Consider the following 71,716-nt stretch of genomic DNA (forward strand, 5'->3'; position numbering starts at 1 on the left):
ACCCTTTCTACCAACCTCCCGCCCTTACCCAAATAACAATATTTGCGAAAGTTAGATACTGTAGCAAAGTAAAAATGTAAGGACTCATTTTTTGCGTAAAAAAATAATTTTTTCTTTTCACCACATGACAAGAACTAGATGATTTGTTTCACTGGCGGTTCAAAGTTAAATATTTGCTGACCTTGTCAGGATAACCCAACTGGTTATGTTTTAATGTGCTGCAGTTGTTATTACAGAGGCTCGTTCTTTAAGTTTCATCTGAAGGATGATATTTCCCATCATGGAAACAGGCCCTTCACGCTAGTTCCATGTTATACCACATTCAGGTCCAGTCCCCACACATCAGGGGCAACTTACAGAAGCGTAATCACCCTACAAACACACACATCTTTCGAACGAACTGCAGATGCTGGTTAAAACCGTAGATAGACACAAAAGACTGGTGTAATAGACCTCTCACATGATACGAATTAATTCTCTCCCGAGTTAAAAAAAACTCGTGGTAAGCACGGAGAATGAACGTAGCGGGTACGTCGGGGCTCGGGGACGTCTCTTAGCGCTAACGGCAGGTACTCGGGAAGACTCGCTAATGGCAGGTAAGCACGGGAAGACACGTGAAGATTTTTCAACATGATGAAAAATGTCCACGAGAGCCCCGAGTACCGACGAGTGGCCATTACCGTAAATGTCCGAGTTTGAATCAGGGCAAACTCTGGAGAACTCTTGGAATGAATTTGTACCGTGGGACAGGGGTTTAACTCAGAGGGCCTGGCAGCATCTCTGGTGAAAAGGAATAAGTGGCGTTTCAAGTCGAGACCCTTCATCTTTCACGTATCTTTAAGATGTGGGAGGAAACCGGAGCGCCGGGAGAAAACTCAGCGTGGAAAATGTCAGGATGTGTCGGAAGGAACTGCGGATGCTGGTTTACACTGAAGATGGACACAAAATGCTGCAGTAACTCAGCGGGACAGGCAGCATCTCTGGAGAGAAGGAATGGGTGACGTGTCGGGGTCGAGACCCTTCTTCAGGCTGAGAGATCGGGGAGAGGGAACCAACAAGTCAATCTTTGTCCCCGGGACCATGCACCCCCTCTGGTGGACATTCTTGGAATTGGGTCGCCAATCCTCAGGGACTATCCTGGAGTCACGAGGAATTAGTGTCTAACCTTCAGGACAATTGTGAGTTACTGTTGGGGAGGAAAGGCAGTGAGGTGGCTCGAAAGTGATTTAGCGGCCTCGATAGTACTGGACATGAAGAGGGGATGATGATGGAGTAAGGACAGTTTGATAGACACAGTGTGGAAACTGGACCTTCTATATCCTACACACTTAGGGACAATTTACAGAAGCCAATTAACCTACAAACCCGCACATCTTTGAGATGTGGGAGGAAACCTGAGCACCTGGAGTAAACCCACACAGGTCGTGGTGAGAATTTACAAAGTCCATACAGACGGCACCCGTAGTCAGGATCGAACCCATGCCCCTGGCGCTGTGAGGCAGCAACTCTACCACTGCACCACTGTGTCGTCCTGGGATGGGATGTTGAGTAATGCCAAGGTTTTGACAGAGACAGCCATCTTCCAATTGACGCCAAGGCTCGCGGATGGCCAGCTTGGCCAGGCCACAATCCCCGCACATTAACACTATCCTACACACACTAGCGACAATTTACTATTATACCAAGCCAATTAACCTACAAACCTGTCGGCTTTGGAGTGTGGGGGGAAACTGGAGTATCTCTGAAGTCTAAGCAAGCACCTGGAGAAACCCCGCGCAGGTCACGGAGAGAGCGTACAAACGCCATACAGACAGCGCCCGTAGTCAGGATCGAACCCATGCCTCTGGCGCTGTGAGGCAGCAACTCTACCACTGCACCACTGTGTCGTCCTGGGATGGGGAGTAACATCAAAGTTTGACAAAGATTTGTGATCCCCTATGAGAGATTAATAGTAAGATTAAACGAGTACTTACCAGTATGAAGTTTGATCTGTATTTTATGAGGAGTTGCGATGAGGGATTACGTGAAGAACCCGCCCAGTGCGCATGTGCGGCATACTTCGAAGCAGCGGTGTGAAATCACAGGATAGACACAATATTTGAAGTAAGATAGTAAAGATCATGAGACATCAGTTTATTAGTTTGATCTATATAATGAGGGTGGGAGCGGAGGGCACGTAATCCCTCATCGTAACTCCTCATAAAATACAGATCAAACTTCATACTGGTAAGTACTCGTTTAATCTTACTATTTTACTTCGGAGTCACGTGAGTGATTCCGTGAAGACTTCAAAGGTCTGTGATTTCAAACCGTGTAACAGTTTTTATTTCACTCACTGCCGAAGTTTTTGAGGGAGGAAGTGTTATCGTAATCAACCAGTGGATCTGCTTTCACAAGAAACAGAAAGGTATTTGTTTAACAATAACAACATAAAGAGCTCCCCTGAGCTTAAATTAATATTGCAGTTTGTAATATTCTTTCTGCAATTAAATCAGGTTTATCAACGGTTTATAATAAAAAATGTTCTGAACGTCGTTCCCTTGATCATTCTGCCGTATTGAGAATGTGGTCAACCGGGATGTCCATTCGTTCAGCCGCTGATATCAATGCTGCCCTAGTGGAATGGGATTAAAATGTATTATTATCTATTCCGGCAGCTTTCAGTACCTGTTTGAGCCACCTTGGAGTTTTGGCTCGTACCCCGTCTTGGGGTTTCTGTGGTTGACCCATAGGCTTTCCTCTCCCTCTAAGATTGTGGGTTGTGTCTATATATTGTAGTAGATGGGTCACCACACTCAACCTGGACTCTGGTGGGTAGGCCCGGAATCCCACCAGTGAATAGGGCGTTCCTGGTCTATATAGCCATATAACGATTACAGCACGGAAAACACAGGCGATCTCGACCCTACTAGTCCGTGCCGAACTCATAATCTCGCCTAGTCCCATATACCTGCGAGTTAGATTTTTACCAGACCTAGAATATGAACGTGATGCGTCTTGGGTAATCACCATGTTATCCAGTCTAGTTTTATGGAGTGACTGGACTCTGTGAGCGTATACAAGAGCCATAAGCATGAGCGTTTTTAACATAGATTTGAGCAAGCTGAGGGATCTGGCTGGTGCCATTCTCCGAGATATGTCAATATCACACCGATATCCCATACATGGGTATACCTGGGTTTTTGGGGCTTATTATTATAGTTGCCCTTGATAAGTTTACCTTCAGTGGATGGGATCCCATGCTCTGCTGTCATGCTGTTTTAGATAAGCAGATAAGGCGCTCCATGCTGTATTTACGGCACTGTAACTCACCTTTTAGTCATGGTGTAGATGTTCCAGGAACTCCAATACGTCAGTGGTTGAATAGTTTGTTGTCCCTGCGTCGTGGCAGTATTTTACCCATGTTAGCTTTTGGTGACTGTTCGCAGGGATGCCAACATGGTGGTAATGGTTCCTTTGGATAATCCCAGTCCCTGGTAAGGTCTATTCAAAACCTGCACCCAGGAGTTTAATGTTTTTCTGGCATGGGTGGCTTGTGCCTGATACTGGGTTGAATCAGCAACCATGGTCCACTAGGGAAATCCATAGGTGACTCGCCCACCGTGTCGTGATGAACTGGGAACCATGGCTGTGTAGGCCGGTCGGGCACGTTCAATATCTCGGAGACAGATCCCATCTGTATTGCGAAGTGCCCGTCTGATGAGGCAGAAGGGAGGAAGGCAAAGCAGAAATTCCCCCTTTCAGCGTGTAGGCATCTATCGCTGCTGCCTCTAATCTGGTTCCTGAGTCACATACATAGGTTACTGGCGATTCCGTCTTGTGCAACCAAATTGATATCTGGCTTTCAAACTGCTTAATACCTTTAGCAGATATCTTGGGTTTGACATCTATTCAATGTTATCATAAATTTTACCCCGTGACATGGTGTCTCCCACTGTGTTCTAGCTTCCTAGGACATAGGCAGCTGATAGTTAAATGTCTTTGCCAGACCCCACCATTGCCACCAATGGGTGTCTCCCACAATAATGTTATTAGCTTCCAGGACCATGGGATTGATGCCCCTGCCTATAGTTTGCCGGCACTGTAGTATTATAGCTCACATTGCCATCCGTAACCACATTTGTACGGCTGGATTGCTTGCATTTGAAATGCAATGCCCTTTTAATCCAAGAGTTATGCGGCGTATTGTCAATAATTAGCACCAATAGTAATTGATTGAATGCTCCAAGTAGTTGGTTACCATAGCTTGATTTGTGGGTTGTGGCAAGAACAGTGGGAATGTTGATTATGTGATGTAATTATGGTGATTCAAATAGGGTCCACCATTAGTATTAATCAATCCGTTTACCAACCTCCCCAGCCTAAAGTACTGGCTGTTTTTTTGAAATGCATATGCTTTTTAGCCCAATAGGCGAAAACCAACCAACGTAGGTGGATAGGACAGAGAATCCCAATAGGGTAAAAAATATGTGTACATAACCAATAGATGACATTTGTGATTGTATTGTACCTGTGCCATTGTAGCTTTGGAGGATGGAGTTTAGTTGCCAAATGAGAAATCCTAGTTGTGTACCTGTGTTTGTGAATTGAGTCCAATCCTTCCACTGTCTATATGGAGTTTAGTTGCTCCCCAGCCTAAAGTACTGGCATCGGTTTTTAATAACCAAGTTGGGATTGGTGATGATAATAGGGCTGAAAACTATGCCAAATATATGTCTGCCCACCACCGTAATTGTGATATAGCTTCAGTGGGTACATTCATGATTTGATTATAGTGACCCAAGTACCTTGGCAAAGTAACAGTCATATGGACGGAATTATTATTGAAACCCAGATAATCCATGGTAGTTAACGCTTCAATTCTGGTTTATCTGGGCGTGGGATAAACCTCAGAGCTTTAGGGAGCTGTTTCGTAGCTAGAACTGCTGCCACAGCTAATTCCTTTGTTTCCCCTAATATGAGGATATCATCCAATATATGCCATGATTATGCTTGTTTCTTAATATTTTCATGGCCATTTTTGTAATATTTATAATAGTTTAGGCCTGAGGTTAGACCATAGGGAATGCTCTATGCTCCCATAGTTGCCCTACTCCCCATAGGTATCCTTTGGAGATCAGATGTCTGGCAGTGACAAACCCCGTCTCCATCTTAAAGTGTATATACTCAACAGATTATTTAGTGATATTAGATCAATGATGATGCTACATTCACCATCTTTTGTAGTTTTGGTGAATATTCGATACAAATTCCAATGGTTCATGTTTACTCCCATGATCCGTTTAGTAATGAGCCTTTCTAGTTCAGCTTGACCTTCTCACTTCTCTTTCTTAGAGGGAGAAAAATGCCCTTTGGGCGCATTGCTGAACTGGCGGTAATATGCCCAATTTGAATTCGTTTTTATCCACTAATACTGTTGAGTATATTTTGGTTATTTGTGACAGCATCCCATGCTTTATCAACAAGTGTAAATGCCCCCCCCCCCCCCCCCCCCGCAGTTAGTATAAACACCCTTATTTAGTGTAAACTGGGAGGAACCAGACTACCTACCTCCATGTTTATTGTTTTCTCATGAAGGCCTAGTTTGCTGGTATGCTGGTGCTGTCGGTGGGGCGGCGCATTTTCCCACGGCTCCGCTCTGGGCCCCTGTCTAAAAAGAACTTTGGGGGTAATATGAAGCGGTCGCCAGGCTTTCACCAGTCCTTGTTTGATATTGCTGGTGGATGCCGAGGGGTGCTGCCAGCTGGGTGTTGGATGCGATGTCCTGCTCGTTCCATGGCCTGCCCTCATGAGGCGCACAGGTTTAGCTGCCTCTCTTCCCGCAGCAGCGGTTTGCATAGCCCCGTATATTTGGGGTTGCGGGCAGGTCTTATATGCACCATTGTTCAGTCTAGTATACCAAATTTGGGAACATCTTAGGCGTCAGCACCCTGGTAGTGCAACGGGATAGTCTCATCCTGGGAGAACCACCTTGGTGATCATGGCGTCTCGCCTGCCAGGTGAGTATGATCCGTGGAAAACGAGCAAAGGCGGTAACATCTTGACCCTCTGTTAGGAGCTTCAGAATTCGCTGCTTTTAGCTCTTGTCTGCGAGTCTGCTGACCCAGCTGCCTGCGGATTTGCCTCTAGAAAGGCCTGCTCCTGCAGGGCTTTGTTGGGAAGATGGTCGCGTGGAGGAGCCATGTAGTGGCCCACGACACCCAGTAGTTCTTCCTGATCCTGCTCCCCTGGCATACTGCTGTTCTCGTCCGCCTGCCCAGCGTTTAAGCCAGCCCAGCCCTGGCCTCCTTAGCTAGCCTCAAAAGAGGGAGCAAAAGGGTGTGCTATAAATTGGAGGAGGCATAGCTCAAACTCCGCTGTTGCATCAATCCCTCGTCAAGGGAGATGGCTAGTGCAATAGCACTGGGGTAGGAGTGTCAGCTCCCTTGGCATTCAGCCAGTGCCCCTTTTTCCCTGGAGGTTTTGAACTCCATGACCTCCTCTGGCTTGGGGAGACAGACATACTTATTTTTGCTGTCTCCAACCTGTTCCAGTTTTGGAGGAAGTTGGCTCCTGTAGAACCTGTTAAATTGGTAAGATTTTTATCTTACCTGTATTTAGAGGCTGCCTGTCGTTTTTCAGGCGGCATTCTAGCGGTTCCCGGGCCGCGATTCTCCTTGTCAGGAGTCTGCAGGGCTGCCGGTCGGGTTTTTAAACTTCCCGCCGGTCCGCTGCTGTTCACCAAACAGCTGTTCAGCGGACCCGCATCAGCGCAGCTCCCTGCAGCGGTCCGCAGCCTGTGCGGTCCCGTTAGCGCCTTTCCCCCTCCACTGTCGGCTCCTTCGCTGGAGTCGAACGGGGGCCGCTTCCTCTGCTGCTTTGCTCCCCCTGGAGCAAAAACCACAAGGCCCGATTAAGGTAAGTACTTACCTCACGTCCTTGGTTTGCGGGAGCGCCGACTGCCGCTGGCCGCGTGTGCACAGCTGTGCGATAATGCCGCAACTGCGCACTGGGCTGGGATCTTCACGGAATCACTCACGTGACTCCGAAGTAAAATTCTCCATTAACACCAATACTCATGCTTGTAAGATAAAAACTGGAATGTTTGTGTATTTACCTTAATGACCATAAAGGCCAACAGCAATTACCACCAGAAAAGGAATTTTATGTGAAAAATATTTAAGGTAGTTACAAAACTACAAAAACAAAATTTAATCCTTTACTTTTTGGCAAATAGAATATTTCATAAAGTTATTAGACGTAGAGCAAGGTGCTGCTGTACGTAGTTTGTATGTTCTCCCTGTGGCCACATGGGTTTTCTCCAGATGCACTGGTTTCCTCCCATTTTGCAAAGACGTGGATTTGTGGGCCTTCTGTAAATTATATCAAATGTATAGGGGAGAGAACAGGGGGGTGGAAATCCTGGGGGGGACAGGGACACCCCCCCCCCCCCCCCCCCCCCCCCCCCACTGCTTTGAGGGATGGGGACAATCCCCCCCCCCCATGTTTTGTAATCCGGACATTATCAGACGCTTTCTGAGGGCTGAATCGGCCCGTTCGCGGGGCCTTTCATCGCCCGGCGCGGCTTAAAATCAAACTGCTGCATCGAGGCGATCGAGGCTCCCGATGTTGAAGCCCCCGCCGGCCAATTCAAGCCCCACGATTCAGGTCGGACAAAGCTGCTGTTGCTGGAGTTCGGAGTCGGTCACCAACCAGGTCAGCTCCCGATGTTACCGTCCACAGGGCCCACGGCCGAAGTCTCGCGCGTGTGTGTGTGTGTGCTCATGCGCGAGCGCGGCCACCAAGAAATTGTGACCCCCGTATGTTTTGATAGGGATTTCCGTGCCTGGGAGAGGACTAGTGTAGGGGTGATCATTCGTGGGCATGGACATTGACGGTGTCAAACTATACCTGGTTTGATGGGATAGGGTGCAAAACAACAGGCCCTCTGTACACGTGACAATAATAAGCCTAATCCTAACCCACCATGTCTTCATGGCTCCTGGGTTGCAACTGAACTGGTACACCTTACATGCAGCCAAGTGACAACATGCCAAAAATAACATGCAAACAAGTCAAGGGTTTAAGCGAGTGACCCTGGCAACAAACAAAAGTTGGGAAATGCAGCGGAGAGAACATTAACTTTCTGCTGATAAAGCAACGGCAGTGATCATGTCAAAACACAACTAGTCGCCCAATCTCACTGCTGTACTTTACAAGACATTACAATGCCTTGAGTTTAAATGTTTTAGCATCATGGGCGGCACAGTGGTGGTAGAATTGCTGCCTTACAGCGCTTGCAGCACCAGGGACCCGTGTTCGATCCCGACTGCGGACGCTGTCTGTACGGAGTTTGCACGTTCTCCCCGTGACCGCGTGGGTTTTCTCCGAGATCTTCGGTTTCCTCCCACACTACAAAGACCTACAGGTGTAGATCTATTTTCCCAAATATTGTCTCCTTTCATTGAATTTCTTCAACAACAGAATGGTTGAACACAAATTGAAACCAACGCTAGGGTTGGGTGAGCGGGGGTAGGGAAGGGTTGTGGGATATATCTCCGCTTTTTATTCCTCTCTTCACTTCTTTGTTAGTTCAGGAGTTTTTTCTTCTTTCATTTCATTCTTTCCATTTAACTTTTTTTCCGATTCACTTTATCAGTTTATAAAACGTTAAAACTGAAGCTGTACGAAAATTGTATACGTGTTATGTCGATTACTTTCTCCTTGTACAATTGCTTCGAATAAAATAAATATATATATTTTTTTTAAGTCCTACAGGTTTGTAGGCTAATTGGCTTGGTGTAAGTGTACATTGTCCTTTGTTGTGTGTGGGATAGAGTAAGTGTGTGGGGATCGGTGGTCGGTGCGGACTCGGTGGGCTGAAGGGCCTGTATCACAATGGCAGGCAGTGACTAGTGGGGTACCGCAAGGCTCAGTACTGGGACCCCAGCTATTTACAATATATATTAATGATCTGGATGAGGGAATTGAAGGCAATATCTCCAAGTTTGCGGATGACACTAAGCTGGGGGGCAGTGTTAGGTGTGAGGAGGATGCTAGGAGACTGCAAGGTGACTTGGATAGGCTGGGTGAGTGGGCAAATGTTTGGCAGATGCAGTTTAATGTGGATAAATGTGAGGTTATCCATTTTGGTGGCAAAAACGGGAAAGCAGATTATTATCTAAACGGTGGCCGATTGGGAAAGGGGGAGATGCAGCGAGACCTGGGTGTCATGGTACACCAGTCATTGAAGGTAGGCATGCAGGTGCAGCAGGCAGTAAAGAAAGCGAATGGCATGTTGGCTTTCATAGCAAGAGGATTTGAGTATAGGAGCAGGGAGGTTCTACTGCAGTTGTATAGGGTCTTGGTGAGACCACACCTGGAGTATTGCGTGCAGTTTTGGTCTCCAAATCTGAGGAAGGACATTATTGCCATAGAGGGAGTGCAGAGAAGGTTCACCAGACTGATTCCTGGGATGTCAGGACTGTCTTATGAAGAAAGACTGGATAGACTTGGTTTATACTCTCTAGAGTTTAGGAGATTGAGAGGGGATCTTATAGAAACTTACAAAATTCTTAAGGGGTTGGACAGGCTAGATGCAGGAAGATTGTTTCCGATGTTGGGGAAGTCCAGGACAAGGGGTCACAGCTTAAGGATAAGGGGGAAATCCTTTAAAACCGAGATGAGGAGAACTTTTTTGCCACAGAGGGTAGTTGATTGGAACTCTCTGCCACAGCGGGAGTTAGATGTGGCCCTTATGGCCAAGGGGATCAGAGGGTATGGAGAAAAGGCAGGTACGGGATACTGAGTTGGATGATCAGCCATGATCATATTAAATGGCGGTGCAGGCTCGAAGGGCCGAATGGCCTACTCCTGCACCTAATTTCTATGTTTCTATCTCTCAAGGGTGAAGTTGAGCAGAGAAGTTGGTAAAAACTCTTAGTCTTCTCCATTTATTAGAAACGAAAAATAATGTGGAAATAACAAATACGAGTTGGATTCAGATGTGTGACTAACATTTCTGGAATTAATGTTCATTGAATCATTGAAAGATACAGTGTGGAAACAGGCCCTTCAGCCCATCGAGTCCATGCCAACCATCGTTCACCCACTCGCACTAGTTCTGTGTTATCCCACATACACATCCACTCCCTACACACTAGGGGCAATTTTACAGAGGGCCAATTAATCTACCAACTCGCACATCTTTGCGATGTGGGAGGAAACCGGAGCGCCCGGAGGAAACCCACGCGATCACAGGATGAGCATCCACACGGGCAGCACCCGAGGTCGGGATCGAACCTGCGTCTCTGGTGGCAAGAGCGGAACTCGCTATCAAAACATGGAGGGGGCGGGGGACACAAGTTTCTGGCGGCCACTCGCGCATGCGCACACTCACACACGCGCGCGCGAGGCTTCGGAGGCTCAATCAAGCGCTAAACTAAATCATATTCCAATCCCTCCATTTACTATCTCTGCTATAAGTTCTTCCAAATCTCCGTGATACTTGAGGCTTCCTACCTCCTTTGCCTTCAATACTTCAATGGTTCCTTTATGGGCCTCGCCTGTCCTACTTAGGCAACGACAGGCGACTATAGTTTGTCGCCAGGTGTCCGCCAGATGTTCGCCGGGAGTAGCCTCCTCAGTCGCGCAAAAGGTCGTGGCGTCTTTCTGGTCGCCGCTAGATTTTCAACATTTTCGACGACAGTGGGTTTGACGCCAATGAGCGGTGCTTGACCTCCTGACGTCGGCGCTGTCGTAGATTGTCGCCAGGATGGCGTAGGGTGTCACCGGTTTTTCGGCGACCTGCCGCGACTATGGCAGTTGCCTAAAAATTGCCAAGCGGGACAGGCCCATTACTGTCGCATGTACCAAGGTACAGTGAGATTCATTTTTTTAACACACAGGCAGTATGTTAACAGGCAGTTGGATATGCAGGGAATGAAGGAAGATGGATCACAAGCAGGCACAGGAGATTTGGTTAATCTGGCATCATGATCCAACACAGACATTGTGGGCCTAAAGGGAGACAGATATAAAGTGCTGGAGTAACTCAGCGGGTCAGGCAGCATTTCTGGAGAAAAAGGATGGGTGACGTTTGTGGGTAAAGGGATCAGGGGGTAATGGAGAGAAGGCAGGTACAGGATACTGAGTTGGATGATCAGCCATGATCATATTGAATGGCGGTGCAGGCTCGAATGGCCGAATGGCCTACTCCTGCACCTATTTTCTATGTTTCTATGTTTCTGGTCAGGATCCTTCTTCAGACCCAAAGAGTAGGCAGAAGGGCCCTGATCTATGTTCTAAATTCCATGGATCTCAGATGCAGGGAGGTGTAGTGGAAAGGAAGTATGTTTTATACCGAGTTTGGGATACAGCTTGTTGTGGGGTAGAGAGAATGTGTGGTGTATAACGAACGGGCCTGGGATAAAGGACATGTGGGTTGCCATGATGTGGTACTTGCCAGATTAAGAAAGGGGGACTCTGCCTTATACTGTGGAGAATTATCAGTGGCCATTGAAGTTATGAGATAGTGGTTTGTGTTATAGATGAATATATGAATATATTTATGTCATATATATGTCATATGTCATATATATATCATATATTTGTCATATGTCATATGTCATATATGTCACAATATATATATGACATATATTTGGCAATGGCCACCCTTTGGTATTTAGTTTTTTTTAGTTTAGTTTAGAGATACAGTGTGGAAACCGTCCCTTCAGCCCACCGAGTCCACACCGACCAGCGATCCACAAACTCTAGCCCAATCCTACACACCATGGACAATTTGCAATCTTTATCAAGCTCATTAACCCACAAACCTGCACGTCTTTGGAATGTGGGAGGAAACCGGAGCACCCGGAGAAAACTCACACAGTTCACGAGGAGAAGGTACAAACTCCGTACAGACAGCACCCGTAGTCAGGATCGAACCCGGATCTCTGGCACTGTGAGATAGTGACTATCGCTACACCCCCCCATGCTGTATATACCTCGGTGACTGCCAATCACCACCCCCCCCCCACCCCCCCCCCCCCCCCCACACTTATTATTATTTATTCAAATCGTTTGCTATGTCGCTCTTCCAGGGAGATGCTAAATGCATTTCGTTGTCTCTGTACTGTACACTGACAATGACAATTAAAATTGAATCTGAATCTGAATCTATATCTTTATACACAGTGTAATGGACCAGGCATCATATACCCAGGATATGTCACACACATAATCTGTTACATGCAGAGAGTTTTATGTACAGATTATATTGTACAGAGCACATTGTACAAAAGACATCTTGCCAACATGGCAGAGTACAGAAGGCAGATCATACGCATGTCATGTTACAAATAAAGGGGCTTTAAGTCCCACTGCGGCAACCTAATTGGCGAGTTTAGAAGAGTTTGCCCTCGACATACTCGCAGCATGGTTGACACGAGGTCCTAGGTGTTTTTAACTCTCCTTCATGCTCGAGAGTAGTCCCCGCGTACTCGAGGCTTCAGCTAGGTCGCGGCTAGGTCGCATGCTGAAAAATGCCCGCGAGTAAAAAAAGGTCGCCATCGAAAAGAATCGATATTTTTTTACTCGTAGGTTTAGTCGAGGTAGGTCGTAGTAGTAAGTCGGCATGTTATTCGTAGGTAATCGAGGATAGTCGAAGGTAGTCGTAGATAGTCTTCATCATAGGAACGTGTTTCTAGCTTCAGGTTCCTGGGAGTCAACATCTCCGATGACCTCTCTTGGACCCACAATACCTCTACTCTGATCAAGAAGGCTCATCAGCGTCTCTTCTTCCTGAGGAGACTGAAGAAGGTCCATCTGTCTCCTCAGATCCTGGTGAACTTCTACCGCTGCACCATCGAGAGCATCCTTACCAACTGCATCACAGTATGGTATGGCAACTGCTCTGTCTCCGACCGGAAGGCATTGCAGAGGGTGGTGAAAATTGCCCAACGCATCACCGGTTCCTCGCTCCCCTCCATTGAGTCTGTCCAAAGCAAGCGCTGTCTGCGGAGGGCGCTCAGCATCGCCAAGGACTGCTCTCACCCCAACCATGGACTATTTACCCTCCTACCATCCGGGAGGCGCTACAGGTCTCTCCGTTGCCGAACCAGCAGGTCGAGGAACAGCTTCTTCCCGGCGGCTGTCACTCTACTCAACAACGTACCTCGGTGACTGCCAATCACCACCCCCCCCCCCGAAATCTTATTATTATTTATTCATATCGTTTGCTAGTTCGCTCTTCAAGGGCGATGCTAAATGCATTTCGTTGTCTCTTTACTGTACACTGACAATGACAATTAAAATTGAATCTGAATCTGAATCTGAATCATAGTCGAAGGGAGGTCGAAGGAGATCGAAGGAGGAGTGAAGACTTTCCACTATTCGGTGTCCAATTTTCCAGAAGCTAGTTGAAGCTAGTCTTCAACATAGTTGAAGGAGGTCAGAGGAGGTCTTCAACATGACGTTTTTTCAAACTCTCCAAAACTCTTCTAAACTCGCCAATTAGGTTGCCTCAGTGGGACTGCCCCTTAAAGCAGGTTATACACAAGTCTTATTATATATAAGAAATGTTACAATGGGACTGTTATGTACAAGACATGTATGTATGTCGAGCTGCATGCTCAGTATGTATTAATCTAGGCATGGTGGCAGTATCTCCAGGGTGAAGTTGAGCAGAGAAGTTGGTAAAAACTTTTAGTCTTCTCCATTTATTAGAAACGAAAAATAAGGTGGAAATAGCAATTACGAGTTGGATTCAGATGTGTGACTAACATTTTTGGAATTAATGTTCATTGAATCATTGAAAGATACAGTGTGGAAACAGGCCCTTCAGCCCATCGAGTCCATGCCAACCATCGTTCACCCACTCGCACTAGTTCTGTGTTATCCCACTTACACATCCACTCCCTACACACTAGGGGCAATTTTACAGAGGGCCAATTCATCTACAAACTCGCACATCTTTGGGATGTGGGAGGAAACCGGAGCGCCCGGAGGAAACCCACGCGATCACAGGATGAGCATCCACACGGGCAGCACCCGAGGTCGGGATCGAACCTGCGTCTCTGGTGGCAAGAGCGGAACTCGCTATCAAAACATGGAGGGGACGGGGGACACAAGTTTTTGGCGACCATGTGCGCATGCGCACACTCACACACGCGCCCGCGAGGCTTCGGAGGCTCAATCCAGCGCTAAAAGCAGAGATTTTAAAATTGGGATTACAAAAACTTGGGGGGGTGTCCCCCGCCTCTCAAAACATGGGGGGGACGTATCCCCTCTGGCCCCCCCCGGGTTTTCCGCCCCTGTCTGGTGGTGTGAGGCAGCAACTCTATCGCTGCGCCACCATGCCTCTCCAGTTCAGATGGAGGGAGTAGTCAAGGAGGAGACCTGTAGGCTGGTTTATCTCACTCACATTTGGGCCTGATATAATCTGCCAATATTGTGCCTTGCGTTTGATCTCATGATGCCCACGGGAGGAATTTCACTGCTGCTGTTGCCCGTTTCTTCAATAGTCTTGGTTTGGTCTAAGCCTGTTTGTTGCCCGACCTGATCTGCACACCTTTGGTCCATGGGCGAAGTCCTTAGCAACAGAGAGAGCCCAGAAGAAGACAAACAAAATGGCTGCTGCCAGAGGGCTGGGGGAAGCACTGGAGAAAGATCTCGGCCACTTCCTCCAGTACCCACCCCCTTGGACTGAGGCATCTCAAAGACTCCTTTGCTGGACTGAGGGAGATGTTTTCCAAAGTTGCCTCTGGTGCTTCCAACACCGTCCCTCGCGTCCACTCTCTGCTTGTCTTTGACCGGAAACGGGCCTGTGGACCGGCCACACCGTGGGTCTTCTCTAGAGGTCAAAGGTTAATGTAATCAGTTCCAACCGCCTATCCGCTCAGTCAGATTGGTTTAGGGTGCTGATGGGGGAGGCTGGGCTCTCCCTGGGGTGGGGGCGCTGGCGTGCTCACCCACACCAATGCCGGGGTGGGGAGTGGTGTTGCGATATGCGGCCCTTGCCATCCCAGTCACCAGTCTTGTATTTGGTTGTGGGAGGAAGATCAGCGTTGCCCCAGTCGCTGTCCGGGTGCGTGCCAGGGTCTGGTGAATCCTCCTGTTCACGGCCTAGGGACCTTTTCCCTGTTATCTGTTTGACAGAGGATGAAACAACGGGAAGCAGAGTCACGTCACTAACTATACCTGATGTGATGACATTGACTATATGTAATGTGATGGCATCACTAACTACACATAATGTGATGATGTAATTGACCATATATAATGCGATGACGTCATTAACTATACGTAATGTGATGGCATCACTAACTACACATAATGTGATGATGTCATTGACCATACATAATGCGATGACGTCATTAACTATACGTAATGTGATGGCATCACTAACTACACATAATGTGATGATGTAATTGATTATACACAATGTGATGACAATAACTCTACATAATGTGATGATGTCATTAACTATACGTAATGTGATGACATCACTAACTATACCTAATGTGATGATGTAATTGACTATACATAATGCGATGATGTCATTAACTATACGTAATGTGATGACATCCTTAACTATACCAAATGTGATGATGTAATTGACTGTACGTAATGTGATTACATCACTAAATATACAAAATGTGATGATGTAATTGATTATACACAATGTGATGACAATAACTCTACATAATGTGATGATGTCATTAATTTACACAATGTGATGATGTTATTGATGCTACATGTTGTGATGATGTTGTATTTAATGTGTGGACTGTGATCGTGTGATCAACAACAGCGATCGTTGTCTGTAGCTTGTTCTGGGTGAGGGTTGCTGCTCAGTTGTGTACCAATGAACATGGTGTGTTGGTACGAGGGAGAGGACATGGCCTCAGTGGATGGGGCTCTCACAGAGGGCCGGGTGAAGGTGCTGTGTCTCTCTGTACTCCTTACCCGGTGCAGCAGAGGCCTCTGCGAGGCCGTGGGCAGTGTGGGTCTGACGGCCTCTCGCGGGATAGCACAGTAGGTCTCCAGGATGAGGAGGTCGCAGCTGCGGAAGCAACATTCCTCCACGATGCCTCGGTTCCTGCGACTACGGCGTCCCATCCTGTTGACTGCCGCCCGGGAAAATGGAGGCAATGAGTGCACGAGAAACAAACGGAATCACTCAGCCTCCTTGCCTTACAAGCACTGCACACAGGGAGAGCTCTGCTCTGTGTCTGACCCACACTGTCCTTGCCCTGGAACTGTGTGATGGGACCGTGTCGAGTTAGCTTCCTCTGTAGTAACACATGTTGTATCTGTGAAGCATGTGTTTGATGGGGCAGGGTAGAGGTGGTTCTCCTCCATGTGTGATCCCTGCTCCACCTGCACTGCGAGTTTCTAACACTGAAATCACCTTTCTATACCTGTATATGTATTATCGGGAGAAAATGGTGTATTTTACACTTCTGATAAACTGAGTGTGGGTGCACGGAGTCGCTGCCTTACAGCGCCAGAGGCCCGGGTTCGATCCTAACTACGGATACTGTCTGTATAGAGTTTGCACGTTCTCCCCGTGACCTGCATGGGTTTTCTCTGGGATCTCCGGTTTCTTCCCACACCTCAAAGACATACAGGTTTGTAGGTTGATCGGCTAGGTATAATTGTAAATTGTCCCTAGTGTGTGTGTAGGATAGTGCAAGGGTGCGGGGATCGCTGGTCGGTGCGGACTTGGTGGGTCAAAGGGCCTGTTTCCACGCTGTATCTCTAAACTAAGCTGAATTCTTCCAGGGCAAGTGCAATACTTGTTACACACAGCAGTGCTCACTTTGTTATCCCATTAAATACATACATTGGGGTTAGATAGAGAGTTAACTTTCTTCGACTCAGTTCCATCAAAAGCTCCCAGAGTAGATATGTTACCGTTTGAAATGAGAGTGAAGTTGGGCAAAAGATACCCAAGTTTGAAAGCCCGGACCACCAGACTCAGGAACAGCTTCTTCCCCTCTGTTATCAGGCTTCTGAACGGTCCTTCCATAAGCTAGGGTACTGTCCGATTCACCTCTACCCCATCGCGGACATTGGACTTTGTCTATGGAACTGGTGCGCTACAATGTTGAGAACTACATTCTGCCCCTTCATCCCCTTTGCTCGAAGGGCCTGTTTCCGCGCTGTATCTCTAAACCAGTGGTTCCCAACGTGGGGCGTACGCCCCACAGGGGGGCAATTTGATTTTTAAGGGGGGCAATTGAGCGCGACTGAGGAGGTCTGGGTCCAAATTTTCGATTTTTATTTTTTTGGATTTTCCATCAGGTAAACATATGTAGTTTATGTTTCAGATGTTATTTTGAGTAAATAATTTTTTTGGGGTAAAAAAGGTCTTTATTGTGTAGTTATTACATAATCCAAGGTATTGCCGTTTTAAGCTTCTTCAGCTGAAACGGAGTTCACTTTTTAAATGATAAGAATTATATATCACCACATTGTGGGGGGGGCATCAGGATTTTAGAGGTGATTAGGTGGGGCATGGCCAAAAAAAGGTTGGGAACCACTGCTCTAAATGAAACTTAAGGTGGGACAAGACTTTGATTATTTTGGCTGTGTGAAATTTAGATGGAGTTAATGGTGGGAAGTCTGGCCTGTGTGATGGACTGGGCTACATCCACTATTCTCTAATCAAATAAAACTATACATTAATACAATTAAGGCAAAGTACAATAGTACGACTTTTAAAATTGTACTTGAGTTTGACTTTATTGTATTTATGTAGAGATTTATCGGATCTGATTGGAAAAGCTTTCAATGTAGCTTATTATAAAAATGAAACCATATTTCAGCTGGTCTGCTTTATGTAGATTATGTAGAATACATACTATTGATTCTACAACTCTCTGGGATTATATAAAATGGGAGTACTTGCTGACATGGAAAAGAGCGCTCGCTACTCTGATTCCAACCTGTGATGTACCTGTTCTCAGAGCTCTAGTGAAACAGTGGGTATTTTGAAAGACCCATTGGGTATTTGTACAGCAGAGATTAATAGGTTCTTGATTAGTACGGGTGTCCAAGGTCACGGGGAGAGGGCAGGAGAATGGCGTGGAGAGGGGAAAGTAGAACAGCCATGATCGACCGGCAGAGCAGACTCGATGGGCTGAATGGCCTAATTCTGCTCCGATGTCTTATGAGCTTATGAGCCATGATTGAATAGCGGAGTAGACTCGATGGGCTGAATGGCCTAATTCTGCTCCTATGTCTTATGAGCTTATGAACTTATAAGCCATGATCAAATGGCAATAAACAATAGACAATAGGTGCAGGAGTAGGCCATTCGGCCCTTCGAGCTAGCACCGCCATTCAATGTGATCATGGCTGATCATCCCCAATCAGTACCCCGTTCCTGCCTTCTCCCCACATCCCCTGACTCCGCTATCTTTAAGAGCCCTATCTAGCTCTCTCTTGTGGACTCGATGGGCTGAATGGCCTAATTCTGCTCCTATGTCTTATGATTTTATGATCTTGTAGTAATGAATCCAGGCCCTAAAATATTGTCATATTTCCATTTGATGGTCGGGTGCAGATGAGAGCTTGCATAGAAATTATCCCAAACGGTGGCTGATACTTTGAGTGCTCTGTTGTTTGGTTTTCCACGAAACGCAAGGACCTGCAAGCTGGGAGCTGAGCCGTGCAAACATGACTTATTGAACCAACACCAGGTTATGTACACCTAGTCAGTACTTCCAGTCCCCACATTACAGAGTGTAAATATAACCCAACAAATGCAAATATTAACCAAAAATAAATTAAAAAAAAAACCCAAAACACAAAAATAAATACAAATATATAAAATTAGAGCCCTTCCCAGCTCAACATTTATCTCTTTCAAGCCGTGTCACTCAATCAATTGATCTCTCCATTAACGCATTGTTGCTTTGTGGGATCGTTCTGTGCCTTGGTTGTAGAGTCACGGAGTCACACAGGCCCTTCACCTCACACCGACCAATATGCCCCATCTACACTTAATCCCATTTGTCAGCGTTTGGCCCATATCCCTCTAAACCTGTCCTATCCATGCACCTGTCTAACTGCATCTTACATGTTGTGATAGTCCCTGCCTCAAGTACCGCTTCCAGCAGCTTGTTCCATACACTCACCGCCCTTTGTGTGAAAAAGGTTACCCCTCTTCAGATTCCTATAAAACTCCCCCCCTCACCTTAAACCAATGTCCTCTGGTTCTCGATTCCCCGACTCTGGGCAAGAGACTTTGTGCATCTACCCAATCTATTCCTGTCATGAGCTTGTACACTTCCATAAGACCACCCCTCATCCTCCAGTGCTCCAGGGAATAGAGACCCAGCCTGATCAACGTCTCCCTATAGCTCACACCCTCTCATCCTGACAACATCCTTGTAAATCTTCTCCGCCCCCTTTTCCAGCTTGACAACATCTCTCCTATAACACGGCGCCCAGAACTGAACACAATACTCTAAATGCGGACTCACCAACGTCTTATACAACTGCAACATGACCTCCTAACTTCTATACTCAAGTCTATTGTCAGGGTTTTCGTTGTTTCTGGACTGGTGGTAATTGGCTGCGAGAATGTTGTTGGGACAGTGATGACCTATAGCGGAGCAAGATAGTCCACTGACGAAAAAACCGTAGTAGATTCATGGGTAATCTTTAGCGCCATTTCTGTAACCGGCTTCCTTCTCCACTCTATTATCTTTGCTTTGGTTATGGCGCTATAGGTTCTATCGGCTGAAGGTGCAGATTGTTCAGCAAGATGACAGTGTCCAAGACATAGATCCACAGGGTCATGAACAGCACAGAAATGGGCCCTTCGATCCATTAGGTCCATGCTGACCTTTTGCCCACCTTAGGACCATATCCTACTATCCTGGCTTTATTCAGTGTCTGTCTAAACACCTCTTAACCATTGTAATTGTATCTGATTCCACCACCTTCTCAGGCAGCAAGGCTCAGATATTAACTGAAGGATGGCAGGGCGCTGCAGCGGTAGAGTTGCTGCCTCACAGCGCCAGAGATTCGGGTTCAATCCTGGCTACGGGTGCTGTCCGTACGGAGTTTGCACGTTCTCCCCGTGACCTGCGTGGGCTTTCTCCGAGACCTTCAGTTTCCTCCCACACTCCAAAGATGTACAGGTAATTGGCTTGGTATAGGTGTAAATTGAATCTAGTGTGTGTAGGATAGTGTTAATATGCAGGGTTCAGTTGGCTGAAGGGCCTGTTTCTGCGCTGTATATCTCTAAACTAAAACTAAAACTAAACTTTTCAAATCAAAAAGGCCAGTCCCACTTTCACGACTTAATTCATGACCTTTTTTACTCGTGGACATTTTTCATCTTGCTAGAAAAACGCCCCGACCTACTTGATGCCACAAGTACCTACGACTAGCATCACCGCCTACCTACGACCTACCGAGACCTTGTGACGACCATGCTGTGAGTATGAGTCAAGGGCAAACTCGGCAGAGGTCGTGAATTAGGTCGTGAAAGTGGGACAGGCTCTTAAGATAGACACAAAATGCTGGAGTAACTCAGCGGGCCAGGCAGCATCTCTGGAGAGAAGGAATGGGTGACGTTTCTGGTCGAGACCCTTCTTCAGTCTAAAATGTCACCCATTCCTTCTCCCCAGAGATGCTGCCTGTCCTGCTGAGTTACTCCAGCATTTTATATCATCAGTTTAAACGAGCATCTGCCGTTCCTTCCTAAACTGTTCCATATGTACAAATATAAACATGCCCCTCAGATCCCCTTTAAACCTCATTCCTTTCACCTTGAATCCAGGCCTTCTTATAAAGCCAAGAAACTATTGGATAGAAATCCCATGGCAAGGACTGGATGGAGTCAATGTAAGGCTAAACAATGATTGGATAGGATTCATCAATGGATAGCATTTATCCAATCACGGGAAGTAAATGGCGAATGAATTGGATAGAGATCATCCAATCAATGACACATGTGGTAGAAGTAACCCAATCATCTGAGACACACGGATGGAAACCATCCAATCAGTGGAAGTGATGGCTTGGAGAGCAATATCAAAGGTAACCAATAGCAATTTGAGTTTAATTATCATCTTATTTTTACCATCTTATTGTTACTTATTTACCATCGCCCACCGGGGGCTTTGACTCTGACATCGGGAGGAGAATGTGGAATGCAGGGGAGATATAAGACTTTGCCTTCCATCACAGTGAGGAGGAGATTCACTGTGATGGATGTTTGTGTAAATTGTGTTGTGTCTTGGTTCTTTTCCTTGTGTGTACGACTGCAGAAACCAAATTTTGTTAGAACCTCAATGAGGTTCAAATGACAACATGTATCAATTAGGGGATACAGAATGGAAAGAGGCCCTTCGGCTAAGCCAACCATCCATCACCCGTTCACATCAGTGCTACGTTCTCCCACTTTCACATCCACTCCCGAGGGGCAATTTTACAGAGGATAATTAATTTACCAACCCGCTTGCCTTTGGGATGTGGGAGGAAACCAGAGCACCCAGAGGAAACCCACGCGGTCACAGGGAGAACGTATAAACTCCGTACAGACAGCACCCGAGGTCAGATTCGGACCAGGGTTCCTGGTGCTTTGAGGCAGTAACTCTACCGCTGCACCACCGTGCTGATCTATATATATTTCAGCTTGTTGTTACCCCTCCTCCCACTATCCATCCTCACGTTTACCACCGTCTCTCCACTGACCCATCCAAGTGCCACATCATTCAATCACTCCTGGGTTCCATAAACCTGCCCTTTGGCAATGAACCCATCTCCACCTCACGCTGGCTCGGCAAGGCCAGCAGCATAATCAAGGACCAGTCGCACCCCGGTCACTCCCTCTTCTCCCCTCGCCCATCAGGCAAGAGGTACAGAAGTGTGAAAACAAACGCACACCTGCAGATTCAGGGACAGTTTCTCCCCAGACAATGAGGCAACTAAACCATCCTACCACAACTAGAGAGCAGTCCTGAACCACTATCTACCTCATTGGAGACCCTCGGGCTATATTTGATCGGACTTTACTGGACTTTATCTTGCACTAAACGCTATTCTCTTTATCCTGTATCTGTACACGGTGGGCGATCGATTGTAATCATGTATTGTCTTTCTGCTGACTGGTTAGCACGCAACAAAAGCTTTTCACTGTACCTCGGTACATGTGACAAGAAAAAAAACTCAAACTCAGTTCTCACCATTCCTTTCCTACTTTCTCGGCTTCTTAACACTTATTTTGTCTGAAGAAGGGTTTCGGCCCGAAACGTTGCCTATTTCCTTCGCTCCATAGATGCTGCTGCACCCGCTGAGTTTCTCCAGCATTTTTGTCTACCTTCAATTTGCCAGCATCTGCAGTTCCTTCTTAAACACTTATTTCATCCCTAACTTCTGATGAAAGGTCAACTTCAATGCACCTCGATACACGTGATAATAACTAACTAAACTAAAATCATGAGGGGAGTAGATGCACAGAGTCTCTTGCCCAGAGTAGGGGAATCGAGGACCAGAGGACATGGGTTCAAGGTGAAGGGGAAAAGATTTAATAGGAACCCGAGGGGTAACTTTTACACACAAAGGGTGGTGGGTGTATGGAACAAGCTGTCGGAGGAGGTGGTTGAAACAAAGGCTATCCCAACACTTAAAAACAGTTAGACATGGTACATGGATAGAACAGGTTTGGAAGGATATGGATCATGTTGGCCGTTGTGGGCAAGTTGGGTCGCTGAGTTACTCCAGCACTTTGCGTCTATCTTCGGAGTAAACCAGCATCTGCAGTTCCTCGCTGCACATCCCGTAATGTTGACTCCACTTCCCTCTCCACAGATACTGCCTTTATTTACCCATTAGTTTAGTTTAGAGATACAGCGCGGAAACAGGCCCTTCAGCCCTCCAGGTCCGCACCGACCAGCGATCCCCGCACACTAACACTATCCTACACACACTAGGGACAATTTACACACACCAAGCCAATTAACCAACAAACCTGTACGTACGTCTTTGGAGTGTGGGAGGAAACCGAAGATCTCGGAGAAAACCCATGCGGGTCACGGGGAGAACGTACAAACTCCGCACAGTCAGAACCCACAGTCGGGATCGAACCCGGGTCTTTGGTGCTGTAAATGCTGTAAAGCAGTAACTCTACCGCTGTGCCACCGTGCCACCCCCTGGTGGGCAGCCAATCCTTCCCTGAGCTGAACTTGATTAGTACGGGAACAGACATCAGGGTTTTGACCCGAAATGTCACCTATTCCTTCGCTCCATAGATGCTACCTCACCCGCTGAGTTACTCCAGCATTTTTGTCTACCTCAAGATTCAAGATTCAAGAGAGGTTATTGTCATGTGTCCCAGATAGGACAATGAAATTCTTGCTTTGCTTCAGCACAACAGAATATAGTAGGCATAAATAAATATAGAAATATAGAAATACAGTGTGACCATATACCATTGAATATATATATATATATACACACACAAACAAACAGATAAAGTGCAATGGGCTATTAATGATCAGAGTTTTGTTTGAGTTGAGTTTAATAGCCTGATGGCTGTGGGGAAGTAGCTATTCCTGAACCTGGATGTTGCAGTCTTCAGGCACCTGTACCTTCTACCTGAAGGCAGCGGGGAGATGAGTGAGTGGCCAGGATGGTGTGGGTCCTTGATGATACTGCCAACATTTTTGAGGCTTTGATTAGTGCGGGTGTCAGGGGTTATGGGGAGAAGGCAGGAGAATGGGGTTAGGAGGGAGAGATGGATCAACCATGATTGAATGGCGGAGTAGACTTGATGGGCCGAATACTCTCTAGAATTTAGGAGATTGAGAGGGGATCTTATAGAAACTTACAAAATTCTTAAGGGGTTGGACAGGCTAGATGCAGGAAGATTGTTCCCGATGTTGGGGAAGTCCAGGACAAGGGGTCACAGCTTAAGGATTAGGGGGAAACCCTTTAAAACTGAGATGAGAAGAACTTTTTTCACACAGAGAGTTGTGAATCTCTGGAACTCTCTGCCACCGAGGGTAGTTGAGGCCAGTTTATTGGCTATATTTAAGAGGGAGTTAGATGTGGCCCTTGTGGCTAAGGGGATCAGGGGGTATGGAGAGAAGGCAGGTACGGGATACTGAGTTGGATGATCAGCCATGATCATATTGAATGGCGGTGCAGGCTCGAAGGGCCGAATGGCCTACTCCTGCACCTAATTTCTATGTTTCTATGAATGGCCAAATTCTGCTCCTATCACTTATGACCTTACGGACTGGTGTAGATTCCGGGTTCTTTGTGTTACACTGCGAAAGTTAAAGACAAAGTGGGGAGGGTTCTCACCAAAGTAGAAGCCCCGCTCGGCACAGACGAACTGCAGGGCGTCGACAAGCTCAGCCCCGCACAGTGTCTCCTCGGTCCTGATGGTGGAAACCCCCAGGCAGCCAGTGAGAACCAACGCCACACACAGAGACTTCTGCACCACACTGCTGCAGCCAACTGCCTGTGGAAAGAGCATGAAAATTAGTCTCCGGGTCTCTCCGGTGGCAAGGAACTGCAGACGCTGGTTTACACCGAAAATAGACACAAAAAGCCCGGAGTAGCTCAGCGGGACAGGCAGCATCTCTGCAGAAAAGGAAGAGCTGACGTTTCCTCTTCCTTCGTCACTTCTTCCTTTTCTCCAGTCCCACGGGTTGGTTTAGAGATACAACGCGGAAACAGGCCCTTCGGCCCACCGAGTGCCTGCATGTATTTGGAGTGTGGGAGGAAACTGCAGATCTCGGAGAAAACCCATGCGGACAAGGGAAGAATGTACAAACCAAAGATCCTATAGCGGAGCAAGATAGGCCACTCCTTCTAAAGTCAATGGGCTGACGTGTAGTACGCAACGGAGCGGAATGTGGGCCTTTTTTTCATCCATTTTAGTAACCCGACCCGACCCGCGGTGTAATCAACGTTGCGGGGGAACAGTTTGTGTTAATAAATTATAATTCTGAAAATGAGGAGAAGATTTTTACCAAGTAACTTTTATTTTTACGAGGATGTTTCCGTAACCGGCTTCCGTCTCTGAACTAGTTATCTTTGCTCCGCTACGGGATCTTTGGTGCGGAGACGGAAGCCGGTTACGGAAATGGGGCCGAAAATTACCCATGAATCTGCCCATGACCGTACTACGTCTTTTTCGTTGAGTGATCTATCTTGCTCGCTATAGGATCTTTGGTACAAACTCCGTACAGACAGCACCCGGAGTCAGGATCGAACTCTGGTCTCTGGTGCTGTGAGGCAGCAACTAGATCACTGCATCACTCTACTGCCCATAAGACTGATGGGAATGCTCTGAGAGCAGGCACATATATCATATACCATTCACCACGCATGGTGCATTTAAATCTATACCACACACCACTATCTCATATCACCACAGATAATTCTATCGAAACTAAACTAAACTAAACCAACGCCTACCTGGCCAATACAACCTCTGTTTACTCCATCTTGTCATTGTTTATATGAGCTCGCTATGCACAGATACTGCTGTTTGCTGTCCGTAACTTTGACAAAAGAACCGAGAGAGAGGGAGGGAGAGAAGAGGAAAGAGAGAGAGATGATATTTTTTTTAACATTGCAATGACATGCTGCAGAAAAGGACAGTGGAAGCCGATTTAATAGGATTTTTCCAAAGGAAAGTGGGGAATTGCTTGAAATTTGCAAGGATTTGGGGCTAATTAACAAAGTCACTTTCAATGAGCTAGGATAGCCAGGATGGGCAGAATGGCCTCAGTTGTGCTGTAAGCTTCAATGAACTTTGCACACAATACTGTGAGTCTGAAGAAGGGTTTCGACCCGAAAGGTTGCCAATTTCCTTCGCTCCATAGATGCTGCTGCACCCGCTGAGTTTCTCCAGCACTTTTGTCTAACGTGAGATTAGCTTAGTTTCGAGGTACTGCTTGGAAACACCGAGTCCCACACCAACCACCGATCATGCATTCACACACTAGTTCTGTGTTGTTCTTTTTTCTTATCCGCTTCTGATACCCTAGGGGTATTTTTTTACAGAAGCCAATTAACCTACAAACCTGCACGTCTTTGGGATGTGGGAGGAATCTGGAGCACCCGGAGACACCCCAAGCGGGTCACGGGGAGAACGTACAAACTCCCACAGTCGGGATCGAACCCGGGTCTCCGGTGCTGTGAGGCAGCAGCTCTACCCGCTGCGCCACCGTGCCGCCCTGATGCAGGGTAACGCTATCAGCGTGTTTGTTGCATAGCTTCAAAGACGTGGAAATCATTGCACTGAATGCGTGAGGTTGCTGAGTGGCTTGAAGTGTTCTGACTTACCTTCAATATGTCCAGGCATGTGAGAGCAGGGTCCTGGGAAGTCCCGGTGGAACTGAGGGAAAGCAGCCTCAACATCATTGTGCAGCGTCCCAGACCAGCAGTGACTGGGGAGATCCACAGTGCAGACAGTCAACTGTGACCCAGTAGAGACCACAGCCAAGGCTAACACAGCCTGACCTGAGGACTTTGTTCCACTGTGTACGTGTGCATATCTGTATGTGTCTTTGTATATATGTGTGAGTGTGTGTGTGTCTGTATATACGTGTGTGTGTGTGTATGTGTCTTTGTATATATGTATGTGCGTGTATATGTGTGTGTGTGCGTGTCTGCATATGTGTGTGTGTGTATGTGTCTTTGAATATATGCGTGTATGTGTGTGCATGTGGCTTTGTATATGTGTGTGTATGTGTCTTTGTATATGTGTGTGTATGTGTATGCGTGTGTATATGTGTGTGTGTATGTGTGTCTTTGTATATGTGTGTGTGTGCCTTTGTATATGTGTGTGTGTGTGTGTGTTTGTATGTGTGTGTATGTGTATACGTGTGTATGTGTGTGTGTGTGTGTGCGTGTGTGCGTGTGTGTGTGTATATGTGTGTGTGTGTGTCTATATATGTGTGTGTGTATGTGTCTATGTGTCTTTGTATCTGTGTGTGTATGTGTATGCGTGTGTATATGTGTATGTGTATGTGTGTGTATGTGCCTGTGTGTGTACGTGTATGCGTGTGTGTGTATGTGTGTGTATGTGTCTTTGTATATATATATGTGTATGTGCCTGTGCGTTTGTATGTGTGTATATGTGTGAATTTATGTGTGTATGTGTATATGTGTGTAGGAAAGAACTGCAGATGCTGGTTTACATTGAAAGTAGATACAAAATGCTGGAGTAACTTGGCAGGACAGGCAGCATCTCTGGAGAGCAGGAATGGGTGAGGTTTCGGGTGGAGACCCTTCTTCAGACTAATATCAGGGGGGTGGGGGGGACAGAGATAGAATGTAGTCAGAGACAGTAAGACTAGTGGGAGAACTGGGAAGGGGGAGGGGATGGAGAGAGAGGGAAAAGAAGGGCTACTTGAAGTTAGAGAACTCAATGTTCATACCGCTGGGGCGGAAGCTGCCCAAGCAAAATATGAGGTGCTGTTCCTCCAATTTGCGCTGGGCCTCACCCTGACAATGGAGGAGGCCCAGGACAGAAAGGTCAGTGTGGGAATGGGACGGGGACTTGAAGTGCTGAGCAACCGGGAGATCGGGTAGGTTAAGACGGACTGAGCGGAGGTATTCAGCGAAACGATCGCTGAGCCTGCGCTTGGTCTCGCTGATATACAGGAGTTGACACCTGGAACAGCGGATACAGTAGACGAGGTTGGAGGAGGTGCAAGTGAACCTCTGCCTCACCTGGAAAGACTGTCGGGGTCCTTGGATGGAGTCGAGGGGGGAGGTAAAGGGACAGGTGTTGCATCTCCTGCGGTTGCTGGGGAAAGTACCTGGGGAGGGGGTGGTTTGGGTGGGAATGGGACGAGTTGACCAGGGAGTTGCGGAGGGAACGGTCTCTGCGGAAAGAAGAAAGGGGTGGAGATGGGAAGATGTGGCCAGTAGTGGGATCCCGTTGGAGGGGGCGAATATGTTGGAGGATTATATGCTGTTGAAAATGTTGGAGATATGTGTATATGTGTGTGTGTTCACATGTGTGTGCGTGGTATGTGTGAATATGCGCGTGTGTGTGTGTGTGTATGTGTGAATATATGCGTGCGTGTATATAGAACTGCAGATGCAGGTTTATACCAAAGATAGATGCAAAGTACTGGAATAACTCAGCGGGTCAGGCAGTATCCCTGGAGAAAGAGGATGAGTGATGTCTTGGGTCAGGACCCTTTATGACCTCACCTGTCAGACCCGCTGAGTTACTCCAGCACTTTGTGTCTATCTTTGGTATAAACCTGCATCTGCAGTTCTTTGTTTCCACGACTTGTAAATTGAGTTGGATGGGTATTCCCAACTCCATCCAGCTGTTCCCTCCTCCTCCTCCTCCTCTCCCCTCCATCCTCAGGTCTTCATTGAAATGGACTCTCTTCTCTCTTCTCCCTGAGAGATTTAATGTACTGTTCTGAAGGCATTGCCTTCTGCGGCACTTCCTCAGCAGTCCAATGGGTGTCAGCCTAGAGTCATCCACACAGACGGAGGATCATAACAGCTTCATTTGTGCTTCATCTCATACATCGAGTGAAGTTCAAATCCAACTCAATTTACCAAAGGTTGTTGGCAGAAGGTCAATCTCCTTCCTGTACTCCGTTTTGTCTAGGGTCGCCAACTTCCTCACTCCCAAATAAGGGACAAAAGGTCAAAATAAGGGACAATTTCCCCACGGCAATTCGTTGACCGGGTCCGCCGTGGCTGGGTGAATGATGAGTCGGCCCGGGTGCTGGACTGCACACACAAAGCCCAGCCGGCGGGCCAGCTGAGGAGTTTTGGTCTGGACCGCATGACGTCACGTGCAAAGTCCGGTGCCCCGTCCAACTCATGAACCGATGATCGGCCATGAGAAGGAGGGGTGGAGGAGGTGGTGTCGGCGGTAAGCGAAGGTCCGAAGGTCGGACAGCTGGCCGGGCTGCCGACGGACGGGGCCACTGGCGAGGCGTTGCTGGTGCTGCTGCTGCACTCCATGGGCTGCACTACGTCGGGAAGGGTGAGGCGGGGGCCAGACGCGGCGTTCCGACCCAACAGTCCCCTCGACCCGGGTAGCACCAGTCAAATACGGGACAAGGGGCGGTTCCATAAGGGTAGCCCAAAAAATGGGATGTCCCGGCTAATACGGGACAGTTGGCAAACCTGGTCTCGTCATTACTTGTTATCCAGCCCCCAATGGCTACACGGGCGTAGGTGTACAAGGAGTAAAGAAGGGGGCTGAGAACGCAGTCTTAAGGAGTGTTCAGTATTAATGGAGAAGATAGACACAAAAAGCTGGAATTACTCAGTTTCAGGTCGAGACTCGAACTCTTCTTCAGACTCGACCCGAAAAGTCACCCATTCCTTCTCTCCAGAGACGCTGCCTGACCCACTGAGTTGCTCCGGCTTTTTGTGTCTATCTTTGGTTTAACCCAGTATTTGCAGTTCCTTCCTACACATTTAATGCCGAGGATGATTTGTCACCTATCCTCACTGATATTGTTCTGTTTGTCAGGAAGTCGAGGATCCAGTTACATACTGACCCCGTCCAAGTTCCACGAGTTTGAGGATCAGCGTGGTTGAGGCAATGGTATTGAACACACAGAGGTATAGTCAATAGACAATAGACAATGGACAACAGGTGCAGGAGTAGGCCATTCAGCCCTTCGAGCCAGTACCGCCATTCAATGTGATCATGGCTGATCATCCCCAATCAGTACCCCGTTCCTGCCTTCTCCCCATATTCTCTCCGCTATCTTTAAGACCCCTGTCTAGCTCTCTCTTGAAAGCATCCAGAGAACCCGCCTCCACCCTCTGAGGCAGAGAATTCCACAGACTCACAACTCTCTGTGAGAAAAAGTGTTTTCTCGTCTCCGTTCTAAATGGCTTACCCCTTATTCTTAAACTGTGTGGCCCCTGGTTCTGGACTCCCCCAACATCGGGAACATGTTTCCTGCCTCTAGCGTATCCAAACCCTTAACAATCTTATATGTTTCAATGAGATCTCCTCTCATCCTTCCAAACTCCTCAGTGTACAAGCCCAGCCGCTCCATTCTCTCAGCATATGACAGTCCCGCCATCCCGGGAATTAACCTTGTAAACCTACGCTGCACTCCCGCAATAGCAAGAATATCCTTCCTCAAATTAGGGGACCAAAACAGCACACAATACTCCAGGTGTGGTCTGTACAACTGCAGAAGGAGTCTACGATAGCAGCTATCTCCCTTGTCCAGGTGTCCCAGGGATGGTGTCAGGCCGGGGAGATGGCATCTCCTCTCTTATTATTAATCCTCCTGATCAAGGGCGGCACGGTGGCACAGCAGCGGGTAGAGCTGCTGCCTCACAGCGCCAGAGACCCGGGTTCGATCCTGACCACGGATGTCGTCTGTACGTAGTTTGTACGTTCTTTACGTACTTTACCTACGTACTTTAAGGATAAGAGGGAAGTATTTTAGGACCGAGATGAGAAAAATATTTTTCACACAGAGAGTGGTGAATCTGTGGTATTCTCTGCCACAGAAGGTAGTTGAGGCCACAGTTCATTGGCTATATTTAAGAGGGAGTTAGATGTGGCCCTTCTGGCTAAAGGGATCAGGGGGTATGGAGAGAAGGCAGGTATGGGATACTGAGTTGGATGATAAGCCAGGATCATATTGAATGGCGGTGCAGGCTCGAAGGGCCAAATGGCCTACTCCTGCACCTATTGCCTATGTTTCTATGTTTCTATGTTCTCCCCATGACCCGGGTGGGTTTTCTCCGGGTGCTGAGATTTCCTCCCACACTCCAAAGACGCGCAAGTTTGTAGGTTAATTGGCTTGGAAATATTGTAAATTGTCCCTCATGTTTGACCAATGCATGCTGTTTAGGATTGATAAAGGTGTAAGGAAGTTCACCACAAAGCCAAGACAAATAGGAAAGAAAGGCAGCTCGTGTTTCTTTTAAAAAAAAAACATTTTATGTTTGTCCTAAAGCAATTTGCAAGGTAACGAGGTATTTTGTTTTTGCTTGTAACCAATTTGTACACGGCACACACCACAAACAGTGGTGAGAAAGCAAGCAGATATCTCAAGTCAATGATCTTAGATGAGTGATAAATGTTGGCCCTTTGGCACTGCGGAAAAGTCCCCTGCTCTTGAACCAAGCTGTAGATTAGTTCAGCGTTTTTACGGCTCTGGGCCTGTACTCGCTGGAGTTTAAAAGGATGAGGTGGGGGGGAACCTCATAGAAACTTACCGAATAGTGAAAGGCTTGGATAGAGTGGATGTGGAGAGGATGTATCCACTAGTGGCAGAGTCTCAGACAAGAGGTCACAGCCTCAGAATTCCTTTAGGAAGGAGATGAGGAGGAATTTCTTTAGCCAGAGGGTGGTGAATCGGTGGAATTCTTTGCCACAGACGGCTGTGGAGGCCAAGTCGGTGGATATTTTTAAGGCAGAGATAGATAGATTCTTGATTAGTGCGGGTGTCAGAGGTTACGGGGAGAAGGCAGGAGAATGGGGTTCGGAGGGAGAGATAGATCAGGCATGATTGAATGGCGGAGTAGACTTGATGGGCCGAATGGCCTAATTCTACTCCTATCACTTATGACCTTAGTTTTATTTGTTTAGTTGAGTTGAGTTTATTGTCACGTGTACCGAGGTACAGTGAACTTCCTTATTGTGTACAGTTCAGTGCAAGTATCACAATACAGCTTAGATCAGCATCACAGATACAGTGTGACATAAGTACACTGAAACACTGCTATCCAGTCGGTGGAAAGACTATACATGATTACAATCGAGCCGCCCACAGTGTACAGACACGTGATAAAGGGCATAATGTTAAGGGCCTGTCCCACGAGCATGCGAGTGCATGCGGCGAGCGCGACCAAACCGGTAGCGGGGGCGTGACGTGAAGTTCGAGCGAAGTCCGCGGGAAGTTTGCCGTGACGTACGCCGTCAAGACGCTGCGTACGGCGTCAAGACGCTGTGTATACCCGTCAAGGCATTGCGTACGGCCTTAAATTGGCTGCAGGCCGGTAGGCTGTTGCCGAGCGGAATCTTTGGACAGTGTCAGTTTTTCGATGTCGGGCCCAGCTCCGCACAACTCCATACGGCTCCAGCGATCGAAGTGGGACCAGCCCCGCGAGGCCGTACAGCTCAAGCGACCACGTTAGGTCGCGCTTGCCGCATGAAGTCGCATGCTCGTGGGACAGGCCCTTAAGTGCAAGATAAAGTTCAGTAAAGTCCGAGTAAAGATTGTCCAAGGGTGTCCAATGAGGTAGATTGGAGGTCAGGACCGCTCTGTAGTTGGTGGTGGGATGAATGAATGAATGCTCTATTGTACTATGTGATAGGAGCAGAATTAGGCCATTCGGCCCATCATTCCTACTCCACCATTCAATCATAATTTTGACAGGTCACAGTGAAATTCTCTGCTTGCTCACTCAACGTATGTAAATAGTGGCTACATAAAGGGCACAGATAAAGTTACAAAAGTATCCTGCGGCAGGTGCCCCTCACCACACCGCTCCTCAGGAGAGAAGTGGAGAGAAGGGGGGAAAGAAGGGGGGAGAAGGAGTGGAGACACTTTTAAGAAGTTTAATAAAGTTTAGCGGGCATTTAACCTACCGGTCGGTTTTCCCTGGTCCTGAAAACTCCCGTGAGCCAATTAAAATGCCCAGTCAGCGAAGGAGATTGCCTACGGCTGCCCTCGACTGCCTGTAACTAAATAGCGACCCCACTCCACTGCACTACGAGTAAAAATGAACCGTGCCGACCAAACTCGCGGGAAATTTTTGAACATGCTGAAACATTTTCTGTGAGCTAGCTGAGGCCGCGAGTATTCGGGAACTTCCCTCGAGCATGAAGGAGACCTCACAGGACCACGTGTCGACCATGCTGCGAGTTTGAGTCGAGGGCAAACTCGTCTAAACTCACAGAGCAGGCCGCCGCAGTGGGACAGCCCCTTTACTCTAGCATTTTGTGTCTATCTTCGGTGTAAACCAGCATCTGCACTTCCTTCCCACACCGGAGAATGGGCCTGGCTTTAGTGCTCGGGTTAAAAGCTGGCAACACCCAGCAGTATATATCTCCATGAGTCCAAGGACACAGAGTGCTGGAGTAACTCAGTGGGTCAGGCAGCATCTCTGGAGAATATGGACAGGTGACGTTTCAGGTTGAGACCCTTCTTCTGAACACTAACATTTCAGGACCATAGCAGGTTACCAGCACCAGCAGTTTCATGGAGCCATAGAACAGGCCATTCGGCCCACAATGTCCGTGCCGACCAGGAATCCAAGCTGAATGAATCTTCTCAGTCTGCACATGATCCATACGCATCTATTCCCTGCGTAATCTAAATGGTGGCTGATTGGGAAAGGGGGGGTCTGCAGCGAGACCTGGGTGTCATGGTACACCAGTCATTGAAGGTGCGGGCATGCAGGTGCAGCAGGCAGTAAAGAAAGCGAATGGTATGTTCCAGCTTTCATTGCAAAAGGATTTGAGTATAGGAGCAGAGAGGTTCTACTGCAGTTGTACAGGGTCTTGGTGAGACCACACCTGGAGTATTGCGTACAGTTTTGGTCTCCAAATCTGAGGAAGGACATTATTGCCATAGAGGGCGTGCAGAGACGGTTCACCAGACTGATTCCTAGGATGTCAGGACTGTCTTATGAAGAAAGACTGGATAGACTTGGTTTATATCTCTAGAATTTAGAAGATTGAGAGGGGATCTTATAGAAACTTACAATATTCTTAAGGGGTTGGACAGGCTAGATGCAGAAAGATTGTTCCCGATGTTAGGGAAGTCCAGGACAAGGGGTCACAGCTTAAGGATAAAGGGGAAATCCTTTCAAAACCCGAGATGAGAAGAACTTTTTTTTCACACAGAGAGTGGTGAATCTCTGGAACTCTCTGCCACAGAGGGTAGTTGAGGCCACTTCATTGGCTATATTTAAGAGGGAGTTAGATGTGGCCCTTGTGGCTAAGGGGATCAGGGGGTATGGAGAGAAGGCAGGTACGGGATACTGAGTTGGATGATCAGCCATGATCATATTGAATGGCGGTGCTGGCTCGAAGGGCCGAATGGCCTACTCCTGCACCTAATTTACTATGTTTCTATGTTTCTATGTTTACCCATGTGTCTATTAAAAGCCAAAAACACTCCAAAGACGTGTAGGTCTGTAGGCAACTTGGTTTGGGTAAATGTGGAAATTGTCCCCGGTGTGTTAGTGTGCGGGGGTCGCTGGGCGGTGCGGACCCGGTGGGCTGAAGGGCCTGTTTCCACGCTGTTTCACTAAACTAAACTCTTAAACTCTATCCTATCGGTCTCCACCACCATCCCTGTCAGTGTGTTCTAGGCTCCTCTCTGTAAAGAAAAACCTAGGCCGCACATCTCCTTTAAACTTTCCCCCACTCACTTTAGAGGCGAGCGCTCTAGTCTTGGACATCTCCACCTCGGGGCCAAATGAGAAGCATCTCGATTGTTTAGACTGGGAGTTGAACGAATAAACTTTTGCCTTGAGACTTTAGAGATACAGCACGACGGTAAGAGGCCCTTCGTCCCACCGAATCCGTGCCGACCAGCGCACTTAGAAACATAGAAACAAAGAAAATAGGTGCAGGAGGAGGCCATTCGGCCCTTCAAGCCAGCACCGCCATTCATTGTGATCATGGCTGATCATCCCCAATCAATAACCCGTGTCTGCCTTCTCCCCATAACCCTTGACTCCGCTAGCCCCTAGAGCTCTATCTAACTCTCTCTTAAATCCATCCAGTGACTTGGCCTCCACTGCCCTCTGTGGCAGGGAATTCCACAAATTCACAACTCTCTGGGTGAAAAAGTTTTTTCTCACCTCAGTCTTAAATGGCCTCCCCTTTATTCTAAAACTGTGGCCCCTGGTTCTGGACTCGCCCAACATTAGGAACATTTTTCCTGCATCTAGCTTGTCCAGTCCTTTTATAATTTTGTATGTTTCTATAAGATATCCCCAGGACAAGGGGTCACAGTTTAAGGATAAAGGGGAAATTCTTTAGGACCGAGATGAGAAAAACATTTTTCACACAGAGAGTGGTGAATCTCGGGAACCCTCTGCCTCAGAAGGTAGTTGAGGCCACAGTTCATTGGCTATATTTAAGAGGGAGTTAGATGTGGCCCTTGTGGCTAAAGGGATCAGGGGGTATGGAGAGAAGGTAGGGATGGGATACTGAGTTGGATGATCAGCCATGATCATATTGAATGGGGGTGCAGGCTCGAAGGGCCGAATGGCCTACTCCTGCACCTATTTTCTATGTTTCTATGTTTCTATGAGAGGCTGGTGGCTGCAGGGAGGATGTGTCTGATGAACTGACAGAGACTCTCGCTGTGGGGAAGGAGGGAGTGTGTGAGTGAGGGCGGGAGGGAGCAGAGCGGAGCGGAGAGCAATGAGACGGGCAGGTCTCGACTGGCTTTGTGGAGGGCGTGGAAGCAGCCAGCCAACGTCTGCCTGGGATCCAGGAAGTGCTGGGGCAGAGAGGGAGCTGTCGGAGAGGGAGCAGCTGCTGGCGGAGGTGCCGCTGGGCGCTGGGGGGCCTGGGGCAGGCGATGGACGAGCCACGCTCGCCGGCGCCGCGGGCCGACGCCCCCGGAGCCGGGGGGGAGGGGAAGCTGGCGACGCGGGGCCGCCGCCAAAGCTCGCCGGACTCCGTCTCCAACTCGCGACGCAACGAGCGGGAGAGGAACCGGGTGAAGATGGTCAACTTGGGCTTCAACAACCTGCAGCGCCACGTGCCGCAGGGCGGGGCAGCGGGCAAGAGGATGAGCAAGGTGGACACCCTGCGCTCGGCCGTCGATTACATCCGCCGGCTGGAGGTCCTGCTGAGGGAGCAGGGAGCCGGGGGCAAGCAGCGCCCTCCCTCCTCCACCACCGGCTCAGTCACCGCTTCCCCATCCCCCACCTCCTCCTGCGGGGACACCTCCACTGATTCCATCTCCTCCGAGCACGACTTCACCGCCTGCAAGGGATGGCTGGGCATCGAGTGAGCAGGTAAGGGGCTCTCTCCTCTCCTCTCCTCTCCCCAAACTCCACAAAGAGTTGGAGCTCCACGACGGATGGCCAAGTCTGCAGCTCACACAACGCCACGGGAGATCCTTCTTCCCTGCGGCTATCAAACTAATAATAATAATAATAATAATAAATTTTATTACGGACTCGAGGTCCAGGCATAGAAACATAGAAACATAGACAATAGGTGCAGGAGTAGAGGCCATTCGGCCCTTCGAGCCTGCACCGCCATTCAATATGATCATGGCTGATCATCCAACTCAGTATCCCATCCCTGCCTTCTCTCCATAGTGCTACATAGGATAGTGCTAGTGTGCAGAGATCGCTGGCCGGTGCAGGCTCGATGAGATCATCCAACTCAGTATCCTGTACCTGCCTTCTCTCCATACCCCATGATCCCTTTAACCACAAGGGCCACATCTAACTCCGTCTTAAATATAGCCAATGAACTGTGGCCTCAACTACCTTCTGTGGTAGAGAATTCCCGGGATTCACCACTCTCTGTGTGAAAAATGTTTTCCACATTGGCCCTGACAAGGGGCAACATTAGATAAAAATGCATTGCATATTAAAAAAATATCACAAAGTACGTACATCACTTATAAAAACATCATAAATTATATATTTTTTAAAACACAATACATGTTAAAAATCCAGATTAAAAGAATGATCAATGTCTTACAACGAGACAACGATACCAGTGTCTCCACAGCTGGGATTCATAGCGTGTAGTGCCCACCCTTATGTTTGACAAGGCCACAATAATTACATTTTTAGAGTCATTTATCCTGTAAAATAATTTATACATGTGATTTCTTAGGATAGTTTCTAAAGTACCGACTCCTGCAGCCACAAACGTATTACTGGCACTACACCATCTAGGTTTCCTTAGCAGTGTTCTCATGGCATCGTTATATGCCACCTTTAGTCTCTGCAAACTTGTCTTTCCATAGTTCGACCACAGGTCCAACTCCTCCCATTAATGTCGTGGGGTAGCCTTACTCCCTCCCCTCCCCCCCCCACCTCCCCAATCTCTGCACGTCCCCAATCCAGGGTTTTCCACTTGTCACTTTCATTTCACATTTTACGTACCTTGTTGAGCTTTATGACTGTTTTTTAGTTTAGTTTAGACGTACAGCGCACAGCCCACACGCCGGCCAGCGACCCCCCAGCACATTAACACTACCCTATACACACTAGGGACAATTTGCACATACACCAAGCCAGTTAACCTACAAACCTGTACTGTACGTCTTTCGAGTGTGGGAGGAAACCAAAGATCTCAGAGAAAACCCACGCAGGTCACGGGGAGAAGGTACAAACTCCGTACAGGCGGGATGGAACCCGGGTCTCCGTAAGGCAGCAACTCTACCGCTGACCAATTTGCATCCTGGAGTAAATGAAGTTCTATCGCATTGTATTGTAAATCTTACTGCCCCCACCCCACCCTATCCACCACATCCCTCCCAACTCTTTGCTGTTCTTTCACCACCTCAATGGACATGGAGGATGGGGAACTGAACCATCCCACCACAACTAGAGAGCGGTCCTGAGCCTCCATCTACCTCTTGGTGACACCCGCACTATCTTTGATTGAACTTTGCTGCCTTTACCTTGCACCAAATGTTATTGCCTTATCTTGTATCTTTGTCCCGCCCCCTCCCCCCCTGATATCAGTCTGAAGAAGGGTCTCGAAACGTCGCCCATTCCTTCTCTCCAGAGATGCTGCCTCACCCGCTGAGTCACTCCATGTCTACCCGCTGAGTCACTTGTGTCCATCTTCGATTTAAACCAGCATCTGCAGTTCTGTCTTACACATTATTGCCTTATCGTGTATGCATAGGAGAAGGTTCGACTGTAGTCATGTATTGTGTTGCCGCTGACTGGTTAGCAACACAACAAAAGCTTTTTACCGGACCTCGGTACACGTGACAATAAACAAACCGAAGATGGACACAAAATGCTGGAGGAACTCGGCGGGAGAGGCAGCGACTCTGGAGAGAGGGAATCGGTGACGTCTCGGGTCGACAGCCTTCTTCAGACCAGCGTCTGCAGTTCCTTCCCACACAGTAAACTAAACTGTGCTGAAACTGAACTAACCTGAACCGAAACTGAACTGAGATAAGGAGGAAGTTATGGGTACATCCGAGCCCTACATCTCAAATCACCTTTCACATTTAAGCTGGTAAACGGGCCTGTCCCACTTAGTGGTCATTTACGTGACAGGCCAGTGGCGAGTCGCGCGTGTCTTCACCCGTCATCAGGCGCCTTCAAATATTTTATCTGCTCTGCAAATATAATTAGTCAGCGTATTGACATCATTTGTTAAGTGAAACATTGATAACATTATTGTTTGTTGGAAATATTCATTTACTTGTAAACTTTCTGAATTACTCCCAACAAACACAAACTTGTATTCCATTAGAGCAGTTTGAGGGTTTGAACCCAGTTCAAGAATTAGTTTGCACATTTTTTTTAAATGGTGTTCGTAAAATTGTTGGTGGTTATTTTTTTTATTTTTTTTTTGTTTTGTTTATTTTATTAGAAGTTAATACAGCACAAAACAGTACAGTGGAACCTAATTTTAGGTGCCAACTATGTAATACCGTAATCCATTCTATGTACAACCTCTAGTTTTATGTTATGAGAAGGAAGGAAGTTGGTGGTTATTTAAAATTAACTAATTTGGTTACCGGAGAACATTGCAGACCATATAACCATATAACAATTACAGCACGGAAACAGGCCATCTCGGCCCTTCTAGTCCGTGCCGAACACTTACTCTCACCTAGTCCCATCCACCTGCACTCAGACCATAACCCTCCATTCCTTTCCCGTCCATATACCTATCCAATTTATTTTTAAATGATAAAATCGAACCTGCCTCCACCACCTTCACTAGAAGCTCATTCCACACCGCTACCACTCTCTGAGTAAAGAAGTTCCCCCTCATGTTACCCCTAAACTTCTCTCCCTTAATTCTCAACTCATGTCCTCTTGTTTGAATCTTCCCTACTCTCAATGGGAAAAGCTTATCCACGTCAACTCTGTCTATCCCTCTCATCATTTTAAAGACCTCTATCAAGTCCCCCCTTAACCTTCTGCGCTCCAAAGAATAAAGACCTATCTTGTTCAACCTTTCTCTGTAACTTAGATGCTGAAACGCAGGCAACATTCTAGTAAATCTCCTCTGTACTCTCTCTATTTTGTTGACATCTTTGCTACAAAACAACGAACGACAAATCGAGGGACAGAAAGAGTTAAAAGACTTCTTTTTCTTTTTTTCTTTTCCAGGGCCTATTTCTTACTTTTCTTCTCTAATTCTTTGTTTAATGGGTTTTTCTTTTTGATCACTTTTTCACACTAACACGACTATCTCTCTTTCTTTACTTTCTTTAATTCTATCTTTCCTTAATTCCTTAAAAATGAAGGGGTACAATAAATGTAATAAGATAGATGTGGCTTGTACCACTGTAACTTACACTGTACTTCTAATAAAGAAAAAAAGAAAGAAAAAAAAGAAAGAGTTAAAGGCCAAAGAGTAAGAACAGGGAATGGGGGTGTTCGAGTCGCCGCCTCACAGCGCCAGAGACCCAGGTTCGATCCCCGCCACGGGTGCTGTCTGTGTGGAGTCTGTATGCTCTTCCCTGTTTCTGCGCTGTATCTCCAAACAAAAATAATGGGGGGGGGGGGGAAAGAGAACAAGAGTGAACGAGAAATGCGGAAAGGAGGGAAAGAAAATAAAAAAGAGAGAATGAATGAGAGAAAGAGAAAGGAAACAACGAAAAGATTTAAAGATTTGCATTGGCACAGTGCAGTCGAAAGTGTTATATGATGATATGCGTGAGGTTATCCACTTTGGCGGCAAGAACAAGGAGGCAGATTATTATCTCAATGGTGTCAGGTTAGGAAAAAGTGAGGTGCAACGAGACCTGGGTGTCCTTGTACACCAGTCGCTGAAAGTAAACATGCAGGTACAGCAGGCAGTGAAGAAAGCTAATGGCATGTTGGTCTTCATAACAAGAGGAGTTGAGTATAGGAGTAAAGAGGGCCTTCTGCAGTTGTACAGGGCCCTAGTGAGACCACATCTGGAGTATTGTGTGCAGTTTTGGTCTCCAGATTTGAGGAAGGACATCCTTGCTATTGAGGCAGTGCAGCGTAGGTTCACCAGGTTAATCCCCGGGATGGCGGGACTGTCATATGAGGAAAGATTGGAAAGACTAGGCTTGTATTCACTGGAGTTTAGAAGGATGAGGGGGATCTTATAGAAATGTATTAAATTATAAAAGGACTGGACAAGCTAGATGCAGGAAAAATGTTCCTAATGTTGGGCAAATCCAGAACCAGGGGCCACAGTCTAAGAATAAAGGGGAGGCCATTTAAAACTGAGATGAGGAAAAACTTTTTCACCCAGAGAGTTGTGAATTTGTGGGATTCTCTGCTACAGAGGGCAGTGGAGGCCAAATCACTGGATGGATTTAAGAGAGAGTTAGATAGAGCTCTAGGGGCTAGTGGAGTCAAGGGTTATGGGGAGAAGGCAGGAACGGGGTACTGATTGTGGATGATCAGCCATGATCACAATGAATGGCGGTGCTGGCTCGAAGGGCCGAATGGCCTCCTCCTGCACCTATTTTCTATGTTTCTATGTAGGATTGCTTTTATCGGAGAGAAGGAACTGCAGAAGCTGGAATCTTGAATGAGAAACAAAGTGCTGAAGTAATTCAGCGGGTCAGGCAGCATTTGTGGAGGGAATGCTCACGTGACATCTTGGGACTGATGGAGTGGAGGGGGGGGGGTGTGGGGTGGGGGGAGAAAGCTATAGAAGAAGAGGGAGTGGGGCAAAGCCTGGCAAGTGATAATAATAATAATAATAATAATAATAATAATAATAATAATAATAATAATTTTATTTATAGAGCACTTTAAAAACAAACATAGCTGCAACAAAGTGCTGTACATCACTAATCATTGACAAAAAAGTTAATACGCACCAAAAATAACAATCAAAAGAAATAGTAGGAAAAGACATGTAAAATAAAGAAACATCAAAAACACCACAAACAGAAGCAAAGCCTCAGGCATGGTCAAAAGCCAGGGAGTACAAATGTGTTTTAACACTGGATTTGAAGATGGACAGTGAGGGGGCCTGTCTGATGTGCAACGGCAGGGTGTTTCCAGAGTGCCGGAGCAGCAACAGAGAAGGCTCTATCCCCTCTGAGCCTCCGACTAGACCTCGGTACCTCCAGGAGCAGCTGACCAGCTGACCTGAGGGACCGGGCAGGAGCATATGAGTGGAGCAGCTCAGAGAGGTAAGGCGGGGCGAGCCCATTCAGAGATTTAAAAACAAATAACATTATCTTAAAATGAACTAAATGATAGGTGGATACAGCTGAGGAGCGGGACGGGGGTTGATTGGCAAATGGGTGGAGTAAGCGACAGGGTAGAGGAGAAAAAGCTGGTGCAGCGATAGAGCTGCTGCCTCACAGCGCTAGAGACCCGGGTTCGACCCTGACCACGGGCGCTTGTCTGTACGTGGGGTTTTCTCCGGGTGCTCCGGTTTCTTCCCACACTCCAAAGACCTAATTGGCCTCGGTAAAGATTGTAAATTGTCCCTAGTGTGTGTAGGATTGTGCTAGTGTGTCGGGAGTGCCAGAGAAAGAGGGATTACATGGAACGAGTGATCTCTAAATGAACTTTACAGGACTTTATCTATAACTAACCGCTATTCCCTTTACCCTGCATCTGTATACTGTGGACGGCTCGAACGTAATCATGTACAGTTTTTTCAATGATTGCATAGCACGCAACAAAAAACCTTTTCACTGCACTGCACATGACAATAATAAACTAAACTAAACTAATAATTAACTAATCTAAACTAGTATGAATGGATGATCGATGGCTTGGTGGGCTGAAGGGCCTACTTCCATGCTCTACCTTTCAATCAGTTCATCACAACATTAAAACCTAAAAGTGCTGGATTAAAGGGCGTGTCCCACTTGGAGCGTCGTTTGCGCGTCACGCAGATGGTGCCCAAGTGGGACGCTCCCTTAACTCAGCGTGTTGGGCAGCATCTCTGGAGGATTTATTCAACTCACCACCAGTTTATTTAGAGAATTAGTGTCGAAATGAGACTGATGGACAGAGACATCTGAGAGTGCAAGCGTGCAAATCACTGAGTGTATTATACATTCATTGAACAATGTATCGTATTGCATAGAAACATAGAAAATAGGTGCAGGAGTATGCCATTCGGCCCTTCGAGCCTGCACCGCCATTCAATATGATCATGGCTGATCATCCAACTCAGTATCCCATACCTGCCTTCTCTCCATACCCCATTCCTTTAGCCACATCTAACTCCCCCTTAAATATAGCCAATGAACTGTGGCCTCAACCACCCTCTGTGGCAGAGAATTCCACAGATTCACCACTCTCTGTGTGATAAAAACAATTCTCATCTCGGTCCTAAAAGACTTCCCCTTTATCCTTAAACTGTGACCCCTTGTTCTGGACTTCCCCAACATCGGGAACAATCTTCCTGCATCTAGCCTGTCCAACCCCTTAAGAATTTTGTAAGTTTCTATAAGACCCCCCCCTCAATCTTCTAAATTCTAGCGAGTACAAGCCGAGTCTATCCAGTCTTTCTTCATATGAAAGTCCTGACATCCCAGGAATCAGTCTGGTGAACCGTCTCTGTACTCCCTCTATTGTAGTAAAGGGCCTGTCCCACTTGGCTGTCATTTGCGTGTAATTTATGGGACATCATTTACGCGTCACGGTACATGACGCGCGCATGGTGCGTGATGACATAGGCAGTGACGCGCAGCCGTCTGCGTGATGTGGAAATGATGGCCAGGTAGGACAGGCCCTTAAGGGGCGGTACGGTGGCGCAGTGGTAGAGTTGCTGCCTCACAGCGCCAGAGACCCGTGCTCAAGCCCGACTACGGGTGCTTTCTGTACGGAGTTTGTGTACGCTCTCCCCGCTACCTGCGTGGGTTTTCTCCAAGATCTCCAGCTTCCTCCCAACGCTCCAAAGACGTACAGGTTTGTCGGTCAATTAGCTTGGGTTTGTACCCTTGTCATAAGTGTAAATTGTCCCAAATGCGTGTGTAGGATTGTGTTAACGTGCGGGGATCGCTGGTCGGCGCGGACTCGATGGGCCGAAGGGCCTGTTTCCTCGCTGCATCCCCAAACTAAACTAAACCAATGACATGTAACTTGACTTTACCAAAAGCGTCAGATTTCATCGCCAAAGGGATAGAAGTGGAAATGCAGAGAGAAATCTGACGAGCGGTGCATGTGAGAGTGATTAGAGCGCGGTGAGATGTGTACATAGTTTGTGTTGTTACATTGTGACGAGCAAACAGGACATATGCAAAAAATTGATTCACTGTGAAGGAATTAGAAAGGCGAGGCTCAAAAAGGAAACGGGTCGGGTTAGTTTTCTTCAAAATAAAAGGCTGAGGGAGGTCTTTAGAATTGTGTACACAAAGAGCCTGCAGATACTGGAAACTTGAGCAAAAATCTAACCACTAGTGTTACCATATGAATATGATATATTGTTAAAAATTGGACCGATATATGGATAGGACATGTTTAGGGTCAAATGCAGGCCAATGGGCCAGTAAGCCAACTTGGACAAGATGGGCTGAAGGGCTTTTTTCCATGCTGGGTAGCTTTATACTTCTACCTCACTGGACTTTTGCGGTGGCATTGCGATAGGGTTGCTGCCTCACCGCGCCAGGGACCCGGGTTCGATCCTGACCACGGGTGCTTGTCTGTACCGAGTTTGTACACCTTCTCCCCGTGAGGTTTCATCCGAGATCTTTTTCCTCCCACACTCCACAAGACGTGCAGGCTTGTAGTTTAATTGGCTTGGTATAAATGTTTAGATGTAAAATTGCCCCTATTGTGTGTGGGGTAGTGTGAATGTGCGGGGACCACTGGTCGCTGCAGACTTGAGTATCTCGAAACTCCAAACGAGTCCCTTTCAGAAAAGTATAAGAAATAAAGTGGACGAGCTTGAGGCTCATTTAGAAATCGGCAAGTATGATGTTGTGGGAATTACAGAGACATGGCTGCAAGAGGGCCAGTCCTGGGAACTGAATATTCAAGGCTATACCTCCTATCGAAAAGACAGACAGGTGGGCAGAGGGGGTGGGGTAGCTCTGTTGGTGAGGAATGAAATTCAGGCCCTATGTGACATAGAATCAGGAGATGTGGAGTCAGTATGGATAGAACTAAGGAATTGTAAGGGTAAAAAAAGACCCTAATAATGGGAGTTATCTACAGGCCCCCAAACAGTGGCATGGATATGGGGTGCAAGTTGAATCAGGAGTTAAAATTGGCATGTCGCAAAGGTAATGCTATGGTGGTTATGGGAGATTTCAACATGCAGGTAGACTGGGAAAATCAGGTTGGTACTGGACCTCAAGAAAGGGGGTTTTGTGGAGTGCCTCCGTGATGGACTCTTAGAGCAGCTTGTACTGGAGCCTGCCATGGAGAAGGCAAGTCTGGATTTAGTGTTGTGTAATGAACCGGATTTGATAAGGGCTCAAGGTAAAGGAGCCATTAGGAGGTAGTGACCATAATATGAAGTTGTAATCTACAATTTGAGGGGCAGAGGGAAAATCGGGAAGTGTCAGTATTACAGATGAACAAAGGGGACTATGGAGCCATGAGGGAGGAGGTGGCCAAAGTTGACTGGAAAGATACCCTAGCAGGGATGACAGTGGAACAACAATGGCAGGCATTTCTGGGAATAATACAGAAGGTGTAGGATCAGTTCATTCCAAAGAGGAAGAAATATTCTAAGGGGAGTAAGGGGCAACTGTGGCTGACATGGGACGTCAGGGACAGTATAACAATAAAAGAGAAGAAGTATAACATAGCAAAGATCCATAGCAAGGACTGCTCTCACCCCAACCATGGACTGTTTACCCTCCTACCATCCGGGAGGCGCTACAGGTCTCTCCGTTGCGGAACCAGCAGGTCGAGGAACAGCTTCTTTCCGGCGGCTGTCACTCTACTCAACAACGTACCTCGGTGACTGCCAATCACCACCCCCCCCCCCCCCCCCCCTCCGACACTTATTATTATTTATTCAAATCGTTTGCTATGTCGCTCTTCAAGGGAGATGCTAAATGCATTTCGTTGTCTCTGTACTGTACACTGACAATGACAATTAAAATTGAATCTGAATCTGAATCTGAAGATGAAGATGCGGGAGAGCAGAGGATTGGGAAACTTTTAAAGAGCAACAGAAGATAATTAAAAAGGCAATACGGGGAGAAAATATAAGGTAAGTTAGCCAAGAATATAAAGGAGGATAGTAAAAGCTTCTTTAAGTATGTGAAGAGGAAAAAATTACTAAAGACAAATTGAAGACAGAAACAGGTGAATTTATTATGGGGAACAATGAAATGGCAGATGAGGTACTTTTGATTTTGACGGGATACTGAGTTGGATGATCAGCCATGATCATATTGAATGGCGGTGCAGGCTCGAAGGGCCGAATGGCCTACTCCTGCACCTAATTTCTATGTTTCTATGTTTCTATGATCTGTCTTCACTAAGGAAGACACAATCTAGTGGCCAGAGGATCTGGGGTGACGGAGGAACAGAAGGGAATCCACATTAGGCAGGAGAAGGTGTTGGATAGACTGATGGGACTGAAGGCTGACAACCCCAGGGCCTGATGGTCTGCATCCCAGGGTCCTTAAGGAGGTGGCTCTAGAAATTGTGGATGCATTGGTGATAATTTTCCAATGTCCTATAGATTCAGGATCAGTTCCTGTGGATTGGAGGGTAGCTAATGTTATCCCATTTTTTAAGAAAGGAGGGAGAGAGAAAACAGGGAATTATAGACCAGTTAGCCTGACATTGGTGGTGGGGAAGATGCTGGAGTCAATTATACAAGATGAAATAGCTGAACATTTGGATAGCAGTAACAGGATCGGTCCGAGTCAGCATGGATTTATGAAGGGGAAATCATGCTTGACTAATCTTCTGAATTTTTTTGATGTAACTAGGAAAATGGACAAGGGAGAGCCAGTGGATGTAGTGTACCTGGGCTTTCAGAAAGCCTTTGATAAGGTCCCACATAGGAGATTAATGGGCAAAAATTAGAGCACATGGCATTGGGGGTAGAGTGCTGACATGGATAGAAAATTGGTTGGCAGACAGGAAACAAAATGTAGGGATTAACGGGTCCCTTTCAGAATGTCAGGCAGTGACTAGTGGGGTGCCGCAAGGCTCGGTGCTGGGACCGCAGCTATTTACAATATACATTAATGATTTAGATAAAGGGATTATAAGTAACATTAGCAAATTTGCAAATTTGCAAAACTGGGTGGCAGTGTGAACTGTGAGGAGGATGCTATGAGGATGCAGAGTGACTTGGACAGGTTGGGGGAGTGGGCAGATGCATGGCAGATGCAGTTTAATGCGGATAAATGTGAGGTTATCCACTTTGGTGGCAAGAACAGGGGGGCAGATTATTATCTGAATGGTGTCAAGTTAGGAAAAGGGGAAGTACAACGAGATCTGGTTGTCTTTGTACATCAGTCACTGAAAGTAAGCATGCAGGTACAGCAGGCAGTGAAGAAAGCCAATGGCATGTTGGCCTTCATAACAAGAGGAGTTGCGTGTAGGAGCAAATAAATCCTTCTGCAGTTGTACAGAGCCCTAGTGAGACCACACCTGAAGTATTGTGTGCAGCTTTTGGTCTCCAAATTTGAGGAAGGACATTCTTGCTATTGAGGGAGTGCAGCGTGGGTTCACCAGGTTAATTTCCAGGGTGACGGAACTGTCTTATTTTGAAAGAATGAACTGGGCTTTATACACTGGAATTTAGGATGAGAGGGTATCTCATTGAAACATATAAGATTATTAAGGGTTTGGACACGTTAAGAAGCAGGAAACATGTTCCCGATGTTGGGGGAGTCCAGAACCAGGGTCCACAGTTGAAGAATAAGGGGTAAGCCATTTAGAATGGAGATGAGGAAAAACCTTTTCACCCAAAAAGTTGTGAATCTGTGGAATTCTCTGCCTCAGAGGGCAGTGAAGGCCGATTCTCTGGATGCTTTCAAGAGAGAGTTAGATTGAGCTCTTAAAGATGGTGGAGTTAGGGGTTATGGGGGGGAGGCAGGAACGGGGTACTGATTGGGGATGATCAGCCATGATCACAGTGAATGCCGGTGCTGGCTCGAAGGGCCGAATGGCCTCCTCCTGAACATATTGTCTATTGCCTATTGCCTAAACTAAACTAAAAAACTGCACTAGTGTAAATCAATAAACACCCATATTTTAAAAAATATATCACTATTCCATAATTTCTTGATTCCAAATACACTTTTACACTCTTGTTAAAATCTTTCCCCTCTCACTTAAGTGGACCCCCCTCTTGTTTTAGAATCCTCTACCCTGGCAATAAGACTGTGAGCGTTCACATTAACCATGGCCCTCTTGATCTTATGCACCTCAATAAAGTCACCCCTCAGCCTCCAAAGAAAAATAAGTCCCAGCCTGTCCTTCCTCTCCCTATCATTCAAGCTTGTCATCTTGTGAATCCCTGGTAGACAAAAGTGCTGGAGAAACTCAGCGGGTGCGGCAGCATCTGTGGAGCGAAGGAAATAGGCAACGTTTCAGGCCGAAACGTTGCCTATTTCCTTCGCTCCATAGATGCTGCCGCACCCGCTGAGTTTCTACAGCACGTTTGTCGACATTCGATTTTCCAGCATCTGCAGTTCCTTCCCGAACATCTTGTGAGACAGGCCCTTTAGATTTGTTGTCGTCACATGTACTGAGGTACAGTGAAAAGCTTTGTTTTGCATGCTTTCAGTTTAGTTTAGTTTAGTTTAGTTTCGAGATGCAGCATGTAAACAGGCCCTATGGCCCACCGAGTCCGCATCGACCAGCGATCACCTGCATACTGGTTCTACCTAACACATTAGGGACAATTTATAGAATTCAATTAACCTACAAAACTGCATGTCGTTGGGATGTGAGAGGGCGAACGTGCAAACTCCACAGAGACAGCGCCCGTGGTCAGGATGGAACCCGGGGTCTCCGGCGCTGTGAGGCAGCAACTCTACCGCCGTGCCTCATTGAATTTCCAATTGAAAATGAACACCAGGATTTCGCTGCTTCGGAAGCCATTCAAATCCTTTTGTTTCGAAACGGCAAAAACTACTCTGTGGGTTTGGATTTGCGCCACAGAATTAAATGAGCAGTTATTATAATTTTGGTAGAAATCTTGCACGCTTCAAAAGAAAACCACAGGAAAATAATTTGTCTTCACAGTTGCGTAATCGCACAAGAAGGCAAAGTCGCCACGGACGATAGATTAAGCAAGAGGAAATTACAGGAGATAGATACAAAAAGTTGGAGTAACTCAGCGGGACAGGCAACATCTCTGGAGAGAAGGGATGGGTGACGTTTCGGGTCGAGACCCTTCTTCAGACTGAGAGTCAGGAGAGAGGGAGTCGAGAGATATGTGAGGGAAAGGTGTATCTTTTTTTACCCCTTCCATACCTCTAGGCTCCCCCGAATAGACGGGTATTTTGTGTCTATCTTCGGTGTAAACCAGCATCTGCAGTTCCTTCCTACGGTGAAAAGCTTTTGTTGCGTGCTAACCAGTCAGCAGAAAGACAAGACACGATTACAATTGAGCCGTCCACAGTGTACAGATACAGGATAAAGGGAATAACATGAATCATGAATAACGTTTAGTGCAAGGTAAAGCCAGTAAAGTCCGATCAAAGATTGAGATAGTCCGAGGGTCTCCAGTGAGGTAGATAGTAGTTCAGCTCTGCTCTCTGGTTGTTGGTAGGATGGTTCAGTTGCCTGATAACAGCTGGGAAGAAACTGTCCCTGAATCTGGAGGTGTGCGTTTTCACACTTCTGTACCTTTTGCCCGATGGTAGAGGGGAGAAGAGGGAGTGCCCGGGGTGCGACTCGTCCTTGATTTATGCTGCTGGCCTTGCCGAGGCAGCGTGAGTTCACCATTTTAAAGTAAGGGGGAGAGAATAGATGAGAAAAGCAACCTAACTAACTTAAGCCCCTGCCCCACTTAGGAAACCTGAACGGAAACCTCTGGAGACTTTGCGCCCCACCCAAGGTTTCCGTGCGGGTCCCGGAGGTTGCAGGTGGTTGCTGGAGGTTGCAGGTAGTGGAAGCAGGTAGGGAGACTGACAAAAACCTCCGGGAACCGCACGGAAACCTTGGGTGGAGCGCAAAGTCTCCAGAGGTTTCCGTTCAGGTTTCCTAAGTGGGACAGGGGCATTACCGCTAACTAACTGCCACAGAAGGCAGTGGAAGCCAATTCACCGGATGTTTTTAAGAGAGAGTTAGATTTAGCTCTTGGGGCAAACGGAATCAAGGGATATGGGGAGAAAGACGGAACGGGGCACTGATTTGGATGATCAGCCATGATCACATTGAATGGCGGTGCTGGCTCGAAGGGCCGAATGGCCTACTCCTGCATCTATTTTCTATGGTTTTTGAAAAGACACAAAGTGCTGGAGTAACTCCACGGGTCAGAGCACCCCCAGAGAACATGGATGGGTGACATTTTGCGTCGCGACCCTTCAGAATGACGTTTTGGATCGGGACTTCCTTTTTTCTTCTATGTTTCAACTAACATAATTTGTTTTATTTTGCAGGAATTCAAGTCAATTCATGCTCACTCCAAGGGGAGTCCCTGGGCTATTTATCCTGTTTTCGTCTGGTGAAAGAAATCTCTACTTCATGAGAACTTTGGTTGGAAAAAGAAACAGAACATTAATATCTCCATATGTTTCTATCTTGGAACTGTGAGACCATCGGCAAGAGATCTCTCCAAGGCTGGGACATTGAAGAAGATATTATTTATGTTGTACATATTGTAAATAGAAAAGGTTTTGTTGAGATAACTTGTGAAGGTGAGGCATGTGATTGATTTAAAGATAGACACAAAGTGTTGGAGTAACTCAGCGGGTCAGGCAGCATCTTTTAGTTCCGTTTAGTTTGGAGATACAGCGCGGAAACAGGCCCTTCGGCCCACCGACCAGCAATCCCCCCGCACATTAACACTGCCCTGCACACACTAGGGGACAATTTACACATACACCAAGCCAATCAGCCTGAGGGTTGCAGCGCCGGAGACCCGGTTCGATTCTGACCACGGGTGCTGTCTGTACGGAGTTTGCACATTCGCCCCGTGACCTGCGTGGGTTTTCTCCGGGTGCTCCGGTTTCCTCCCACACTCCAAAGACGTGCAGGTTTGTCGGTTAATTGGCCTCGGTAACTTGTCCCCAGTGCGTGTAGGATAGAAACATAGAAACATAGACAATAGGTGCAGGAGTAGGCCATTCGGCCCTTCGAGCCTGCACCGCCATTCAATATGATCATGGCTGATCATCCAACTCAGTATCCCGTACCTGCCTTCTCTCCATAGTGCTACATAGGATAGTGCTAGTGTGTAGAGTTCGGTGGCCGGTGCAGGCTCGATGGGCTTGTTTCTGCACTGTATCTCTAAACTCTAGACGAAACTTAGCTGCCCCATCACTGACAGTTGTGCTTTCAGCTGCCGAGGCCCCGAGCCCTGGAATAACTCCTCCCTCAAACCTGAGCTCCCGGAGAAAACCCACGTAGGTCATGGGGAGAACGTACAAACTCCGTACAGGCGGCAGCCGTGGTCAGGATCGAATCTGGGTCACCGGCGCTGTGAGGCAGCAACTCTACCGCTATGCCACTCTGCAGAGAATCCTGCCTGACCCGCTGAGTTACTCCAGCACATTGCCTTATTTTCTCCTCATTTGGGAATGGCGCATATGGTATATGTAAATATATAAATAAGTGTAATACGTGTTTGATGCAGTTATATGTTGGGCAACAGCAAGCATTGTCGTTGTTGGCAGGCTTCAATAAAGGAGTTATATGTGCTGAACCTCTCCTTGTATCCCAGGGTTTGTTTCAAGCAGATTCAAGCAGTGCAGGACAGAACTATAGCCACGTTTAGTTTAGCTTTAGAGATACAGCGCGGAAACAGGCCCTTCGGCCCACCGGTTCCGTGCCGACCAGCGATCCCCGCACACCAACACTATCCTGCACCCACTCAGGACAATTTTTACATTTACCGAGCCAATTAACCTGGAAACCTGTACGGGCCACAGTCTTGGAATAAAGGGGAGGCCATTTAAGACTGAGGTGAGAAAAAACCTTTTTCACCCAGAGAGTTGTGAATTTGTGGAATTCCCTGCCACAGAGGGCAGTGGAGGCCAAATCGCTGGATGGATTTAAGAGCGAGTTAGATAGAGCTCTAGGGGGCTAGTGGAGTCAAGGGATATGGGGAGAAGGCAGGCACGGTTTATTGATAGGGGACGATCAGCCATGATCACAATGAATGGCGATGCTGGCTTGAAGGGCCGAATGGCCTCCTCCTGCACCTATTTTCAATGTTTCTATGTCTTTGGAGTGTTGGAGGATACTGAAGATCTCGGAGGAAACCAGCGCAGAACGTACACACTCTGTACAGACAGCACCCGTAGTCGGGATCGAACCCGGGTCTCCGGTACTGCATTCGCTGTAAGGCAGCGACTCTACCGCTGCGCCACCGTGACTGCCCAACGTTGCACGGCAAACGTGCAAACTCCACACACACAGACAGCACCGGATGTCAGGATAGAACCGGGGGTCACTGGAGATGTCGGTTTACATCGAAGATAGACACAGAGTGCTGGAGTAACTCAGCGGGTCAGGCAGCACCTCTGGAGAGAAGGAATGGGCGACGTTTCGGGTCGAGACCCTTCTTCAGACTTAGAGTCAGAACAAAGGGAAATATATATAGACGGTGATGTAGAGAGATATAGAACAAAGTGCCTCGACCCGAAACATCATCCATCCCTTTTCTCTAGAGATGTTGCTTGGGAGCGTGAGGGGAAACCGAAGATCGCGGGAAAGAAATCCACGCAGGTCACGGAGAGAACGTGCAAACTCCGTACGGGCAAGCACCTGTGGCCAGGATCGAAGCCGGGTGCTGCGCCATCGTGCCGCGCCCACTCGTTCTCCGAGTGAGAATGAATCGTTCTCCAGAGATGCCGCCTGACCCGCTGAGTAAAGGGCCGGTCCCCATTGGCGTTTTTGCCGGCGTCATATCAGGGTCGCCAAAAGATTTTTAACATTTCAAAATCCAGCGGCGACCAAAAAAAATGTTGCGACACTTGAAAAAACACCGCGCGTCATGCATCGTCATGCCGCGTCATGCATCGTCATGCCACGTCATACATCGTCATGCCACATCATACATCGTCATGCCACATCATACATCGTCACGCCACGTCATACATCGTCATGCCGTGTCATACATCGTCATGCCGCGTCATGCCACTTCATACATCGTCATGCCACGTCATACATTGTCACGCCGCATCATGCATCGTCATGCCACGTCATACATTGTCATGCCAAGTCATACATCATCATGCCATGTCATACATCGTCATGCCACGTCATACATAATCACGCTGTGTCATGCATCGTCATGCTGCATCATCATGCCATGTCATACATCGTCATGCCACGTCATACATTGTCATGCCGCATCATACATAATCACGCCGTGTCATATGTCATCACGCCGCGCAGTTTTCGGTGACATTATACCGCAGTCAATGATGCCGCTGTTGCCGAAAGAATCAGCAAGTGGGACAGGCCCTTTACTCCAGCACTTTGTGCCGTCTGGTTTGTGTACAAATCCAAGTTGGGTTTTATTCTCTCCCCATCGCTGTTGATCTGTCCTGTTCAGATTTTAAACTGACAATAGGAAGGCGGTGGCGCTCACCGCGGGCGAATCCTGGGAACTGTGAAGTACACCAAACAAACAGGACATGCAGGATCCTCCCCACAGTTAATAGGATTTCCTGCTTGACTTGGCTTGGCTTCTCTAAAGCAATTAGAGAGTAACAATAAAGACTTTGGGTGGGATAGAGGGCTTTCTATGCCAATATCATGACAACATTGCTGGAGGCAGCACCGTGCAGGAAACAGCAGAGTGTTTACCGCCCCATACATCAGCGAGTATCAGTAGGGTTAAAGATCTGTCCCACTTTCACGAGTAATTCACGAATTATCCCGAGTTATCCCCCTGATTCAAACTCGCAGAATGTTCGTAACGAGTCCGTAGGAGTCCGTAGATATATCGTAGCGGCTCGTTATGCCAGCCGTAGGTACTCGTGGCATCAGGTAAAGTCGGGACTATTTTCCAGCCTGATAACTAAATGTCCACGAGTAAAAAAATGGTGGGGATGAAAGAAATTGCAACTTTTTACTCGTAAGGAGGGCATCGGAATAGTCGTGGGAATTGGTCGACACACTCGTAGGAGTTCGTGAACATAGTCGTGGAAGGTCGTAGGAGTTTGTAGATTGCCACGATCTTGATTTTTTTTTAGGTCCTTTAAACTCGGCAGAGGTTTTAAATTGTCGTGAAAGTGGGACAGGCCCTTTATCCTATGATGAGCGTTTTGTCCGCGCTGGGCCTCCACTCGCTGGAGTTTAGAAGATTGAGGGGGGGGGGGGGGACCTCATTGAAACGTACCGAATAGTGAAAGTCCTGGATATAGTGGATGTGGAGAGGATGTTTCCACTAGTGGGAGAGTCCAGGAGCAGAGGGCGTAGCCTCCGAATGAAAAGACGTTTGTTTAAAAAATATATACATACATACATATACAAATATATATATATATATATATATATGTATAATTATAAAAGGACTGGACAAGCTAGGTGCAGGAAAAATGTTCCCAATGTTACATAGAAACATAGAAAATAGGTGCAGGAGGAGGCCATTTGGCTCTTCGAACCAGCACCGCCATTCATTGTGATCATGGCTGATCGTCCCCAATCAATAACCAGTGCCCGCCTGCTCCCCATAGTTTAGCTGGGCGAGTCCAGAACCAGGGACCAGTCTTAGAATAAAGGGGAGGCCATTTAAGACTGAGGTGAGAAAAAACGTTTTCACCCAGAGAGTTGTGAATTTGTGGAATTCCCTGCCACAAAGGGCAGTGGAGGCCAAATCACTGGATGGATTTAAGAGAGAGTCAGATAGAGCTCTAGGGGCTAGTGGAGTCAAGGGATATGGGGAGAAGGCAGGCACGGGTTATTGATCGGGGACGATCAGCCATGGTCGCAATGAAGTTGCCCAACATTGGGAACATTTTTCCTGCATCTAATGAATACGAGCCTAGTCTTTTCAGTCTTTCCTCATATGACAGTCCCACCATCCCAGGGATCAATCTCGTGAACCTACGCTGCACTGCCTCAATCACAAGGATGTTCTTCCTCAAATTAGGGGACCAAAACTGTACGCTATACTCCAGATGTGGTCTCACCAGAGCCCTATTCTCTGCATTCCCTCTTGCCATAGAGGGAGTGCAGAGAAGGTTCACCAGACTGATTCCTGGGATGTCAGGACTTTCATATGAAGAAAGACTGGGTAGACTCGGCTTGTACTCGCTAGAATTTAGAAGATTGATTGGGGATCTTATAGAAACTTACAAAATTCTTAAGGGGTTGGACAGGCTAGATGCAGGAAGATTGTTCCCAATGTTGGGGAAGTCCAGAACAAGGGGTCACAGTTTAAGGATAAGGGGGAAATCTTTTAGGACCGAGATGAGAAAAATATTTTTCACACAGAGAGTGGTGAATCTCTGGAATTCTCTGCCACAGAAGGTAGTTGAGGCCGGTTGATTGGCTATATTTAAGAGGGAGTTAGATGTGGACCTTGTGGCTAAAGGTATCAGGGGGTATGGAGAGAAGGCAGGTACAGGATACTGAGTTGGATGATCAGCCATGATCATATTGAATGGCGGTGCAGGCTCGAAGGGCCGAAAGGCCTACTCCTGTCAAGTCAAGTCAAGTCAAGTCAAAGTTTATTTGTCACATACACATACGAGATGTGCAGTGAAATGAAAGTGGCAATGCTCGCGGACTTTTGTGCAAAAGACAAACAACAAAACAACCAAACAAATTATAAACACAATCATAACACACATATTCTTTTACATAATAAATAATGGAAGGAAAAACGTTCTGTAGAGTTAGTCCCTGGTGAGATAGGCGTTTACCGTCCGAATGGCCTCTGGGAAGAAACTCCTTCTCAACCTCTCCGTTCTCACCGCATGGCAACGGAGGCGTTTGCCTGACCGTAGCAGTTGGAACAGTCCGTTGCAGGGGTGGAAGGGGTCTCCCATGATTTTATTTGCTCTGGAGTTGCACCTCCTGTTGTATAGTTCCTGCAGGGGGGCGAGTGAAGTTCCCATAGTGCGTTCGGCCGAACGCAGTACTCTCTGCAGAGCCTTCTTGTCCTTGGCAGAGCAATTCCCAAACCAGATGGTAATGTTCCCGGACAAGATGCTTTCCACCGCCGCTGCGTAGAAGCACCTATTTACTATGTTTTCTATACTACCTGTTGTATTATGGTAGAGGGTTCTGTTTTGTTTTATTGTCTTGTAAATACTATTTTAATATTTGCATATAGTAAATATTTTTGATTTTGATAGATTAAAAAAAACTGTGAAAGGTTGTTGGCAACAGCATCTTTCTCAATCATTTGGCTGTGCACAATAAAGCCGCTGCTTTGTCCGATACAATCATGTGTCGGTTGATCGTTGAACAAGCTTAGCTGATGCGTTCTCCCCTTCAGGGTGAAATGTGCAATTTGTAAAGATGCCTCTGCAAATATCTCATTCCCATCTTAAATAGGGATACTGCACCCAAGTACCACCCACATGCCCTTAGGGTGCTGTCAGAGGCTCTAAATAAACATACATTCAGGCAGAACCTGTTCCCAGAACCTTCACGCATCCACATTTTTTTAGTGCAAAAGTCAAATCCGATCTAGGAGCAGCAGCATATTTCGTTTGGGTAGTTTACACCCCAACAGTAAGTAAGTAAGTACGTTTATTGGCCAAGTATTCACATACAAGGAAATTGCCTTAGTGCTCCGCCCACAAGTAACAACATGACATACAGTGACAGTTGCGAGTGACTCAGTAAATACTAAACATTAATAATAATAATAAAACATATAACCATATAACAATTACAGCACGGAAACAGGCCATCTCGGCCCTACAAGTCCGTGCCGAACAATTTTTTTTTCCTTAGCCCCACCTGCCTGCACTCATACCATAACCCTCCATTCCCTTCTCATCCATATGCCTATCCAATTTATTTTTAAATGATACCAATGAACCTGCCTCCACCACTTCCACTGGAAGTTCATTCCACACCGCTACCACTCTCTGAGTAAAGAAGTTCCCCCTCATATTACCCCTAAACTTCTGTCCCATAATTCTGAAGTCATGTCATGTGTATTAATGTGTATTAATGATAAAACACCATTGATCAAGCATGTGAACCAACAAAATACCAGATCCAAAGGGAGGCTACAGATTTGTGGCTGTTGAGTAGAGCAACTACTCGTGGATAAAAACTGTTTTTATGTCTGGCTGTGGCAGCTTTGACAGTCCGGAGTCGCCTTCCAGAGGGAAGTGATTCAAAGAGTTTGTGGCCAGGGCGAGAGGGGTCAGAGATGATCTTGCCCGCTCGCTTCCTGGCCCTTGCAGTGTACGAACATTGACTTCTCCAATTTCAGGTAGTCCCTACTTTCTCCCTCCTTCCCCTCCCATTCCCAGCTCTCCCACTGCCCACTGACTCCGCCTCTTCCTGTTTTCTTCCCGCCTCCCCCCCACCGCCACATCAGTCTGAAGAATGGTCTTGACCCGAAACGTCACCCATTCCTTCGCTCCATAGATGCTGCCTGACCCGCTGAGTTTCTCCAGCATTTTTGTCGACCTTATATCAGTTTAGTTTAGTTTGGAGACACGGCGTGGAAACAGGCCCTTTGGCCAACCGAGTCCGCACTTAACCAGCGATCCCCGCACATTAACACTATCCATCACACACTAGGGACAATTTATGATTATACCAAGTATACAAACCCAAGCCAGTTAACCTACAAACCTGCACGTCTTTGGAGTGTGGGAGGAAATCGGGAGAGAAATGGAGAACAGGGGAGAGAAAGGACTTTGCCTTCCATCACAGTGGGTTCACTGTGATGGATGTTTCTGTAAATTGAATTGTGTGTGTGTCTGTAGGAAATTGTCTTTGTTTGTATGGCTGTGGAAACTGCGTTTTGTTTGAACCTCACTGAGGTTCAAATGACATGTAATAAATATTGTATTGTATTGAAACTGGATCACCTGGATAAAACCCACGGGGTCCCAGAACACGGATGCAATTATAAAGAAAGCACATCAGCGCCTCTACTTCCTGAGAAGATTACGGAGAGTCGGTTTGCCAAGTAGGACTCTCTCTAACATCTACAGGAGCACTGTTGAGAGCATGCTGACCAGTTGCATCGTGGCTTGGTTCGGCAACTTGAGCGCCCTGGAGAGGAAAAAACTACAAAAAGTAGTAAACACTGCCCAGTCCATCATCGGCTCTGACCTCCCTTCCGTCGAGGGGATCTATCGCAGTCGCTGCCTCAAAAAGGCCGGCAGCATCATCAAAGACCCACACCATCCTGGCCACACACTCATCTCCCTGCTACCTTCAGGTAGAAGGTACAGGAGCCTGAAGACTGCAACGTTCAGGTTCAGGAATAGCTACTTCCCCACAGCCACTTTGTCTGTTTATTTATGTGTGTATATATATATATTCATTGGTATATGGGCAAACTGATCTGTTGTGTATTTATTTATGCCAACAATATTCTGTTGTGCTGAAGCAAAGCAAGAATTTCATTGTCCTATCTGGGACACATGACAATAAACTCTCTTGAATCTTGAATCTAGACTGAACTAAACTCTGGCAGTGTGAGATAGTGGCTTTACGAGCTGCATATTCGGGCCACCTGAATGTCGGGAAGGTAGGAACAGTGTAAGTTTCAGTTTAGTTTATTGTCACGTGTACTGAGGTACAGTGAAAAGCTTTTGTTGCGTGCTAACCAGTCAGCAGAAAGACAATACATGATTACAATCGAGCCGTACACAGTGTACAGCTGCATTATAAAGGGAATAACATGAATAACATATAGTGCAAGATAAAGTCCGATTAAAGATAGTCCGAGATTCTCCGATTAAGTAGATGGGAAGTCAGGACTGCTCCCTCGTTGGTGATAGGATGGTTCAGTTGCTTGATAACAGCCGGGAAGGAACTGTCCCTGAATCTGGAGGTGTGCGTTTTCGCACTTCTGTGCCTTTTGCCCAATGGGAGAGGGGAGAAGAGGGAGTGACCAGGGTGTGACTCATCTTTGATGATGCTGCTGGCCTTGCCGAGGCAGCGTGAGGTGTAGATGGAGTCAATGGAAGGGAGGTCGGTTTGTGCGATGGTCTGGGCTGCGTCCACAACTCTCTGTAATTCCTTGCGGTCTTGGATGGAGCTGTTCCCAATGCATGCTCTGATGCTTCCCGATGGAATTATTTCCGCGGCGCATCTGTAGACGTTGGTGAGGGTTGTTGAGGAGATGCCGAACCTCCCGAGCCTTATAAGGAACTAGAGGAGATGTAAATGGTTGCTTGCTGGTCGGTGCGGACTCGGTGGGCTGAAGGGCTTGCGGGCCATTGTCTGATTAATCCCTTTTACAGTAAAATAGGACGGCCTCCAGCTCGTGAAATACTTACACATAAAGGGTAAGGGAAAAATCTCCTTGGAAACCATTTCTGTTTCTTCGGAAGACCAAGAACCCAAATATGCAAGACCCAACCTGCCATAAGTCAACAGAAAATTCCAACGTGATCATCACATCTGGTAATATCAATCCCCACATCATAAGGGTGACTTCAATGGAATTCATCTCGTTTGCTGCCAAGTTTCAGCGCTTCCTAGGAGTTACATTTTTTTTTAAATGTTTGATTGCGTCTCTTTGATCCTGGCCTCTCCTAATTTCTTTGTGGTTAAGGAGCCGCTTTAGTTTAGTTTAGTATAGAGATACAGCGCGGAAACAGGCAGGCCAGCAATCCCCGCACAATCATAGCCCAGAGTTCTCCCGAGTTTTCCCCCGATTCGAACTCGGAGGATTACGGTAATAGCCGCTCGTAGGTACTCGGGACATTTTTTAACATGTTGAAAAATCTTCACGAGCTTACCGCGTTTCCCGAGTACCTGCCGTTAGCGTTACGAACCGCTAAGAGACGTCCCGAGCTCCGACGTACCTGCTACATACATTCGAGTTTGATTTTTGTTTAAACTCGGGAGAGCTCTTCAATGAACTCGTACAGTGGGACAGGGCCATAACACTATCCTTCACACACTGTGGACAAGTTTTACATTTACACCAAGCCAATTAACCTACAGTCCTGAACGTCTTTGGAGTGTGGGAGGAAACCGAAGATCCCGGAGTAAAACACTCGCAGGTCTCAGGGGGAACGTGCAAACTCCGTACAGACAGCACCCGTGGTCGGGATCGAACCCAGGTCTCCGGCATGTCCCACTTGGCCGTCATTTGCGCGTCACGCAGATGGCGGGCGAAGATTTTGTACATCACAAAATCCTGCAACGTGCGCGCCTCCGCGCATCACTGCCTATGTCATCACGCGCCATGCTCGCATCACGTGTCGTGCATCGTGACGCGTAAATGCTGTTGCGTAAATTACGCACAAAGGTGGGACAGGCCTTAAGGCAGCCACTCTACTGCTACGCCACCGTGCCAGCCTTCATCCCATCTAACCTGCAGCTGGGTAACTGGTTTAACATCCTGTTCTTGCCAAGGGGTGAATGTTCCCACACAATCTCGATCAGCAATTAAATCTTTCTGTCAGCATTTATCACCAAAATTGCTGACACGACCATCATTCCCAGCCCCATAGGTATGTTGTGCCTCACTTCTGAATCCCACGGCCGAGATCTCTTCAAAACACCAGTTAGTGGCTGGCAGTGGTGTCGATTCAACTCGGATTTAACAGGCCCTTTTTCCTCACTGTATCTGTAAACTAGATTAAACTAAACGTTATATTGGCCCCTCCAACCCATCCCGCAATCTAAACATGATCTTGTTTAAAACCATCTTCCTACATCTCCTTATCGAGCAGTGCGGCACGGTGGAGCAGCGGTAGAGTTGCTGCCTCACAGCGCCAGAGATCCGGGTTCGATCCTGACTACGGGCGCTGCCTGTACGGAGTTTGTTCGATCTCCCCGTGACCTGCGTGGGTTTTCTCCGGGAGATTCAAAGGTTTCAAAGGTCTTTTATTGTCACGTGTGCCAATTGAGGTGCAGTGATGTGTGAATTACCATACAGACATTTGAACAAAACTGCAACAAGACACACAGCTACATAAAAGTTAACATAAACATCCACCACAGTGGATTCCCCACGCTCCCCACTGTGATGGAAGGAAAAAAAAATCCAATCTTCTTCGGACAGGGTATCTGCTGATGAAATAAAGATTTTTTTTAATTACTTGGTGGCGCAGTGGTAGAATTGCTGCCTCTCAGCGCCGTAGACACGAACAATCAAGCATGAGTCTCACCCCAGTCACTCCTCTCCTCCCCTCTCCCTGTGACCGCACGGATGTTCTTCCGGATGCTCCTGCTTCCTCCCATACCCCGAAGATTTGCAGCTTTGTAGGCTAGTTAGCTTCAGTAAAATTGTAAATTGTCCCCAGTGTGTGGGATAGTGCTCGTGGCCTGCTGGTCGGTTCGGACTCAGTGGGCCGAAGGGCCTTGTTTCAGCACCACATCTCTCAAGTCTAAAGAGTGGAGCGTTTGTAATGCATGATTGCAGATCTACCTCTGGGACCAGCACGCAAAGAATTGGCGCCATCTTATTCCTGGTTGTGAGTTCAAATCCAATTCATGCCAACTCTGAGATGAGAATGATTCACCGTGGGACAGTGACAATGGCGACACAGGTAGATAGGGTGGTCAAGAAAGCTTCTGGCACATTGGTTTTCATCAGTCACGGCACTGAATATAGAAGTTAGGGAGGTCATGTTGCAGTTGTATAAGACGTTGGTGAGGCCACTTTTAGAGCATTGTGTTCCATATTGGTCACCGTGTTATAGACAATAGGTGCAGGAGTAGGCCATTCAGCCCTTCGAGCCAGCACTGCCACTCACTGTGATCATGGCTGATCATCCACAATCAGTACCCCGTTCCTGCCTTTCCCCCATATCGCCTGGCTCTGCTATCTTTAAGAGCCCTATCCAACTCTCTCTTGAAAGCATCCAGAGAATTGGCCTCCACTGCCTTCTGAGGCAGAGAATTCCACAGATTCGCAACCCTCTGTGTGAAAAAGTTTTACCTCATCTCCGTTCCAAATTGCTGACCCCTTAGTCGTAAACTGTGGCCCCTGGTTCTGGATGATCAGCATGTCATAGGAAAGGTGGAAAGGGCCCAGAGAAGATTTACGAGGATGTTACCGGGTCTTGAGGGCCTGGGCTACAGGGAGAGGTTGAGCAGGCTGGGTCTCTATTCCCTGGAGCGCAGGTGGATGAGGGGTGATCTTATAGAGGTGTACAAAATCATGAGAGGAATAGATTGGGTAAATGCACAGAGTCTCTTGCTCAGAGTAGGGGAATCAAGAACCAGCGGACATACGTTTAAGGTGAGGGGGGGGAAAGCTTATATAGGAACGTGAGAGGCAAGTTTTTTATCCAGAGGGTGGTGGATATATGGAAAAAGTGCCAGAAGAGATAGTTGAGGCAAGTACAACTTTAGGCTGTGCATGCCAAACGCAAGAAGAAGAAGGCAAGTACTTTCACAATGTTTAAAAAAACAGTTAGACAGGTACATGGATAGGACAGGTTTAGAGGGATGTGGGACTAGTGTTGATGGGGCATGTTGGTCAGTGCGGGCAAGATGGGCCGAAGGGCCTGTTTCCACGCTGTACGACTCTGACAGATCTCGTTAGAACTGAGTGTGTGAAAGCTGAGCACGCAGGCATTTGCAAAGTTCAACTGGTTTTTATTAAGTTTCACAGTAACAAAGTCAATACATTTGACCAGACATGATGAGCTGTATATCTACAGTGTAATGTTCAAAAGGTAATAACGTGGTCATCGTTGCAGTCTTAAGTCTTGTTAATCCTTATGGGAATTGGCTCAATTGCTGTTGGCAGTCCTATCCTAGCCTAGCCCTGTGGCCTAGTTTGGTTTAGTATATTCAGCACAGAAACAGGCCCTTCAGCCCACTGAGTCCATGCCAGCCAGCGATCCTCGTACACTTAGCACTATCCTACACACTAGGGACAATTTTCAATTTTTACCAAAGCCAATTAACCTCGAAACCTGCGTGTCTTTGGAATGTGGGAAGAATCCGGAGCACCCGGGGAAAACCCACGAAGGTACAAACTCCGTACAGACAGCACCCGTAGTCAAGATGGAACCCGGGTCTCTGGCGCTGTGAGGCAGTAGCTCTACCGCTGCGCCGCTGTGCCTGCCGCCCATCGTCCTTGTATCAAACTGCGATCACAGGCTCACAACTCCTGGGCTTTGACAGATGGGAGAGTTAAGGGCCTGTCCCACTGTACGAGGTAATTCAAGAGCTCTCCCGAGTTAAAAAAAAAATCTAACTCGTGGTGAGCACGTAGAATGTACGTAGCGGGTACGTCGGAGCTCAGGACGTCTCTTAGCGGCTCGCAACGCTAACGGCAGGTACTCGAGAAACGCGGTAAGCTCATGAAGATTTTTCAACGTTGAATAATGTCCACGAGAGCCCCGAGCGGCCATTACCGTAATTCTCCCGAGTTTGAATCAGGGGAAACTCGGGAGAACTCTTGAATGAACTCGTACAGTGGGGGAGGCCCTGTATGGAGTGGACAGCAACTGCATCCTGGCACAACTTGGCACAGTGGGGAGGTGGCAGGATCTCAGGCAGTGCGGAGACGATATCGAGGCATTGTACCACCTTGTGGACAGTGGTCTTGCAAACAGAGTGTTACAGGAGTCGACAAAATGGCGGCAAGGTGGCGCAGCGCCAGAGTTCCAGACCACAGGCGCCGTCTGTACCTTCTCCCCGTCACCTGCGTGGGTTTTCTCCGGGTGCTCTGGCTTCCTCCCGCACTCCAAAGGTCTGTAATTTAATTAGCTTCAGTACATTGTCCCCGGTGTGTAGGATAGTGCTAGTGTAGGGGGGTGATCAGTGGTCGGCATGGACTTGGTGGGCCGAAGGGCCTGTTTCCGCACTGTAGCTCTGAAAAGTCTGAAAAGTTTAAAGGGGAAAGGGGGAGGGTTGGGAAAAGTAATGCAGAAGACGAGTCCGAAAAGGGGTCCCGACCCGAAACGTCACCTATCCATGTTCTCCTGAGATGCTGCCTGACCCGCTGAGTTACTCCAGCACTTTGTGTCCGCCCTTGCTGTGTACAGATTAGCCAGAGGTAGACAAAAGTGCTGGAGAAACTCAGCGGGTGCAGCAGCATCTATGGAGCGAAGGAAATAGGCAACGTTTCGGGCTGAAACCCTTCTTCAGACTGATTAGCCAACATGTTTCCTGTATGGGCAGTCCAGGTTTTTGACCCTGAGAACTGCGCATAAGCAGATTACTCAGTACATTAGAAACATCCATTATCTTTACCTACCCAAATCCAATCACTCTGCATACACTTGCCATGATTCTTTTAGTCAAACAGGCCCAGCGGCCCAACATGCCCGCACCGACCAACACGCTCTATCTACACTAGTCCCACCTGCCTGCGTTTGGCCCATAGCCCTCTAAACCTGTCCTATCCATGTAGTGTCCAAATATTTCTTAAAAGTTGCAATACTACCTGCCTCAACTATCTCCTCTATCCATAACACCCACCACCCTTTGCTTCCTCTGCTTCCTGTTAAATCTTTCCCCCTTCACCTTAAACCTGTGCCCCCTGGTTCTTGTCCTCACATTCGTGTCAAGTCATCAAATATGGGAGCATCTTCTATCTTCATCATTGAAGGACCTTACCGATCTGAGAAGGCAGCCTGTCATTACTTTCCCCATTAGAGATGCTTGTGGTAAAGGTTCATAAGTTATAAGAGCATAGAAACATAGAAATTAGGTGCAGGAGTAGGCCATTCGGCCCTTCGAGCCTGCACCGCCATTCAATATGATCATGGCTGATCATCCAACTCAGTATCCCGTTCCTGCCTTCTCTCCATACCCCCTGATCCCCAAGGGCCACATCTAACTCCCTCTTAAATATAGCCAATGAACTGGCCTCAACTACCCTCTGCGGCAGAGAGTTCCAGAGATTCACCACTCTCTGTGTGAAAAAAGTTCTTCTCATCTCGGTTTTAAAGGATTTCCCCCTTATCCTTAAGCTGTGACCCCTTGTCCTGGACTTCCCCAACATCGGGAACAATCTTCCTGCATCTAGCCTGTCCAACCCCTTAAGAATTTTGTAAGTTTCTATAAGATCCCCTCTCAATCTCCTAAATTCTAGAGAGTATAAACCAAGTCTATCCAGTCTTTCTTCATAAGACAGTCCTGACATCCCAGGAATCAGTCTGGTGAACCTTCTCTGCACTCCCTCTATGGCAATAATGTCCTTCCTCAGATTTGGAGACCAAAACTGTACGCAATACTCCAGGTGTGGTCTCACCAAGACCCTGTACAAGCAAGTTCATTTGGCACATTAAATCTATTCCCCCTTTCAATCACGGCTGATCTATCCCCCCGCCCCCCCCCCTCAACCCCATTCTCCTGCCTTCTCACCGTAACCCCTGACACCCGTACTGATCAAGAATCTCTGCCTTAAATATATCCATTGACTGATTCTCTGATGCTGATCTAAGCTGTATCTAAGTGTATAGTGACACATGAACTGAACTGTATACAATAAGGAAGTTCACTGTACCTCGGTACACGTGACAATAAACTCAACTAAACAAAAAAAAACTAAGGTCTTAAGTGGTAGGAGCAAATTTAGGCCATTCAGCCCATCAAGTCTACTCCACCATTCAATCATGGCTGACCTAACCCCATTCTCCTGCCTTCTCCCCATAACCCCTGACACCTGTACTAATCAAGAATCTATCTACAGTATCTCTGCCTTAAAAATATCCATTGACTTGGCCTCCACAGCCATGAATTCCACAGATTCACCACCCTCTGACTGAAGATATTCCTGCTCATCTCCTTCCTAAAGGTACGTCCTTCTATTCTGAGGCTGCGGTCCTCTGGTCCTAGGCTCTCCCACTAGTGGAAACATCTTCTCCACATCCACTCTATCCAGGCCTTTCACTATTCGGTAAGTTTCGATGAGGTGTCCCCTCATCCTTCTAAACTCCAGGCCCAGTGCCGTCAAACGCTCATCGTAGGTTAACCCAATCATGCTTCCATGTCACCACACCGCCTCAATGTTACCCATCATTAAGCTAGTGGAATATATTCTTATCAGGTGAGTAGTTAACACCACAAAGTATTTTATTAAATACTGCTACCTTGAAAGATGCTTTAACTATCTATGGGTGAATTTGTGTGGTCAAGTCATCTCTAGCCCAGTAGCCTCTGCATTACAATGTTGGCCGCTCCTAAAAAAATATCTACAAAGCGCTGAGGGATTTTCCTGAAAAAGAATGCAAGAGGTACTATACTGGGCGGCACGGTGGAGTTGCTGCCTTACAGCGCCAGAGACCCCGGTTCGATCTTGACTGCGGGCGCTGACGGTCCGGAGTTTGTACATTCTTCCCGTGACCTGCGTGGGTTTTCTCCAGGTGCTCTGATTTCCTCCCACACTCCGGGTTTGTAGGTTAGCTGGCTTTGGTAAAAATTGTAAATTGACCCATAGAAACATAGAAAATAGGTGCAGGAGTAGGCCATTCAGCCCTTCGAGCCTGCACCGCCATTCGATATGATCATGGCTGATCATCCAACTCAGTATCCCGTCCCTGCCTTCTCTCCATACCCCCTGAACTCTTTAGCCACAAGGGCCACATCTAACTCCCTCGTAAATATAGCCAATGAACTGTGGCCTCAACTACCTTCTGTGGCAGAGAATTCCACAGATTCACCACTCTCTGTGTGAAAAAAGATTTTCGCATCTCGGTCCTAAAAGCCTTCCCTCTTATCCTTAAACTGTGACCCCTAGTTCTGGACTTCCCCAACATCGGGAGTGGGTATCATAGTGTGTGTAGGATAGTGTGAGTGTGGATGGGGTGATCGCTGGCCGGTACGGACTCGATGGGCCGAAGGGCCTGTTTCTGCGCTATATCTCTAGAGTCTAAAATGTAGCTTGACAAGGGGATCGCTAAGGGTCGCGCTGAGTTCTTTAACAATTGAACGTTTTACTCTTCAAGGGGTTTTCCGGGGCTCAGAACTCTAACTGGGGCCCATTGTTGGGAGGTCAACGATACCTGTTCACGTTTATTATTTACATTTCCTTCTCGTCGCTTCAGTCGATATCAGAGTCGGAGTTCAGAGAAATCTGTTCGGCCATTTGCTGCACCGTCTCGTCTATAGGCGTGAGCTTCCCGTCACAGCCGACCACCATAGGCTGGATTATCTGTTCCCTGTCACCAAATAGAAACCAAACGGCATTAGGAACAACGATACGGCAAATGGCCCCCTCAGCCCATCGCACAGTCTAACGTCACCATGGTGGATCCATCCTCCTACATCACCTTGTCCGCAAAACAGCGCAGCGGTAGAGTTGCTGCCTAACAGCGCCAGAGATCCGGGTTCGATCCTGACTATGGGCGCTGTCTGTATTTTATATCTTTATTGTCATTTCCTGAGTATTCACACACCCAGAGGAAACAAAAAAACGTTGCTCAACCAGTTTCCATTCAATGTGCATTAAAAATAGAAATAAAAATACATATACTGTTTGTACGGAGTTTGCACGTTCTCCCCGTGACCTGCGTGGGTTTTCTCCGAGATCTTCGGTTTCCTCCCACACTCCAAATACGTACAGGCTTGTAGGTTAATTGGCTTTGGTGTAAGTCTAAGATTGTCCCTAGTGTTTGTAGGGTAGTGTTAATGTGCGGGGATTGCTGGAAGGCACGGACCCGGTGGGCCGAAGGGCCTGTTTCCGCGCTGTATCTCGAAACTAAACATCATATGGCCCCTCCAACCCATCCCACAATCTAACTTCATCATGGTTGACCCAACATCCTACATCTCCTTAGCCGCAAAACAGGGCGGCGCGATGGCGCAGCGGTAGAGTCGCTGCCTCTCAGCGCCAGAGACCCGGGTTCGATCCTGACTACGGGCGCTGTCTGTACGGAGTTTGCACGTTCTCCCTGTGACCTGCGTGGGTTTTCTTCGAGATCTTCGGTTTTCTTGCACATCCCAAAGCCGTGCGGGCTTGTAGGTTAATTGGCTTTGACCAAAAAAATGGACCTTAATGTGTAAGGCATTGGAATAACATCTAACGACTAGTGGAGTTGCTGCCTCACAGCCGGGACACTGCTGGGAATGGGAAGCAAGGAGTGGGAATTGGGAGGGAATGGGGGAGTCACAAATGGGATCCAGGATGAGACTGTGGAGTCAGGAATGGGTAAAAGGAATCAGGAAAATGTGTCACCTAGCCCACAGCCAACAATGGCCTGTCCCCTTTACCATCAATACTGTTTTTGCATATCCTTCATTCATTTGTTCTATATCTCTCTATATTCAAGATTCAAGAGAGTTTACTGTATTGTCATGTGTCCCAGATAGGACAATTAAATTCTTGCTTTGCTTCAGCTCAACAGAATATAGACGGCATAAATACAGGCATGATATCGCTGTCTTTATCTCTTGTTTGCCTTTCCCCTGACTCTCAGTCTGAAGAAGGGTCTCGACCCGAAACGTCACCCATTCCTTCCCTCCAGAGACGCTGAGTTACTCCACCATTTTGTGTCTATCTTCAACGAAGTGGGAGCGGGATCAGGAAAGGGAGATTGACACAAAAAGCTGGAGTAACTCAGCGGGACAGGCAGCATCTCTGGAGAGAAGGAATGGGCGACGTTTCGGGTCGAGACCCTTCTTCCGACTGAGAGTCAGGGGGAAAGTGAAACGAGAGATTCATCGGACTGAAGGAGGGTCTCGACCCAAAACGTCACCCATTCCTTCCCTCCAGAGATGCTGCCTGTCCCGCTGAGCCACCCCAGCATTTTGTGTCTATCATTGATTTAAACCAGCATCTGCAGTTCTTTCCTACGCATCAACCTTTAGTTGATTGATCTCAGTTTGATTAAAAATCAAGTTTCTTCGTTTCTGTCCAAGCAATTCGTTCTTCCCCCGCACAATTAAAGCATGGAATAATCTCCACCCAACTATAGTTACCCAACCAGATGCAACTAGATTTAAAGTAGCTCTTTCTTCCCAATAACCCTTTCTGGCTTAAGCCCTCCCTTCACCACCTCCAGTTTAAATTCCAGTTGGAATATTTTGGAGGACCAAGAAACCAAGAACAAAGGGAAGGGAGGTTGGACTGGGGATGGAATGGAGCGGAGGGAAAGAGTGTAGGGATACAAGTCATATCTGACGCCCATCCGAGATCCATCTGCACGCTCCTCTTGGAAGTACCTGGATAATTTGTCGAACATGCTGATGAGCTTCATGGCTTCGTATTCCTTCTGCTCCTCCGTCATTCCCTCCATGGGGTCCGGAAGCTTCTCCTCCACGCGGCCTGTGACAGGGTTTATGCTGGAGAGGCAGGGAGAGAGAGAGAAGTTCAGTTTAGATATACAGTGTAGACACAGGCCCTTCGGCCCACCAGGTCAACGCAGACCAGCAATCGATCGCCCCCGTTCACTATCCTACACACTAGGGGCAATTTACATAAAAGACAATAGACAATAGAAACATAGAAATTAGGTGCAGGAGTAGGCCATTCGGCCCTTCGAGCCTGCACCGCCATTCAATACGATCATGGCTGATCATCCAACTCAGTATCCCGTACCTGCCTTCTCTCCATACCCTCTGATCCCCTTGGCCACCAGGGCCACATCTAACTCCCTCTTAAATATAGCCAATGAACTGGCCTCAACTACCCTCTGTGGCAGAGAGTTCCAGAGATTCACCACTCTCTGTGTGAAAAAAGTTCTCCTCATCTCGGTTTTAAAGGATTTCCCCCTTATCCTTAAGCTGTGACCCCTTGTCCTGGACTTCCCTAACGTCGGGAACAATCTTCCTGCATCTAGCCTGTCCAACCCCTTAAGAATTTTGTAAGTTTCTATAAGATCCCCTCTCAATCTCCTAAATTCTAGAGAGTATAAACCAAGTCTATCCAGTCTTTCTTCATAAGACAGTCCTGACATCCCAGGAATCAGTCTGGTGAACCTTCTCTGCACTCCCTCTATGGCAATAATGTCCTTCCTCAGATAGGTGCAGGAGTAGGCCATTCGGCCCTTCGAGCCAGCAGGTCATTGTTGGCTGTGGGCTAGGTGACACATTTTCCTGATTCCTTTCACCCATTCCTGACTACAGTCTCATCCTGGATCCCATCTTTCTTTTGTGACTCTCCCAATCATCCCCAATCAGTACCCCGTTCCTGCCTTCTCCCCATATCCCCTGACTCCGCAATCTTCAAGGGCCCTATCTAGCTCTCTCTTGAAAGCAACCAGAGAACCTGCCTCCACAGGCAGAGAATTCCACAGACTCACAACTCTCTGTGAGAAAAAGTGTTTCCTCGTCTCCGTTCTAAATGGCTTACCCCATATTCTTAAAGCCAATTAATCTACAAACCTGCACGTTTAATTGAGTTTAGTTTAGTTTAGATATACAGTGTAGAAACAGGCCCTTCGGCCCAGCGAATCCGCGCCGACCAGCGATCACCCCATACCCTATCCTACACACTAGGGGCAATTTACAGAAGCCAATTAACCTAGAAACCGGCACATTTGAATTTAATTTAGTTTAGAGATGCAGTGGAAACAGGCCCATCGGCCCACTGAGTCCAGGGCAACCATCGATCACTAACACTATCCCACACACTGGGGATAGTTTACAATTTTTTCCAAAGCCAGTTAACCTACAAACCTGTACGTCGTTAGAGTGTGGGAGGAAACCCGGAGCACCCGGAGTAAACCCACGCAGGTGATGGGGAGATCCCGGATAGACAGCACCCGTAGGCAGGATCGAACCCGGGTCTGTGGTGCTGTGAGGCAGCAAACTCCACCGCTGGGCAACCCGCAAGAATGAGTTTAATGATCCGTTAAATCTGACTGTAGAGTTGCTGCCTTTCAGCGATGGCAGCGCCGGAGACCCGGGTTCGATCCCGACTACGGGTGCTGTCTGTACGGAGTTTGCACGTTCGCCCCGTGGGTTTTCTCCGAGATCTTCGGTTTTCTCCCACACTCCAAAGAACAATAAATGTAAAAACATCGTCCCCAGTGTGTGTAGGGTGGTGTTAGTGTGTGGGGATCGCTGGTCGGTACGGACACGGTGGGCCGAAGGGCCTGTTTGTCGCGCTGTACCTCAATGGTCAGGCCCAGCGTGAGGTGGCGGGGTCCCCGCTCCATCCCCCCACACACACACACCCGCCGCCTGCAGCCAGTGGGGCCGTCGGCTTACTTGGCTTTAGCCTCTTTATATTCCTCCGTGTCCGTGTCCTCCTCTTCGGAATATTCCCCTCCTCCTCGTCCGCCGCCCAGTAGGCCCCGAGCGGCCAGTAGGCCCGCCGCGTTCCCGTAGCCCGTGTACTTCACAAAGCGGGACACTGCAGCGTGGCGGGGGGGAGGGGAGAGGGGGAGAGAGGAGGAGAGGGAGAGAGGAGGGGGGGGGGGAGGGGAGGGGGGGAGGGAGGGGGGGGGAGGGGGAGAGGGGAGAGGGGGGGAGAGAGAGAGGGGGAGGGGAGAGGAGAGGGAGAGAGAGAGAGAGAGAGGGAGAGGGAGAGAGAGAGAGAGAGAGAGAGAGAGAGAGAGGGGGGAGAGAGAGGGAGAGAGAGAGAGAAGAGAGAGAGAAAGAGGGGGGATAGAGAGAGAGAGAGAGAGAGAGAGAGAGAGAGAGAGAGAGGGAGAGAGAGAGAGAGAGGGGGGAGGGAGAGGGGGGGAGAGGGAGAGAGAGGGAGGGATAGATAGAGAAAGGGAGAGAGAGAGAGAGAGAGAGAGAGAGAGAGAGAGAGGGAGAGGGAGAGAGAGAGGAGGGGGGTGATAAGGAGAGGGAGGGGTGGAAGAGGGAGAGAGGAAGGGGAGAGAGGGAGGGGTGGAAGAGGGAGGGGTGGAAGAGGGAGGGGGTGAGGGGGTGGGGGGGAGGGGAGGAGAGGACAGAGAGAGAATGGTGACAAGAGTCATAGAGGGAGAGGGATTAGGGTGGCAGTGTATGAGTGGGGAGACAGAGACAGTGTCAGGTGACAGAGAGAGGGACGATGAGGGAGGGAGAGAAGGCTGACAGAGGATGGGAGCATGAGTGGGGATGGGTGGGTGGCAGAGAGACATGAGGGAAGATGGGGGAGGCAGCGGGGGAAGAGAAGGGCAGGGAGGGAGGGAGGGATGGGGGAGGAGGAAAAGTGTGAAGGGGGGAGAGAGGATGAAAGAGAGGCAGAAGGAGGGGATGAAAAAGCAGAGCCGGTGAATGACAAAGTTAGAGTGAAAAAGAAAGCGTGGGAACAGAAAATAAATTTAGACAAACACTAAACATCAGAGAGTGGAAGGGAAAAAAAACAGAGGGCTGGAGTAAAGGGGACAGGCAGCTTTTTTGGAGAACGTGAATAGGTGACGTTTCAGCCCGAAGTTCCCCAGAGATGCTGAGTTACTCCAGCACTTTGTGTGGTTTTTTTTTGCAAACAAGCACCCACAGTTCCTTGTATATAGATAGAGGAAGATAGAAAGAGAGAGGGATATATATA

The 71,716-nt window shown here is 47.6% G+C and overlaps 3 protein-coding genes across 4 annotated transcripts in view; 1 reads left to right on the forward strand and 2 right to left on the reverse strand.

The window, feature by feature from the left end:
• Positions 1-14,267: 14,267 nt before the first annotated feature.
• LOC129713780 (insulin-like growth factor I, juvenile form) lies at positions 14,268-26,535 on the reverse strand. 2 transcript variants are annotated; one of them, XM_055663079.1, is made up of 4 exons: positions 26,305-26,535; positions 24,310-24,469; positions 15,946-16,106; positions 14,268-15,124 (listed from the first exon to the last, which is right to left on the reverse strand). In XM_055663079.1, the coding sequence occupies exons 1-4, from the start codon at positions 26,380-26,382 to the stop codon at positions 14,945-14,947; spliced, it is 579 nt and encodes a 192-aa protein (XP_055519054.1). In that variant the 5' UTR covers positions 26,383-26,535; the 3' UTR covers positions 14,268-14,944. The 2 variants fall into 2 exon arrangements, with proteins under 2 accessions (XP_055519054.1, XP_055519053.1); XM_055663078.1 differs by lacking the exon at positions 26,305-26,535 and having other exon boundaries at positions 24,310-26,287.
• Positions 26,536-35,477: 8,942 nt separating this feature from the next.
• Positions 35,478-53,436, forward strand: LOC129713781 (achaete-scute homolog 2-like). Its single transcript, XM_055663080.1, has 2 exons — positions 35,478-35,967; positions 49,653-53,436. The coding sequence occupies exon 1, from the start codon at positions 35,526-35,528 to the stop codon at positions 35,961-35,963; it is 438 nt and encodes a 145-aa protein (XP_055519055.1). The 5' UTR covers positions 35,478-35,525; the 3' UTR covers positions 35,964-35,967; positions 49,653-53,436.
• Positions 53,437-64,627: 11,191 nt separating this feature from the next.
• The window catches only part of LOC129713782 (synembryn-A-like), a 30,345-nt gene continuing 23,256 nt past the window's right edge, over positions 64,628-71,716 (reverse strand). The window contains 3 exon segments of the mRNA XM_055663081.1: positions 64,628-66,452; positions 68,455-68,574; positions 70,444-70,588. Of these exon segments, the coding sequence (XP_055519056.1) occupies positions 66,335-66,452; positions 68,455-68,574; positions 70,444-70,588 (383 nt within the window). The 3' untranslated portion in view covers positions 64,628-66,334.

The sequence above is a fragment of the Leucoraja erinacea genome, chromosome 37 (genome assembly GCF_028641065.1).
Source record: "Leucoraja erinacea ecotype New England chromosome 37, Leri_hhj_1, whole genome shotgun sequence".
NCBI classification, from domain to species: Eukaryota; Metazoa; Chordata; class Chondrichthyes; order Rajiformes; family Rajidae; genus Leucoraja; species Leucoraja erinaceus.

Coding starts and splice junctions, on each gene's coding strand:
- LOC129713780 (XM_055663078.1), bottom strand. CDS start 24,589: ATGCTGCCTGTCCCGCTGAGCTACTCCGGGCTTTTTGTGTCTATTTTC. Junction 16,107..24,309: donor CGAGCGGGGCTTCTACTTTG/GTGAGAACCCTC, acceptor CCCGGGCGGCAG/TCAACAGGATGGGACGCCGT. Junction 15,125..15,945: donor AGAGGCCTCTGCTGCACCGG/GTAAGGAGTACA, acceptor TCTGTCAAACAG/ATAACAGGGAAAAGGTCCCT.
- LOC129713781 (XM_055663080.1), top strand. CDS start 35,526: ATGGACGAGCCACGCTCGCCGGCGCCGCGGGCCGACGCCCCCGGAGCC.